Source organism: Dicentrarchus labrax, unplaced genomic scaffold (assembly GCF_905237075.1).
Source record: "Dicentrarchus labrax unplaced genomic scaffold, dlabrax2021, whole genome shotgun sequence".
Classification (NCBI taxonomy): Eukaryota; Metazoa; Chordata; class Actinopteri; family Moronidae; genus Dicentrarchus; species Dicentrarchus labrax.
This window is the reverse complement of record NW_026136713.1, coordinates 17,319,034-17,391,122: the sequence shown is the minus strand read 5'-3', so window position 1 is coordinate 17,391,122 and position 72,089 is coordinate 17,319,034. Positions and strand designations below refer to the sequence as shown.

Below are 72,089 nucleotides of genomic sequence, written 5' to 3'. Positions count from 1 at the left end.
TGGAAACACACACCATAATACTAAAGAATCACCCCTGATGACACTGAGGCAAATCCTGTCTAACTGACTGGACCTGTTATGTCTCTAATCTGAATGATTCAGAGCATATAGATTCACATTGAATCAATATGAAGAATGTGCTTTGCTCAAACAGAAAGTAGAAGATATTAGACATAAGAAGACAAAATGTATACAAATAGATTACCAGTCCAGTGTGTAACATTTAGGATTATCTATTTGTAGGATGTTTTCATTAGTGTATAATCAACTGAAAATAAAAATGTGTTTTTGTTGGATATTAGGATAAAAGTAAAATTACTGTTTGTTACCGTAGGATGAGACATTTTTATCTACAGACAGACACTCTGTGGAGGTCGCAATGTTGAACCACCACACAACAGGTGGGGTCCGGGCTCCCTGGTCCCTGCTTTTAAAATGAACTAATTTCTATTTTAAAAAGATATATTCACATATTTCTGATTTAGAATGGATCTAAATGTGATCGCCAGGCTTTTTCACACTGCCCCAACAATTACATTGATTCAGTTGAATTTGATAGAGATTGTGACAGCCACTGATTAGCCTTTTGGATACATGATTAATCCATAATGGAAGAAATATTTACATCATGCTCTTCACCAAACGCACAAACAGAAATACTCTTTTACAATACTCAATCTTTCTTAAAATAAAGATTTTCTTGTGAACGTTTCCAGTTTCAGTTTCCGAGAGGGTATCCACGAGATGCAGTGGACCTGGCGTGTGCAAATGTTTCTAAGTAAATCTACTCTAGTGTAATTAACACAATAATTCTCTAGTGTAATTAACACAATAATTCTCTAGTGTAATTAACACTGGAACATATTTTGTTGACGACACTGGCAAAGAGAAAAGAGTGTCATGTGTTTATCATGAACAAAAAACTCCACCCACCATGGATGTTTGCTACTTGGTCTAAAAAGGTGAAAAAGGTCAACACTTTAACCACCTTTGTGACCAAAAATTTAAATGATAAAATGCAAGCAGCGCTAGTAATGTTGTCTGCCTTCACCTGCATGTACCAAATGTGTCCTAATTGAGGAGGTGGAAATGTGGCTGAAACAAAACGAACAAAACATTTTAACTTTTCACTGTCTGTACAGTCCAGTAATGTAAGAGAGTCAAACATACTGCTTCATCCAGAGGCTATGTATTCATAATAATAAAATTATTTACCGGAAAGAAGAGTCACTTTCTCTTTTGTTAAGAAGACACTCCCATAAAACAAACATATAGAGTAACATTTGTGATAAGCCACCAAACAAAAAAACATAAATTATGGGGAAGAATACAAAAATATTTTATTTTAATGTGTTAGATTAAAAACGGGTGTGTAATATTATAGTACAGTATAATGTAAATTCTTACCCCCAGTGTTCAGAAAGATATACCATTAAATCACAAAAATAACTTGGGGGGGCTGGTAGCTCAGTTGGAGCTGGTGCCCCATGTACCGAGACCCTCATGCAGCGGTTCATGGATTCAGACCCCCATTTCCTGTCACACTTAACTATCAACACCAATTAAAGGCAATAAAAGACAAAAAACAACAACAACATGTATCCCACCAACTGCCACTGTTAACTACTAAAAAAAAAAGTCACACGCTAAGGCCTTAACAATCAGTGGATCTCAACCCAACTGAACACCCATGGGATTGGCTGATGTTTCATCCCTCCTGTAGAGTTTCTATGATCTATGACCAAAGATCCATCCAATAACACAGTTGGTCAGCAATCATTATAAAACATTTATAGCTTAATAGTGGGAACCTCCCTGACCCCTCCCTCTCCCATTGCTCTCCCTGCTTCTTGGCCTCTGCTTGCCTCGGTTTTCCGGTAACTCTTGCAGGCAGGAAGTTTATTTAACCATAATCGAAACTGAAAGTGTTGGATGTGACTGAAGGGGCGGAGAGAGGAGGAGGAGGAGGAGGAGAAGAGAGGCAGAAAGGAGAGCAGAAGAGTGAGGAAATCTCTTTCATTTGGATCACAGCTAACAAAAAGGTGAGTCCTCACATACATTTCTTTCTCTAGTCTAGTTCACAATGTGCAGTGCACACTAGCACACTGGTTAATATTTGCCATACTTATTCTTAAAAAATGCTGAGTCAGCAATTATTGTTCTTCAAATGTTTATTTTTGTCTTGCTTTGCAACCACTTCTCCATATTTTCACCTACAGAAACCATTCATGTATCAAAATGTTCAGCTGTGTCCTTTCAGCTTTAAGGACACAATGAGTATGTCTGTTTCTTCTTTCTGACTTTTATACTTTTTTTTTTAAGTATAAAGCTTTTTTTTAAACAATTATTTTATGTGTAAGTATCCTCTTCCCACTTAGACTGTCCCCTGCTAGATTAGTCCTCCCGTTCACACTGGAATGAGCATCACTTACAGAGATCAGCTTGTGTTGTCTTGGAAGCTTATGTCTCCATATTAAAGTGTCTTTATCTATATCAAATATAGTTAATGCCAACAAGTGTACAGTATGTGCCTCTTAATGTTTTACTTAATAATGGATGATCTGTGGTTTGTACTGGAATACTACTTTGTGGAACTGATGTAATCGTGTTGGGACGTGGGCAGAAAACACACATCTACTAAAGACGGCATGTGAACACCGAGCCAGGCGTGCAACAGATCAAGTTTCAGCCTGCAGAGAGCAGAGAAACCTGTTCAATTCAGAATAAATGTACACTTGAAAGGCTCATTACCTACACCTAACAAATCTAACCCCACACTTTTGGCGTTTGTATTTATTGACTGTAATGTTTGTTGCCAGATACACGCTCTCACAGTCTATGACAGCTGGTGATGGTGATGTCTGTCGAGGTTGTAAAAAGCTAATTGGTGGTTGTTATCAAATGTTTTGTCTGTCGTCTGATGAGAATGAATGAAATTAGGTTTACAAAGAGAGACTGATACATATGTTTTCTTTATAAAAGCTCTCTCTGACACCGGGTGCCTGTCTGCTTACAGATGCAATGCCACCAAGATCAGGAAGCTCTCATCCCTCGGCCTCGTGGGGCTTTGCCTAAGGCGTGTGCTGCGGCGCTGTTTGCCGTAACGATGGGGGTTGTCCTGTTTTTGTCTCCTGAAAGGTTATTTGGCTGGGTTGGCATGGTGATACTCACCCTAACCCTTGGCCCTCTTCTGCATGGGGTCTGTCTGCTAGCGGAGGAGATGCTGTACCATTCAAACACAAGGTGAGAGAAAAGTTGTGGTTTAAAAAAAGAAATTTATTATAGTTAGAGCTTTTAGGAGTTTAATATTTGTTGTTCAGTTTGAATGACAAACTCTTTGCTGCCAAACCCTCAGAATAAAGCTGTATTAGAGGTCGGTCTCAGTAACTGTATGTCTACACCAATAATAGCTGGCAACCTTCTGTCCTTTGTTCTGTTTTCATTAGGTACCGAGGCCGAGGGCTGCTGAGCCACGTGCTTCCAGCCTGTGGTTTAGGGGGAAAGACCCTTCTGGCTGCAGCGATGGCAGGCCTTCTGCTCTACCTGGCCGGACATCCTCTGCCACACGAAGGCCAGTGCTGGAAACTCCTCTTCCTGACCTCGGTTCTTTACGCGCTGTTAAAAAGCCTCGGAGTCCTGGTGAGGTCCACACAAATACCGCTGTCATTGTTTTCCACTGCGGTACAAACACAAAAAAGTGTGAACAATATATGTATGCCTTCTTAAAGGGTTAGGGTCCAGCTATATTACCAAGTTTTATACTGCCAACACATAAAAACACAAGTACAGCGCTTTAAATGAGCCTGTAGACATCTCTTTATGTAACTCTGCCATTATCCTTGGTAAGGACTAACAGAGTATGCTAAATAAAACGTATTTCAGTGACTGTTGATTCAGTATTCAGTTTAAAGATTCAATGTGAAAGATTTGTTTGTAAATGTACTGAAAACACTCAACTAGTAACACATTAGGGCGGCTGGCAAGACAGTAGGGACGCCAAGAACGGTTGTCCTTGCAATCATTTCTCAAGGCTGTTATCTCAAGACAGTTATCACAATTGAAAACTTTATTGAGGGATCATTATGGAGAACTTGGAACTGAGTGTCTGGTTCATTCGATCACTCCTGATTTCAGCCTTAAAGATCAGTTTCATGACCTGACCTGAATCAGAATGTATACCTGAGAGTTAATTTAAGATGTCAATTTTCTGGCAATGTGAAGCAATGCTAACAAAATATATCAGGAGAAGATTGATTTATTAAATGAGCTCAAAGATCACTGCAAGGTCCAGATTCAGTGTGGAAATGAGTCATTCCTCCATTCATTTTCCATTATGTTGAACCAATGGTTGACATGGATAAGTAGTAAGAGGAAATGACCTTTGATTTTCCTGTGATAACAGGTCTACATCAAGATAACTAAGATTTTTTGTGTGAACTTGAGATAACATGTCTTTTTTATTATTACGTATTTTAAAACAATGCCGTTACAAGTAAAAGTTAGATGCACCTCCTGTCCTGGAAAACAGGAAAAAACTGTGCAGAAGGAATCTCTCTCACTCTTTTCACAATCTTGATTGATTTAAATCGTTGCTTTTATAAGCAAGGTCGTCATTTAAGACATTTCTATACTTTTACAGCTCAGAGCGCCATAGTAGAAGTGAAAAATAATAGATCTATTTTAGTATAAGAGCGATACACTTGAGACAGAACAGTCCCTATGTAAGGACACTTCCTGAAGCATCAGTTGATTGTAATTGATGTGGCATTTCCGGAGTTAAAGGCTCAAAATATGTCTCCATCAGCAACAATGACCACAGCACTCACTCTGTCCTCAAAGAATTTCTGTATAGTTCTGAACAAAGCTCACAGTTCCCTCAGACTCCTTATATAGAAACTTGCAGCATTATAGATTCAAATGCAACTCAAACTTGGGTGCAGCTGTCTCCATCCCCTTCTTTTGCACTGAATTATATCTAAAAATATATTCGTCCTACAATGTAAAGGGCAGCTTGGGTGCAGGGATGCCCTTTACTTTTGCCAGGCGGCTCCTGAGCAGAGGTGAGGAGTTTTGACATCCTTTTGGCTGTTTCTATGGTCGGTGTGCAGGGTCCATCAGAGGTGGAGGTGTCAGACATCTGCGAGGGGAGGAAGATGAACGTGGCCCACGGCCTCGCCTGGTCCTTCTACCTGGGCTACCTGCGACTGGTGCTTCCACGTCAGTAATGGCAAAACACACACACACACACACACACACACACACACACACACACACACACACACACACACACCATGTCCATTTTGTTTGTCCACCTTTTATTTCAGATTTTACCACAATCATTTAAAGCTTTACTTGTATAATATATTCAATTTAATTTAGTGATAGACAGTAATCGAGCCGATTATTATAAATATATATATATATATATATATATATATATATATATATTATGCTCACAAGGCCGATAAATAAAAGACACATCTGCTGGCAGCCTTGTCAGTGTGGCTGCTGTGGAACGATGTTAGTGCTCTTGTGAGTTTTGGGAAGGTGGAGAAAAAGTTAGTTTGGTAACTTGTACATTGGTAACTCTGAATATCGGCATCAACTGGTAAAAAACTCCAACATCGGTCGGTTGCATATACTATTTTTAAGATAGCCTCTTAGCTGCTAAACCCTCATCAAATATAAATCTTTGGTGAGCTGTATTGTTTGTCCGTTGTGGTTTATAGGGCCATACTATTGCGCTTTCCACTGGATAAAGAATGTGCTGGTGTCCGTTCAGGTTTGGAGGAATCCATTGCAGCGTTTAGTGCCACCCATCAGGCCAGCAAATTGGGTCGTGGCTCCAGGAAGCTCCTCATCCTTGTACCCCTCAACGCCAACATTTCTCACAAGCTGGAGGACGAGGACGACAGGATCAGTTTCTTTGACAACCTTCCCAACAATGAGATCGACAGGGCAGGAGTCCGGGGGCGGGTCTACAAGCACAGCGTCTACAGAGTACTGGACGAGCAAAAGAAAGTAGGCCGGGAATGTAAAATAACTGTGGTTCTATTAGTTTATATAAGTTTTCTTATACCCCTTTAAATCAACAAGGCCTCGCGACCTCCCTTGAAGCTTTGGCGACCTCTAGTGGCGGTCGGGACCCCTAGGTTGGGGAACCATTGATTTACATTATACCAGAATCTAGAAAGTAAGAACACAAACACTGAAGTAGTTCCACAGGTGTTGAATTTTCTAAAGTTTAGATATAAACTAACAGAAGAAAAGTCTATTAAGTATGTATGAATAAAAAAAAAATGCATTATTCAAACAGAGAATATCAGCAAAACTCATCTCTGATGCAATATTCACATAATAGTAACTAATAGTAATAGTAAATAGCTCTATTGCCTCCATCCATTTGGTACTTTTTTTAAAGGGGGCTAACACATTTTCCCAGCATGCATTGGGCAAAGGGCAAGGAAACACCATAGACAGTTCTCCAGTCTACCTTAGAAGTTATAGATCTTACACTGGATTGCAAACTGATGACGTTGCCAATCACATTTGAAGCAGATAATCAGTAGCAGATTATTGGTATACTCTGGTGCACCGAAAAATTATTCAGCCAACATTAAATAAGGTAATCAGACAACCTGCAGCTTGAATGCCAGTGAGCTACATGTGCTGTGATTCAACCCAGCGTCGGTCTTCTTATTGCCAGTGTGAGTTGAAAGACTTAGTGTGCTGACATTTTCTCCTTTCATCAGATTTGTAAAGACTGCACAGCTAAAATGCGACAGAGAGAGAGAGAGAGAAAGAGAGTCACAGTAAAGTGACAGACTCGAGGGGCTGTCTGTATGTATTTTTTTAAGTATTTCAAGACAGCACTTCAGTGTGCTCTATATTCAATATGTTTGATGTAGCAAATCATTGTACTCAAAAACACCTCTGTAGTTTAGTCGAAGGAACGGAAGTTTAAACAGCTTGAAAGCAACCTGGGTTTCGTGTGAGACCAGAAATAACCACCTTTTATATCAAAGTGAATACCAGAAGGATGCTATGGCTGCATTTTACAGTTACAGTGAGTGTGAATGTGTGGCGAAGTGATGAAGAATGTTTTGCTTTTGACATTTACCTCAGCACTGTACTTAAATACAATTTTGAGGTACTTTATACTTATGCTCCAATACATTCCAGATGGAAATGTTGTATTTTTACTTCACTATATTTATCTGACAGCTATGGTTGCAGATTAGGAGTTTACATACAAAACATGCAACGCTCTTATAATTGACTGTAGGTGCTGCAACTAATGCTTGTTTTCATTTTAAATTAATCTGACAGCCATTTACTTAAAGCTGCAACAAGGAACTTGTTTTTTGTCGATTCTGGTGGCCCCTGTGGATAAAAAGTAGTAGTGTTTCCACCACTGTGTTTCATTGATTTCAAGAATAATTCTGACTGAATTCAGGCATTAAGAATAATAATACAGAAATAGCCAAACTTCTAGCTGATGGTCTTGTTTCTTTATTGTCATGTAGAGGCATCAGTGTTATATTATATACATACTGTTTCATAACCAGTTAAAAACTCCTTGCTGAATTTATTTAAATCACATCCGGTAGCTTATGGTGACTAATGATAGCAAACTCCAACAGATATTACTGCGTTCATAGATGTTAATGAGTCATTTTATTGACAACTTTCCTCTGCTTATGTTAGCGTTGCAGTAAATTTATATAATGACTGCTTAGCAAAAGTTACATAATATTGCTTTAAGTAAACATGTTGCTAATATAACTTATGACTGAAAGACTTTTACTTATCGTGAAATATTTTATATTGTTGTATTGCTATTTTTTTATTTTACAGATTGTACAGATTACAGAGTAGAAAAATGGTTTGAGCCAGATGTTCAAATGAGTGACTGGACTGAAAACGGACTGCTGTACTGTTGAGACTGATAACTTTACTGGTAGATTTACTAATTAGAATTCAGTGATACTCGAAACATTACACCATGAAATACTTTCTATCTTATCTTACACATATTTTGAGACTATAAAATGAAAACTGAGACTTGTGATGCCCTTTCAACACAGATCATTTGCACTTCGAGATACAAAAATAAAATACTAGCAGCATGATGTTTCCCTTCCATAGCACAGCATGAGTACCACCTCCCGGTTAAACCTGTGAATTTACCAGTGGAGAAGTCATTTAGTAAAACACAGTAACAGCACCATCTACCTGTAAAATGTGGTAAACAAACATTTCTGGTACCAGACATCCACAAGCTTTTAAAGGATTATTTGTCCATTTAATGTGTCCACCTCTGGGCGTCTGTTTTGTTAACATATGTGTGCATGTGTGTGTGTGTGTGTGTGTGTGTGTGTGTGTGTGTGTATGTGTGTGTGTGTGTGTGTGTGTGTGTGTGTGTGTGTGTGTGTGTGTGTGTGTGTGTGTGTGTATTTGAACAGGCCCATGAATGTGTGGTGGAGTACGCCACACCTCTTCTGACACTTTACAGCATGTCCCAGGAGACTAGTGCTGGTTTCGGGGAACCTGAGCGCAGACAGCAGGTTCTGCTCTTCTACAGGACCCTGCAGGACATACTGGAGCATTCGCTGGAGTGTCGCAACCGCTACAGACTCATTCTGCTCAATGGTAGGAAGACAGTCAATTGTGTGTCTGTGTGTGTGTGAGTAAACTTTATACGAACCTCGCAGTGATGAGTCAGACTGCTTTTAGGGGGATTTCAGCTTTTAGCTTATCCGCTTCCCCACAAGGATGGACAATCAGGATTTGTGTATTTATGGATTCTTTTGCAATTTATGTGCTTATTACTTATGCTGCACAGTGCGTAACTGAAATAAAGGTCAGAGTATCAGTGTGGATAACTTATCTATGGCCTTATGTGATCTTTCTATCTCTGTATTGGCAGTAAGAACTCTTAACATAAATACTCTATTATGTGATTTTAACAAAGATATTAGATTATTACTCTCTTCACTTCAAGGATAAACTTCTAAAAAAGCAGTGAGCAAACAACAATGTCTTGTTCTTCTTCTAGATGAGCATGAGGACGACCCTAACTTCCTGTCCAAGGCCCTCCTCAGACACCTGCAGCAGCAGGAGAAAGAGGAGTTCTTCCTCCCCCCTCAGCAGGAGATGGGACAACAGTTCGACAGTAGTTTAAGTGCCCCACCAAGTGCACCGCCCATGAACGGTGAGTGGCACAACCCTGAGCCAATGAGCAGGGAGCCCACGCTCATGTTCAGCCTGGAGAGACCTCAACCTCTAAGGGAACCCGTTGAGAACACGGACATTTATCCAGGAAGAATATAAACACACACACACACACACACACACACACACACACACACACACACACACACACACACACACACACACACACACTTCATCACCCCATTCCTGTTCTATCTTGAGTCTTTTTTATATAGCAAACTGAAAAATAATAGCAATTAAAATATATGGTCTCCTCTTTAAATAAATGCAAACATGTGCTTTGAAGATGAGTTGTGTTTTATTTGACCCCTTTATACATTTAATGGTTTGGTGAGAGACAGATGAGACTATGGAGAAGCTTGCTGACCAGTGATGGGAGGAGAGAACACTGTAACACATTATATTATTATCATGGTAAAAATTAACTTCAATTGTTAAAGCCATCAAAACAAAACTGAATATGACCTATTTTTATACCTCGCTCTGGGTATAGACTGATGCATAAATCAGGCTACAGCGCTAACACTAAGACTGTATGTACAGAGTGGAAACACCCTGAACAGCTTGTATTGTTTGAAGAACAGGACATGATCTTCTGCCAACATCCAGTTAATATGTAGTTAAATTAGTATGGAGTAAAGGTGTCCACTAACCCTGCTGATGCCATTTGGTTCATTCAGTAGTCTCGGTCACATGACAAGTTTCTAATTTAACCCCAATTATCTGACAGAGGGATAGCTAATACAAAAGTTTTGTCTCATAATCATATTAAGGGATCATGTTGACTTGTGTATTACGTGAATGTTCGTCCGCGCTCAGGAGACTATGAGTAATACAGTATGTCCGTGTATAGTGAAGTAATGAAGTTAATTAGCTGATGACGTCTGCACTGCCGTCTATGGAACAGTGCAGTGTGCAGGCTACTCTGTATTTATGGTTCTGTTATGTTAGTTTGTTCTAAATGATGAGTTGCAGTGTGTTATCAGTATATTAGAAGTAAGCCAAGTTATAGTATGTGTGTTCAGTGCTGTATCATAGTTCCTTCAGAGATTGTTGCGCCATAAAATGCATGATTTCACAGCAGCTTTTAGATTGCAAAAGTTTTTAGGCTTTTTTTGCAGTACAGTTGCAGGAGAAAGACTGGTATTTGTTTATTTTAAGTGTTGTGCTTCACTTTACTAGTGATTAAGAATTGGCATGTGCTGGGCAATAGCATAGAAATGTTAGACTGCTGTTTGATCTACATTTTCTATGCTAATATTTCAGCACAGTCTATTGATGCTTGTTATATTTCAGTTATGTAGATATTCAGCAGGATAATTGTCCAGTTGTGACACTGTACTGGCATTTGTATTCATAGCATATCATTATTTTGATATACGTGTGATTATACACATGATCTGAGGAAGGCAGTGTCTGTGCATCTTTAATTCAAATCCTTTTACTACCCTTTTTAAGGCTTATACACAACCCTATCTAACTGTGGACAGACTGTTCTTGCTGACAGTCTGATCACATCCTCCACTGACATTCTCCTTCACCTGAGGAAGAGTTGCTCTTTCTGTCTTTCCTTACATAGCTCACTAATGCATCACAGTCATCAAACATCCCCTGTCAAACACAATTTCCAACCCTGTTTACTGATGTATGTCCCATAGATTTAAATGTTCCTGCCATCTGTCTCCCAACAATGGGCCCTCTTTTAAACTCACTTTTTCCTCTTGCCATCTTGATCAGAATCAACTGGGCCTGCTCAGCATTATTATACAAGCTACAGAGCAGACTGGATGTTAATTGCTCAATTGTACTCTACAGTGCACCTGCTGAAGCATCTGCATTCATTATGTTTTATATTTATTATGGTATTTCCTTTAATTTGTCACCTGTCTGTTAGTAGACCAGGAGAACAGGAAAACTACAGCGAGATTAAAGGTAGGAGAGCTCACAGGAGTGTGCCTTATGGCTGTATAAACAAAAGAAACAGTCATAAGACACCTGACACCAAGCCTGTTTATCTGCGTCTCACATGCACAGACACACACCTCATGACCCGCAGCTGAAACTACTCGGTGAGGTTGCATCAGACATGTTTACAACAGTCCGTCTTCTCAACAGGGCAGAGGTGATAGGAAGGACAGAGGGATCTGATCCAGTTTTTTTTTATACTGCGTGATTTATAATGTACAAATGTGTCATGTACAAATAAAGACCACATGGAAATCAAACAACGGGACATTGTTTTAATCTGCACTGCACTGCACTACCCTTCACCTTTCTAGACCCCAGAAAATCCTTCCAAATCCTCCACTGGCAGAACTGCTGATAACTCACATCCACACAGGCTGTGACCTGTGATAAGAGGTCACAAGTAGACTTGAAGTGGTCAAAAAGTCAAAAAGCTGCTGCACTATATGGGAATTCAAGAAGTTAACAGTTCACTTGCCTTGCTCCAGACCCCATATGGACTTTATAGCAGCAGCCCAGGTCACCAGTTTAACACCTCTGACAGTCAACAAAAGGTCATTCATTCAACTTCATTCATTGAAAGTCATTTGCAGTTCAATAGGTGCCTTAAGCAATCCCTCCAGGAAGTAACAGCAATGCAAATTCAACCACCTGTGAATTCTGCACAACCTTGTAATTTTGTCAAATCATCGTAAATTTGACCAATTGTTGTAGTTTCTGCTAGTCACATTAAACATATGTCAAGATGATTAATCAATAAATTAATTAGTCCATACACAATATAATCTTGACATTTTTGAGTAATTTGTCAGGTGCTTAACTTGCAGTGAGTGCTACAAAATAATGTTTTTTGAATACTTTATAAACAATTGATCCACTAAGAGAAAACAAGCTTACAACAAATAGTGGACTCCAGTGTCAACTAACTACTTTGCTGTAGCAAGAAACATGAGCTGGTATGTTAACATGTGTTCTCCAGACAGTCATTTAATCAGGATACTGATATATTTTTAACACTTCCTTCTTAGGATTTAAAAAAAAACACAACAACAACAACAACAACAACTCATTCTTAGCTGCAGATGTGAGTTTTAGTTGTTGCCAAAGTAACAGCTGACTACCAGAAACAGGTCTGACCTGTTCCCCACCACCAAGACTGATACATCCCAGGCAGCTGACATCAGCTGATGCACCGGTGTAGATGGATGGATAACACTGACAGCATTGTGACACTGGCTGTTTGTTAAAGTGGCTGTAGGACACTGAATATCAGTGGCCTGAGCTCATCTGCACTGGTAATAAATTAGTTTCAGTCTATGGGATTATTGAGTGACATACCAGCAGGGTTTATTACATACTTTTATAATTACCACTAGGTGAGTTGGTTGTAGGGGATCCCCAGCTGAATGTATGGAAGATTTTAACTTTTTTTTGAAAGTTGGACCAACAAGGGAAGAAATAGGGTTGGCCGTTTTGATTGATTGTAGTTTATAGTAATCCTAGTTTGATCGTTAAATATGAAGACATTATTACCTTAAATACTCAAGAGGGGATACCTTAAGACAGTGGTTGCCAACCTTTTTCCTTAAGGATCCCTTTTCTGACCCCAGACTCACTGGAACAAGCTGTCTCTGATTTTTCATTATTTGTATTTTATGGATATGGATGTTAACAGTACAGAGCAACTGATAAACTGTACAATGAACCCAAATAGTGAACACAATAACTGCAGGAAGTCTGTGTAAAACGAGCAGTTTGGATGAATTTTGAGCTGATTATTTCCTGTAAATATTATGTTAGAGATTAGTTTTTTATAAACGTTTTATACAATTGTTTGTCAGTACTGTGTATTTTTTTAATTTTTTAACAATCATACACTCTATCTAAGCAAACAATTTAATTTAGTTTTCTTCACAGAATAAGACAAAATGCTGAGATATAGGTATAAGTTTTCTTAGACCTCTTAAAATCAAGAAGACCTTGTAACCCCCTTTGAAGCTTTGGCCTCCGTTAGTGGGGGTCCCGATCCCCCTGGTTGGCAACCACTGCCTTAAGACAAAATACTCTCCTCCCCTCTGTTGGGGGTCCGTGGTCTATGTGTATCTATTGTAGGGGTCCTCGAAACCCCTGATCTATACTGTCACTCAATGCCTAATCTATAATGCTGTTCTCATGGGAATTACATCAGCCCTTCCTGTATAGTTGTTATCTTTTATTCTTTATACATACAACTCTAATTCTATTTCTTTCTCGTATTTTTCGATTTTATTTTGTTATTTAATGTGTATTTTATCTGCCGTGTTTTAATCAGAGCTCCTGTAACAAGTGACTTTCCCCAGTGTGGGATCATTAAAGTCTATCTTATCTTATCTTTTTCCATTAGAATCTATTTGCAGTTTCGCAAACGGCTGCATGTCCACAGTGCATTTAACATGTGACTCATTGTTCATTCAGTTAGCCATGACTTCATAAAATATCACGAAACACTGAATCAGTGACCACCATTACTTTGTAATGATTGTTCAAGTTAAAGTGTAAAAAAAAAAATGCTATTTTTAATGCATTAAAGTAGGTTTACATTTGGAACGGATAACAATGATACATTTGTTATATAAATTACACCAGTATTGTGTTTCATATACAAGGTCAGAGAGAAAGAAAGGCAATATTGTTGAGGTAATGAGCACAAACTGTCACTGTCACCGCACAGTAGTTCCCCCAGCAGTTCCTCTGAAAGACACTTCCTCCTTGGTGGCAAGACTTTCTGATGAAAGCATCTAATCTGAACATGATTGGTTAGCAGCTGTGATGTCACAGCAGGGAGATTTCACAAGAAGGTGAGTCAGGGGAGAGAAGTTAACCTGCAGGCGAACAACCTTCCGCGTCAGTGTCTGCTCTCACGTCTGCACCCTCAGAGGAGGACTTCAGAGGCAAACCCTACTAATTTTACTATTAAACCACAAATACGTGCAACTCAAGAAAATGTTAATATGAGTATTTTAAGTATAGTTTCCTCTATTCTCCACCATTAATCTACAGCACAAATATGTATTAAACAAATATGTACTCAGATTAGTCACTAGGATAAAACCAGGGTTAGGACTACAAAACTACTTAACACAACAGTGTTTGTATCTCCTTTATATATATATACACGTACACACATAACTTCTTTTTAATACTCACTAATATGATGAAGAACTACGGTAATTTCTTATTCATGTTTGCCAACCACTAGTGGATCTAATTTGGGTGAATATTTTACATGGCGGTGGGGGGAGTTGGACAAATCTTAAGCAATACATGGAGAGAGGGGAAAATACAGTCCTGTGTTTGGTGGATACACTTCCGATGCTCCACCAGGTGTGTGTGTGTCTGACTGCTGTGTGTCAGACCATGTTACTCACCTGTGAGTAAGGCAGAGCTCATGCAACCACGTCTAGATCTGATGTGCTCACAGGTAAAAAGAAACACATAAACTGCCCCACAGGACACTTAAAGCAGATGTTCTCAATGAACAAAATGTCAGGAATATACATAAAAGTGTACTTTTCTATGTAATTTCTTTCAGTTTCTTAACATTCATGGCAGGTTAGGGGTTAAACTGTGTAAGAGTGCCTACAGCTATGTATTTATCCAGCCTGGATTTTTTTTCCTTCATGCCAGAAATACCTTTTAAAGAGACAACATGCTAATTCTAGATGTTACTATACATGTACATTAACAGAATTAACTTGATAAATTAAAACATAATGTTTATCGCTCAGCAATGCTAATAAATATTCAGCATTGGTAGAAACATGCGTGGTCGTCAGCGGCGTTTCGCTTTGTGTTTTGGGCGACTGTGGGAGAACCTCTCCCTGCTTTTGCCAACAGGCTTTTCTCAAATAAAAGAAATCAGGTGGAGCACTTCTGACTGTCCCACGTGAATGCCCCCCAGACTGGACAACACCCTTTCAAAACAACCACATTAAACATCACCCACACAATTAACTGTCTGTGTGTTTAAATAATTGTATGCTGACTTACTCAACATACTGCTTTTTACTTACTTTACTCCTTTAACTTACTTTTCATTCTATTTGTGTGCCCATACTTCCCCCCTTTCTGGATCATATTACTTCTTGCACTAACACATGCATTACTTGTACACTGGTTTTACTAATGTACTAGCCGCAGCAGTAGCCTGTAGCACAAGAACATTTCCCCTCTGAAACATCGCTGTGGTCATCAACTTCTCTTCTGACACTTCATACGCCCAATTCATATAATTATATTTATCTAGACCACATAATGTATGATCTTTATATGAATCATAGGCTAGTACATTTCCACAGCAGCCTAATTTATATGCCCATTACATTTATTAGTAACGTAACTTTTTTATATCAATTATCAAAAGTGTACTCGTTTTATTGTATTTTATTTTATTATTGGGTAATTAATACCAGTGCATTCAATGTGTGAGCAGCATTTTAATACTGTTGGTGGAGATGAATATAAATAGAGTTACGTTTTATTTCATGTGTCTGTCATTTCTTAGTATTTTAGGAGGTTTCCTGGAAAAAACTCTGTAATTTGGGGATAAGGGTGAAAATGTGAATTTCCTTTAAGGAAAACTCTATTTTAAGTAAATACAATTAATGATCTATTTATTATGGGAAACTTTATTTTCTATATATGTTGAATTTAATGCTTTTGCCTGCAGACAGATTAAACAGTTTTACATTTTCAGTAGCCTCACTAACTCTCTAGATTATGCAACAATTCATGTATTAATAATGTAATTAATGAACTGCAAGTGTACAAATGGAAAACTAAGTTGATTATTTCCTATAATAACTAATTCGATAGTTCTTTAAATTAAAAAAAAGTATTATCCTATTTATTACTGTGGGGTAGCTTAATCTACGACACTGCATCATATTCTATCAGGTAATTATATTTATTAGCAGTTGTCTGTACGACAGTTTCCCCTCTGAAAGGCTGCTGTGGTTATCAACTCATCTTGTGACTCTGCAAACGCCCAATGCATGTAGTTATTTTTATTTAGCTTTTTTATTTAGTTCCTATTTAATACTGTGTGGTAGTTAAAGCTGACATTGCGATGAGAATTTTTATCTGTAAAGTAACTACTACCTACTTTTGGATAAATGAAGTAAAAAAGTTTAAAAAAGGGGAGAAATAAAGTAAATGCTTTCTTTAGTTGATTATTATCAGTTTTGGGAAGTAGTAGTTGTAGCCAGGCTTGGTGAGTAATGGATTACATGTAACTGAGTTATGGATCAGATTACATCTTTAAAGTAACCCTCCCAGCCCTGGTTGTAGCACTAACACGTCCGTGCAGTACCAGAAGCAGCACTTTCAGGATCTTTATTTCAAGGACCCTAGTTTTTCACAACCTCGCTAAATACTACTTTCTATTATAATTTTAAAGGTTTATTCCAACCAAATACTACTTTGTCCAAGACTCTTTATTGTGAAATGTAAGAAATTGATTGAAAGACTTTAGTGAAAGATGTTTTTCATCCAAAAAAATAGAAAGAAATATTATTTAAAATCCTGAATATGAATAAACTTACACATTCGGGCACATCTGTGTTCAACTTTTCATTAAATATTCTGAAAACAGAAGGTCTGTAAATAATTTTTGTTTAAAAACACTTTTTTTTGTGGTGTGATGATTTCCTCTGAATGTTGGAATAGATATATGTTTTATTTCTCCATCCTGTGTAAAAAACACTTCCTGATAGTTAAATGATATATAATTTCATGTAATGTCATTTTTTCCCCTTTCCCATAAAATACATGTTCAATTTTATAAAAGTTTCAAGACCAAAATGGATCTTAGTTGAAGAATGAAGAATTATATAGAGTTGCATGTTGAGCAAATAATAATAAATATGTAATAAACTGCTATGAAGAGAGGTTAAAACAAACACTCTGGGGGCAGATTCAAATGTATTTTCATTCTCATATAAATTAATACTATTGGAGATATTTGTTACTACAGTCAGCTCAGTTAGAAACACCAATAAAAGTAAATGAACACATATAAAAGTTACAAGAGTCGCTTTATATTCCACTTCTCTTATTCCTATATTAACTATATGTGTGTGTATTAGCTCTCAGTGTAATGCCCGGACATGTTGCGTGAGCCACAAAATCAGGAACTTTCTCGATTGAACCGGTCAGTCCCGCCCACAAACGTGTAAGCGCTCAGCTGATGCAACTAGATGCGCCTCCGGTATAAAAGCTGCGCGCTGCGCTCCGACAGCCGCTCAGCTCGACTCTCTCACTACATGGAGCAAACTCAGACCAAACCCTCGGAGGAGACACCGGAGCTTCACGGACAGGAATCAGGATGGTCTATACCACGGCTCTGATATTTGGACACGGAGTGCCCGTCTTGTCGGAGGACGAAAGCCTCGTAGAGATGATCGGGAAGTACTTCTTCCAGCGCAGGTCCCCGGGCCGAAAGACGACTTCAGTCCGGCGGGGGAGCGTCGAAAGCTGGGACGAGAGAGATTCTAACTCACCTTGTAAGTTTTAAGAAAAGGAAGGGGAAAAAAAGTTGAATGTAGTTTTTGTTGTGGTAATAAGAAATTCATAAATAGCGACTGGAACTATATAATTTGGCGGAAGAACAAATTAATTAGCCGATTTCTAAGTTTCTGATGTAACTGATCCAGGTCTGGGATCAGCTGATGGTTGTTGAGCTGTTCTTCCTCTCAGCTGCTGATACAAACTCTTTATTTCTGATGACTCCTTTATTTTAAGGCAGTATTGACACACATGTATCTCATGATAAAAGTAGTAACCAAAAGTAAAATGATTGAACGAGGGTCAAACTCACTTTATTGATAAGATGCAGGATTTGTATTTGACAAATGGTATAAAAAATCAGAATCAGAATTATGTTTATTGCCAAGTAGGTTTTTACACCTATGACGAATGTGTCAAAAAAAACTTTAAAACGTATTCTAACAAACACTCTTGATCTCTTTCCACAGTTGCCAACCTGGACGCTGGTTTGGAGCACGAGGAGGGGCTCCTTCAGCAGGACGTGACCCGGCAGATAGAGCAATGTCTAACAGAGGCCAAAGCCTCCGCCCTCCACTGCCAGGTGCTGCTGCTGCCTCGCCAGATGACCTCCAGGGTGGGCCAGGACGTGGTGCGCTCCTCTGCCGACGAGCCCTGTGGGCTGCGGGGAGCCTCCATCAAGGTCTACGTGGAGGGCAAAGATGGCCTGAAGCCTGTGGGGAGCATCTTCCCAGACCCAAGTGTCACCCCGACGTTTGAGCTGTCCGTCATTTTCAAAGCGGACAAGGGCGACGGCTGGCCGCCACTCATGCACATCTTTGATACCAGCAAAGTGTTGAAACTGAGACCCGAGTACCGGCTGGTGAAGAGGAAGCTCTACTCCTCTGCCAGCCCGGTCATTCATGATTTCAACTAAGGGCACAGAGTTGAATGTAAACCCCTGTTTCACTGATTACCCTTTTTTTTTCTGGTGTGAATGTTAAATACACAGTTGTATCTTCTTTCAGGCTACACATGCACACGGCCTGAAATGCACTGTTATATTTTGGCTCTAAGGAAGTGGATTGTTCTTTGTTTGGTGTATGAATGTCTAACTTGGAGCAGGAGGTCAAACTGCTTGTGTTGCTACACTCTGTAGCCAATGTGACCACAGTATTTTGCACAGGATGGTTGAATGTTAAACGTGTACACTGTAAACATAAAAAAAAGAGAACTTCCTTCCAGGACTGGGCAGGTCTCACTCCTGAAGTGTGCTGTACTTTTTTTTAGTTATTTATGCGATTGTAAAATAAACTTTTTACACTACGATTTCTTTGTCCTGTGCTTGTATTTGAGTGCTGCTATATAGTCTGCTGTTGATACCGGTGAGCAGGGTTGGGAGGGTTACTTTATAAATGTAATACAATTATTTATTACCTGTTTAAAAAAGTATCACAAAATAATAAAGTAATGTAACTTGATTACTTCCCATTATTTTGGACTACCTCAACGCCAAATACTTTTTTTGTAAGACAACTCAAAGAAAATAGAAATGAAGATTTATAACATCAAAAATGTATCTTCTGCTCAGTGAATTTTTTTTAACAATCCCCATTTTTCTTTTTTCTCTTACTGTAATGATTAGTTACCTTTTTTACATCCTGATAATGCGACCCTGTTTGTGTGTACTGTAAAACACTGTCCGTCTTCCCCAGGGGACATCACACATATTCACGACATCTGCTGACAATTTATGGGCCCCCAACACTTAATGACTTACGACTTCTTGAGCTTCGAGTTGTTTAGAGTAAAAGAAAATGATCATATAAAAGGTTAAAAGTGTGCCAGATCGTTTCAATGAGCCCATTTAGAGCACCGAATGCAGCTGGTGAGAGCAGATCTCCAACGACCCTGAAGTGACCGAGACACACAAACAGCAAATACACAACTCTCATATTATTTCAGTTTTAGATCAAATAATCTTTTTTTTTTTATTTAACAAATGTACAACAGAACACATGATACATGTATCAGCTACCCAAACACAAAACTCTACATAATCCATCTCACAAGTACAAAACTTGTTTTTGTACACCCATCTAACACACATTACACAAACACGTTTCTTATTCCATTTACATAGCGCACACACACGCACGCACACACGCACGCACGCACACACACACGCACACACACACACGCGCTACAGTGATGAGTAGGGATGCATCAATACTATTTCAGCAACACCAATCTCCACATACTTTATTTCAGCCCATTAAAACCAAAGCATGACATTACTGCCAACTATTTTACAGATTAAACTGTATTGATTAGTTATTAGAGCAGTTTCTGATTCTCTAACCTTCAAAGGCCGCTACTGATTTACATTCAATTCACTAAGACATAAAAATGAGCTGTGGCGGGTATTTGAAGTTAAGGTAATTAATCAAGCGAATAATTTGTTGACTCACTGTTTTTCCGTCCAAGTTATATAATCATTATGTGCAGGAATTGTTTCCTAAGCTCTGTTGGTGATTTCAAAGACACTGACATCTGAGATGTAGAAGCAACCTTATAAATGCTAAAAAAAACCCTCTTCCATGATAGTTATTCTGACTTTTGACGCCTTGTGCACTTGAATGCAACACCTAATAGACTTAGAAAAGGGTTCCTGCTCACTTCAGTACCACGATGTTGATGTGACTTTAACAAAAAGGCACCATATTGTTTACAGCGATGGGTTACAGCTCTCCAGCAACTTTCACATCGCAGCTAGTTATTAGATTGATTTCTAGTTTATGGATTATGGGTTTTTATGGAAGCTGAGGGCTGCTTAAAGGTGGGTAGTTAATCTATAAACGTGTTCTTTGGAAAACAGTCAGCAGAAATGTAAATGCAATTTGCAGTTAATGGGCTGAAACATGGACAACACGGGAGCATTCAAACCCGTGACTAAGCAAAGCAGACGGTGACGTCATCAGCTTTTCTTAATGAAGACAGCCATCGTCTGTTACATTTATCAGAAAAGGCAAAAAACTCCAGTTGTTAAGATTCCTAATAGCTTTTATGTGGATCATATTATAGCAGTGATCAAACTGATATAGATTCAGTATCTTGGTTGCATTTCACATGCAGTACCAGTATTAATGCATCCGTGATTCAACATGATCAAATCTGACAAACAGGACTCATCCTGCACTAAATTATTCAGGTCCCAAACTAATGTTTGCTGGTGACAGAGTTTTCTTTCCCTTCGCCGCTCCTCCTCCTCCTCCTCCTCCTCCTCCTCTGCAGAGGGAAATGATGAACCGTCGCTGGTGAAATTATACTTGGGGTAAGTGGTGCCATGGCTTGTTTGGCCTGGAGTGAAATCCCCATGGCGCTGCACATTAACCAATCATATGAACTGAAGAAGAGGAAGCTTGATGCAGCTCTCTCTCACACAGACAGACACACCCATTCACATATATACCCTTCGTCTACGGCACTGCACGGATGAATAAGTGCGTATGTATACACACACACACACACACATACACACACATACACCAGGCACACAGAGACTGCACAGTCCTCTTCATTAAACAACCAAGGTGACCAGTAAGTATTTAGCTCCACCACCTCCGATTCCAAGAGTGGCTCTCTGTATCTCAAAGTGTCTCGTTCTCTGATATCTCAGTCTATTTCTTCATTTTGAGGTCGGCCTCCATGGCACTACGACGACCCCTGGTGCCTCCGTCCTGCGGCAGAGAGACAGGCGAAAGAGGGAGAAAGGGGGAAAAAGAAAGAGAGCGAGAGCAGGAGGAAAAGTTAACATAAGGGTGTAAAGGTCAAAGGTCAGCTGGACAGAGAGAAGGGAGGCCCTGTGGCAGGCCTCCTCACGCGATTGAGCTCCGCACAAATAAACACAGCACAGTCCACCTCGGAAGGCTTCCTCCCAAAATGAAGAACATAAAATAAATAAATAAATAAAACAATGATGATCAAAAAAGGAAGATTTTAAAAGAAAAGAAGGAGAAAAGAAATTAGAACATGCAGAGACACAGACAATCGCACGAAAACAGAAAAACACAGGAAACCGGCATGGGGTCATTAACGGAAGGTCGACGGAAGCTTGGGTGATGAAAGGTTACTGGAGCCTGTGTGTGTGTGTGTGTATATGTATGTGTGTGTGTGTGTGTGTGTGTGTGTATGAATATTGTGTCCAAACAGAACTTAAAGTTTATGAGGGTGACACGGACAGTGTGTTCAGAGATGTGTGTGTGAAACTGTCAGAGAGAGGAAGAGGAAGAGAAATTGTTATCAGACGTCTTTACAGCTGATTGTGGCTGGGTACTGATGGTCTGGGTTTTTTTCCTTCAGTACTACTGAGCATTTGATACTTAAGTTTATTACTGGGTAATGGTTGGAAAAACCTCTACAGAAACAGTCAAAGACGTTGTATCATGCTGAAATAAAAAGACAGAAAAGATCATGAAAACCTGTTTTCTCAGCTCAACTACGACTGTTGAGGTTCTACAAAAAGTAGAACATTTTACATGAAATATTTCAGTATTTTTGTGTATCTTCGTCTCACTGGTTTGAGCTGTTCGTGGCATTTGTAAGGTTTTATCATTATTATTATATTGCAACTGTCTATCAAGTGTAAATACAATAAATAATATTACTTTAACTTAGATTGTTTCTCATTTTCTTTTTAATATTTAGTGTTAGAGACATTAAATCATATTAACTAACACTTAAATAAAGACAAATTACTTCCACTTGATATTTTCTGGAAGGGTTTTAGACATCACGTTAAAAATTTACATTTCTAATTATGTTAATGGTTAAAATTTAATATTTATGTCACGTAACTGCATTTTGCTCTGACCGATACAGGATCTTAGAGACCAGTACTGACATCGATATCTGAGAGTTTAAAAACCAAAACTAAAAACCCCAATAGATATATTGGCTGATTTTGTATTTTTATTATTTAACATAAAACACTAAAATAACCTTGATTCAGATCCTTTAGACCTTTTTTTTGTGTGACCAAGACACATACTGTAAATGTAGTACAGTCTCAATAATCAATATTTAGGATCTAATCTTTAATTATAGGTTTTAACAGTGGCTTTTATGTTGAAATAGCTAAAAATGTTTAATGACCCCCGACACTGAAAGGAAGGAATTTTAAAATGACCTGAAACTGTTGAAGTTACTGAATATTTGCAGTTACATTATTTCCAACACTAAAAATAGTGCTCAGATTTTAATGGCTTTTATGACTAATTTAAGGCTTCAAACTGTTTTGCTTCCTTTAATGACACTAAACTAGAAACTAAACTGTACTGAGAGAAAGAAAAGCGATGAGAGGTAAAGACAGATATGTGCATCGTGTATGTGTGTGTCTGCGTTGAGACAAGCGTGTGCGGAGCGTGGCCCGGTTCTGGTGAAATCTGAGGGAGAACCTGAATACTTACAAAGAGAGAGAGAAGGAAAGCAGGAGAGGCCATTGGGACACTGTCCTGTAGGAGGACAAACATTGGAGTGAGAAAGAGAGAGAAAACACACACATGTGCGTGAGAAAGCAAGTTTCATACAAGTCTGCGTCAAACACAGAAGCACTCCGAGGAACGAGCGTCCATTCGACCGCTGCACGGCACATTCACAGACAAATATTCACACGTCAAAGAGACAGATATCCACACATACGCAGATAGTAAATAGTAAGATATATAAGGGACAGATACACAGACGTAGATAAACACACCAGACACTCACACATACACACTATACCACAATTCTCATCATGGCCCCTATGAAATATATCATGACTTTCATCCAGTCGTAGCACTTCCATGAGCTCAAAATGTTATTTTTTAATATTGTTCAGGTAAGTAAAGTTGTGTAGAGGAACAGCTTAACTAATTTGTGGAGCATTTTCTAAAATATATTCTGTTTAGCAAACCATTTGCAAAATTCACCCATACTTCTGGACTTCCCAGGTAAATTTAGCAAATTCCCAAATATTCCCCGTCTGGAACTCACATATCTAAATTCCATGATACTTCAAAAATGCCATGACCAACAGGAAGCCTGTTACATACACACACTCACAACTCCCGCATTCACACAACTGAGATAAAGTAGTATACACACACCCACACAGAGAACAGCAAACATAAACGTTCACTGCGGACAATAGCAGACAAACAGTTGAGTCAGTGACAGGCAGATGCAGACAGACAGAAGTTAGTGAGGAGAGGTGCAGCCAACATGCAGGACATGAATCAGCTGGGAAGTCAAGACTAGGCATTATTCCACTGAAGCACATTGCAGCAAGCGGAGAGGAGAGTGGACCTGGTGACAACTGCACCGAGCTGACCAGATGTCTCCAACATGTATTCAACAATGTGTGTTGGTCTGACTTATATGATGCCGATGTGAATGCAAATATATCATCAGTGTCAAGATTTTGAGAGATAGGCACCAAAATGATCCGCTGTGTGTCCTCATTGGTTCTGGTACTTCACATTTCAGCATACATTACTCTGAGTGACAGCGGGCTACACATGAACAAATGAGTGTACAATGATTCAGTTACAGTAAGCCTGTAATTAGCCAAAATGAGAAGACTAAAGCCTTTGTTTGAGTTGAGTCGAGGTTCTTTAAATTTATAGATATAAAAGTAGCATGGATTCAGCAGACATGATGTACTAAGGTATATTGTTCAATGTAATGTCAAGTAAAATGTCAAAAATGTACCCATTTTCTTTACGGTTGAATTCTTAACAGAACAGAGAAACTGGAGTAACAGTTTCACAATATTATAATATAATAATATATAATCTAAGATAGTAAAATTTACATTTAATCACATCAGAAAACTGTCCCATTTGGATGGAAAGAAACACACACACACACTTCATCAGTGGTGATCAATACTGTTTTAGGATCAAATACATAATCTGAAAATGATACGACAAGAAACAAAACTTGAACAGCAAAAGTCAATCCAAAGGCCCAGAATTTATAATACAGTGTTGCTCTTAATCCATTAAAATAGTCCAGGATTAATAAATGTCAGCCGTCTTGGTCAGTCAAGACGCGTTGAGCATTAGCAAAATGTATATAGAGACACATTTTAGTAATAATATGAGAACCAGACTGACCACAACAAATCAAAACTATGTCCACAAGGCTTTTAAAATGACATTCTGCTAAGTAACAAAGGAAATTAGTTAGTGGTTAGGATATCCTTTCCACACTGTAAATGTATTTTCATACAGATTCTCTGTTTGCCACCAGCAGCAGGAGAAAACATGGTCATCAAACTACATCAGCGGGGGAAAAGTGTAAAGTCAACAGCATCCATCTCTCTGAAACCTTTAACCACCTGTAAGTAATCAAAGTTATTCTCATTAGACCTCTTCTCGGGTTAAAGTTAGGTGGAGCTACTGAATGCATGGAGCTCGCTGAGCTCACCAAAGTACATATATAACACCTGAGTGAGTGGACCACAGCAGGTAAGCTGTTACAGTCGCTCCTCCCAAAATGTCTGTTGATATTTCAACACTACAACATATTTCACAGTTGAGTTTCAAACATTGACAGTTTATAGAGCGTGTTATCAAAAAGACTTGTTTGACACAGATTTTTAAGGGAATTCTTATTCGACCCCGACCAAGTCACCCAACCCACCTTCTCAGCCGGCTCCCCAGGCTTACGATTTCCCTCCCTGCCGCGGAGGCTCTTGGCGGAGATGGCGCTCTCTGAGGTCTGCATGATGAGTTGGGTGGCCAAGAACTGCTGGACGTGCTCCAGGACGTCCCGCTGCATCTCCAACGCCATGTGGTACACGTCATGGTCCGACGAGTTGTACATGACGGCATTCTGAAACATCAGCATGATGTCGCGCTGGAACTCAGCTGTTGTACGGATCACACCGGACTCAATGTTCTTCTTAATGGCCGACAGGTCCATGGGTCTGGAGCAGCACGGGAGGGGGAGGTGAATTTATTTATTCTATTTGTACAATCAACATCTTTTACCATCATTTAACTTATTCCTATTCGCTGCAAGGGAGAATTTTGGTGTGGTATGAATGCTCTTTGGATTCTCTGCAGCATGTGTCAGAATACTTTGTGTGCATGCGAGCTGTAATTTTATTAAAACAGCCAGTGTAGTGCACGTTTGTGAGTGAGTTCTTACCTGTGTACAATGCTGTGGTAACCAGGGGCGATGTCATCTGACACAGGCTGCAGGAAGACGCTGGCATACCTGAGATAAACATGAATTCAGTAACTGTAAAACACTTGTTTCCCTGTTCTTTTTATTCCAGACCAGACTACGTTTTTCCAAAACTTGGTCTTCATGCACAAATGCTGGATAAACAATTAGTAGACAACAGGGTTCAGCATAGATTTAGGCCTAATTAGAGTATCCCATTTATGTGCTTGTTTCACAGATATTTAGCTGATATTAGATAGCTATGGTTTTAGTAATACAAACTGCCTTGTCTCCTCTTCTGTCTGCACTTATGGGGAAGAGTACACAGTCTACTATTTCACATAGTGGGGATTTACACTCTTCATTTCACAACAGAAAACATGACTGATCAGCTGAATTAACTGAAAGGTGGAAAAAATACAGCCTAGTCAACTTTTTTTTGAGGTTGCACTGCAGGGCCCAGACACTCACAACCTCAGTATTTTTTAAATTCTGGGTACAGCCCAATATCCATTAATACTGATCATCCTTTGTTGGCCAAGAAGTCTCCTGCTATATGATATCATGTGATGTCTCATTAAAATTGAGGTGCTAAAAAACATTCTGAGGTTGACTGAGAGGTATTGCTAAGGTTTATTTCATTGTTGAGGCTGAGGCATTGAAAGAAACTCCACCTGTGGTTGGCTGCAGCTCTCCACACCAGCATTATGGCTTTTTTCCAGATCTTCTGGGCCTGGACTGCCTCCTGGTCCTCACCACATGTAGATCTGTTGCAGAGAGAGAAGGAAGAGAGGAAGTGAAGACAGAGTGGGAACGTAGAGAGGATTGTAAAGTCCAAGGTGAATGGAAACGGGAAGTAGAAGAGAAATCACAAGTAGCAGAGAGACAAAAGCACATTTTACTGTCAGCAGCCAAAGACTGCTTAACTCAGAGAAATGGACTCAAAATGTGATTCAGAGGTCACGACATAAGTACTCATGACAAATGACAGCTAAGCTTTATCTTCATTTCTCCTAAAATGTTTTCAGTTGGGGCAAGGGTTACTCTAGGACAGGGGTCAACAACCTTTAATAAAAAAAAAAAGAGTAAGCAGCGCTGGTGGCGCAACCAAACAAATCTGCCCACGCACGAGACATTTCTTTTTTTAGAATTTGGAGTAGTAATAATTAAGTAAGTTTGGAGTAATAGTTCGCTAGCTCGACGGACTCAAGAGTAGTAGCCACCACTATTGAGGTTCAGCTAAATATAGAGGAAAAGGCAACAGGTCAGGAGGTAATGTATGACGAACATTGTAGATGAGGACATTTTAAAATGTTTTTTTTTTTACATTTGGTGTGTAAAAGCCGCAGGTTGTCTACCCCTGTTCTAGGACATGGCCGTGGATTCACACAAGCCTAAATAGTGTAATAGATCAAAATTAATTATCATAGTCCTTTCTGGAACCATGAACACATGTGGACACCTACAGCTGGGAAGAAGAGGCCGGGCTGCTGGCCAGTGAATCAGCTGTGTAGCGTTGGGACGGCGGGCCGTAACCATCTTCACTCTCGCTGGCTGCCCGCTCCACCTCCGACAGATAGGGACCCTCCCCCTCCCCGCACTCCTCCTTCAACTCCATCCCTTCTTCTGGGTCACCCTCACTCCCCGCCTCCTCCTCCTTCACCTCCTAGATTTGAGAACACACAAACGCACATACTCTGAGTAAAATTACTGTTTTACAAAGGTTGTGCATGTGTGTAAATGGGCAGCAGTGTTTTACCTTGGACTCTTTCCCAGACACAGAGCTGTCCTCAGAGTCTGTGGGACAAAAATGAGAAGAGGATTAGAAAAACATCAGTATATAATCATGACTGCTGTGTGTACGTCTACATAAGTACACCACCCACCTAGGCAAGGTGGGTTAGGCTCCGGCTGGCTCCATTCCTCTCCTTCACTCTTGACAGTTGCTTCAGTGGTCTCCTTCCCTGCCGCCCCCTCCTCTGTAACCTCACTTCCTGTTGCACCGTCGTCAGAGGTGACAGAGGAGATGATATCACTTCCTACCTCAGGTCCCTCACAGTTTCCCTTAAGCTGTTCTTCTCTTTTATTTTCTGGTTGATTCTGGGTGTCTATGCCTGCTGGGATCATAGCGGACATTGCAGTCACATTCTGAGGCTCCTGTGTGGAATCCGTGTTTTGGACTGTGGGTGCTGGGTCTGAAGACTTCAACTCCTGGGTCTCCCAGGGGCCAGGGAGGGTGTGTCCCTCTGAGACGGCCTCTTCACACAGAGAGAGAGCTGCTTCCACTGCTGCTGCGTCCAAGGCTTCCACAGAGTCATCGACCTGGGGAGAAGAAGGAAAGGACAGAGACAAGACAAAAATGAATTTCATACTGAAAAAACACTGCAATGGTTACCAAACAACAGAAAACTCCTCTTTTTGGTATAAGGATTTTCTTATAAGGCATTAGAATAAGAATACAAATTTCAAAGCCTGGTGCTTCAATGTGTTTATACATCACTCTTCCACCTGCTGGTGCAGTAATAGATTTTCTGTGGATTTAAATGACTAGCATACTCCTCTTTGATTGTAAATAATGCAAACTGATGTGGAACCTTTTACAAATAAACACAGTATGTACCTTCTCCTCTATGATGGCAATGATGTCTCCTACTGTTTCCAGATCCAATTCGTCACCCATGTAAGATACAGCTACAAGGTCCTCTTCTACTAATCCTGTTTCCTCTTCGAGCTCTGGCTTCACTGCAGCTTCTGCTTCTCCCTCTGCAAACACACACAGAGAAAGAAATAATACAGACAAAATAAAAACCTGCAGCATCACACTGCAAAATTGTAAGTAATTACTGGGTCTGAACCCAGTTTATTTATCTTCTGTACGCCACGAACAGTGCAGGCCAACAACACCTACAACCAGACCTACCAAGGGCTGGTTAAATAGAATTTTTCACATCTACTTTTTACTGTATCACACATAATTTCTGAGAATAAATACCATTTGGCAACAAAGTTTAAAGTCACAGGTGGACATATTTTCATTCTTTTATAAAGATTCATGAATGTTTGTGGCAATAAAAGCCACTGAGCTACAATAGCCAGAATCCAGTCTCATGGTGCAAGAAACAGCAAGCGTGTGGATCCGTGTGCACGCCTGAACAGTTATGCAAATTTACCTGTGATGACCTCATGACCAGGTGGTAAGGCGGTGACTGCGGTGGCTGTTTGCACTCCATTGGTGAGGCTTCCAGTAGAGTCTCCCTCCCCAACCTGACATTAATAAATACAGGAATAAAACAAAAGTTAGGTTTTAAGTACCTCTATGACTTTCACAGTGACCCAGTGGAAAATAAAGTTAAATACCGGTAATATTAATTGACATTAAATTAGAATACTGCAGTAAGATCTGTTGCCTATGAATCATTACCACTATAAAAAAATTAAATTGAATAATGTAATAACATAAGACTGTGAGCTGAAAACCTGTAACTCTTGAAAAGCTGCATAATCTATCATCTACATCCTCATTAACCAGCCATTTAAAATTAATTAATAATTTAATTAATATTCTGTGAGTACCCTTTGCTTTACTGCACAATGACATTTTAAAAGTATTCCTACAGCTTGGGTTTACAGTAGCATTCAATTAATTAGTGTCTATAGAGTATATCACAGGGAACATAATTAAATAAAGTAACTTTGAATTAAATACAGTAACTTTGTGGCATATACAACTGAGTCTTGCTTGTTTCTTTATATATTTCTATCCTATTTTTAATTCCTGTTAGTTTTAGATGTAATGATCCAGGCTCAGCTGGCACTCACCAGGCGGGGGCTGGCTGAGATGAGGTTGCCTTTTTTCAGCAGTTCTGACAGGAGAGGTGAGGGCGGCGGTGTGGCCTTCTGGGCTAGGAGCCTCTTTTGTGATGAGTCATCTACTAGAGCAGCAAGGCCTCCATCTTTGGGCCCTGGGCCTGGAGCATCAGTCGCTGGTAGAAACACTCCGACCCCCTGGGCCTGGCAGAGGCAACAAAGAATCAGTGAGAGTGGTTGGCACAGTGAGCTGCAATATCTGAACTAGTTTCTTCCACATGGAGCTGGGATTGCCAAAACCACCATAATGTGAGATTATCTTTTTCCACTGACTCATAATGAGACCCATAGAGAGTCCACAGTGCTGATTTCACTCAAAAAACCCTTATTTAACACACATTTCTCTCAGTAATGGCAGTATTCCTGGGGTATCTCATCACTGGTGAGTATATAAGAACACTGTTCTATATGAGTCTGTCCTTACAACTGAGTGTGTGGTGGTGGTGGTTGTGGTGGTGGTGGTGGTGTCATCGGAGGCAACACCTCCTGTATCCATAGGCGGCGTGGGGACCGAAGAGTCAGCCTGAGTGTCCACGGTGGGGGGGCTGGCACCCAAGGGAGAGCGTACAGTAACACTGGGCAGACGTTTAGGTGTGTTTTTCACCGCCTGACGAGCTGTGATGGAGAGGGAAGGTCAGAGTGGGTGAGAGAAAGAATGAATCAGTCTCTTTTTTAAGTTGAAGGAATCAGAAAAAAAACTGCAGTACAGAAACCATGAGCAAGGCATCATGTGATAACACTGTCGTTCCAACCAAAGCAAGTCAGAAAGAAACAATCGCTTGTCTTAGCAAGTATTTAAAAAAAAAAAAAACTATTCCAAGAAGAGGCTGGCGCAACGTATTCTAGTAGTTGCAGACTTGTTGGATTTAGACTGGGTAATATACTGAGCTCATGTGGGTAAAAATCTTGTTATACCACATCTTCTTTGATGGATTTGGTGTTGTGTCTATGTAGACCCCTTTTAATGTACTATTCATACCAAATATTAAGTAACTTCAAGTATTAGTTCAGAATAATGCTCACATATCTCAGATGTCCTGAAGAAAAATAACATATTTCAAAAGAAGGCCTTAACAGTGTGCAGACCGAACCTACCTTGGTACGCTGTCTCTGTGGCTTTCCTCTTCTGTTCTGCTTCCTCCTCATCCTGCTTCTTCTTTCTGAGGTTGGGCAATCACACAGTTTAACAATTAACAATTGTGGAAGATGGTTTATAGGATGGTATAATGACATAAAGGACAGAGGTATGATTGTGGCTGAAGGCTGCAGGTTTGAACTGCAGAAGCAGCTGTGTGAACCCTCTCCCATGCTTTGTAATAATAACTGTTCAGGAGTCACTGAGCAATTACCTGCTCCAATGTTGTTGCTCACTGGCCCACAGACACTATGGCTGTGTCTGAAATCACCCTCTTGTTCACAACTGCCCTCTATCTGACAGACACTCAGTAGTTTACTCAATAGGAGAAGAATTCGGTCACTTATGAGTCATTGTCTTCTTATGTCATCTTGAGTTACACAAACTAATTTTTGCATCCAAAGCATAAAATGAAGTGTTCTGCATTGTGGGATTGTTAGCAGAAAGTGGTGTATATACATTGGACACTATTTTTTCGAGAGGGTGAATGCGGTGCATTATATTATAAATAGGAAGTGATTTCAGGCACTGCCTAAAGATTAACTGGACTACAATCCTGTATACTATAGCAGCATTAACTACAGCTGAGGATGATGAACTGAAACCTTGGACCAGCTTACATCATCATATGAGAACCATGGACGTCTGTATAAAACATCATGGAAATCCACCTGACAGTTGTCAAGGTATTTCACTTCCTGTATTATTGTATTGAACCAACCAACCAACATGACATTACTACTGGTAGACGTATCCTGGAGCGCGACTAATTAAACATCTACTTATACACTTTTTGAATTTAATAAGTAAAATAGTAATTGTATAGAGAGAAATCATTTAAAATCAATCAAGAATAGTCTTACAGTGTGATCTCTGCCCACAGCTCCTTCAGCTGGGAGTCCATGTGACCCGTCTGTATCAGATCCACCTCCTTTTTCAACTTCCTGTCCGGACAGAAAGCAAAGGAGGGTTAGAGGTCGGGTCTCACAGTCCACAAACGTCTTTAAAGTAGCCTTATTTTAAATGTGTATGTACCTGTACTGTTCTTGTGTGTCCCGCAGTAGTTTTTTCAGTTCCTCTATCCGCTCTGTGGTGAGCCTACGAACGATGACATCTTCAATGGTTTCAACCACCTCACCCTTCTCACCACGCTTACGCCTGGAGCAACGGAGGGCACAGACACTTTTAGTCAACTCACAAAATAGTTTACCTATGATAAACAAATAATTTAAAAAAAAAAGCAATAACACATTATTATAATTCTTCACATAGGAGTGTCTGTATTATATTACTGACTTAGGTGCTTCTGTGGCTTCCAGCAGCTCGGAGTATTGTGAGGCACAGTGCTGAGAAACAGAGAGAACATTTGTTATCCTGAGGCAAATGTTAATCATGGTCTGAGAAGAATTCGGCACAGTAATCTGCTCTAAGAAAAACAAACGCAGAAAATGTTGGTTTGTAGCTGTCTCACCTTCTGTGAGAACCAGTCAGGTGGACGACCAGGTTCTGAGAAAGGCTTGATGGCTCTACTTACAGATACCCTGGAGGACAGAGAGAAATTCATCAGAATAAACACACATGTTGGGAGAACAATCATGTGGTAACTGATTTTAAAAAATCTAATAGGAATAAATTAAGATATGTGAATGAGGTCCAGGGTGCTATGAAAATAAGTAATGTCATGTGAACACAAAAAAAAAAAAAACACTAAATCCTGGACAGTATCATGTCACAACTGTCAAAAGCACAACACAATGATCCATTTGTATTTGTTCCTACACTATTATTATTATGTATTATATAACATTATTATTATTTTTTTTTTTTTACACATGACTGTGACAATCAATAAGCAGTGGATCTGACCGGTTCCTGGTTACTTGATCACTTGGCTAAGACTGACCTCTAGTGGTGAGAATTGAGATTCAACAGCACACATACTAGTATTTTTGCACCATATCCTAAAGCATGGGCATAACCACCTAATGTATATGAGCTTATATGCTTATTTTTAAAGAGAAAAACTTTTATTCTGCCTCTTTTATTAAGGAAATCCAACTGTGTTGTGTCAACCAAGGTTGATTCTCTTTCTTGTTAATGTAGATGGATCATTGTTGTCTAGAAGTAAGTAAAAAAAATCAGGTGTTAAAAGGTTAAAGATACTTGGACTGATTTGTTCACAGTAAATATTTTGTGTCTCTTTATAAACTTGAATGTTATACTGAGATACTTAATCTTTATTCCACATTTAACATTTTATATTAAATATCTGCACACAAAAACAGACAGTCTGCAGCTTATATGTGAAGATAATAGGGCTAAGAAGACACACATTTAGATTCATCACTTCAGGTGAGTTTAAAATGTTCTTCATCCTTTTAACACTGAAACCTTAAAGAAAACAGCTGATAACACGGTGTAAGCCACTGTGCTATACTAAAAAAAATAAATAACAAAAACTGTTGATTATCTATCTACGGAGCCCCTAAAGGGACATGGGGGAAAAATAAAAAATTAAACGTTTCTAGTGCGCACTAGACACTATCTGCGCACTAGATAGTATCTAGTGCTCACAAACCACAAAACTAGATACTATCTAGTGCGCACTAGATACTATCTAGTACTATCTTGTGCGCACTAGATACTCTCTTGTGCGCACTAGATACTACTAGATAGTATCTAGTAGTATCTAGTGCGCACTAGATACTACTAGATACTATCTAGTACTATCTAGTGCGCACTAGATACTATCTAGTGCGCACTAGATACTATCTAGTACTACCTTGTGCGCACTAGATACTACTAGATACTATCTAGTACTATCTAGTGCGCACTAGATACTATCTAGTACTACCTTGTGCGCACTAGATACTCTCTTGTGCGCACTAGATACTATCTAGTACTACCTTGTGCGCACTAGATACTACTAGATACTATCTAGTACTATCTAGTGCGCACTAGATACTATCTAGTACTACCTTGTGCGCACTAGATACTCTCTTGTGCGCACTAGATACTATCTTGTGCGCACTAGATACTACTAGATACTATCTAGTACTACCTTGTGCGCACTAGATACTATCTAGTACTACCTTGTGCGCACTAGATACTCTCTTGTGCGCACTAGATACTCTCTTGTGCGCACTAGATACTCTCTTGTGCGCACTAGATACTACTAGATACTATCTAGTACTACCTTGTGCGCACTAGATAGTACTAGATAGTATCTAGTACTAGATAGTATGTTGTGCGCACTAGATACTATCTAGCACTATCTAGTGCGCACTAGATACTACCTTGTGCGCACTAGATAGTACTAGATAGTGTACTATCTAGTACTAGATAGTACTAGATAGTACTAGATACTATCTAGTACTATCTAGTGCGCACTAGAAACGTTTCATTTTTATTTTTTCCCCATGTCCCTTTAGGGGCTCCGTATCTATCCCCATTAAACGTATACACCCCTAAAGATAGAAAGATAATATCAATACCTCCTCTGTTCTAATCAATCACTGTCTGACTGCCACAAAAACATTGAACACGTTTTCTTTTACCAGTTTTGGTCGCCACTCCTCATAACAGAGGAGGCCAGGCACAGCTTCTCCCTGACCGACCATGGCTCTGTGGGTCCCACATTCAGTATCTTGTGTTCTGTGGAGAAAGTAGAAAAAGCACAAGAGAAATTATAACATAAAATATAAAATATCCAAAGGTTATCCAGCAGCTCCTGGTTTGTTATTAAGATAAAGTATTTATGCGTCAGGTTACAAACTAGGAGAAATAACACTAAACATTAAATTATATTAAACATTATTATAACCTAACTAACCCGTACTGTCTGTAAACATTAAACATATATATAAATCGCACCGCAACCGCGCTGCTTTTCCGACTTTAAGCTTTTTTATTTATTTATTTATTTATTTATCAAAATTAGCTCGCTACCTAGCCACCGATAGCTAGACTGTTGATGTTTACGTGATGCTTTAAATATTTGTTATGGCTTCTTGAGAGTGCACGGGGGTTGGAAAAAAAACACCCTCATTTAATGAGAAGTGGCTATAACCCGCGGTTCTGCAGACAATAACACAATAACACAATAACAATAACAAATATCAGCGTTAGCTTAGCCGTGTTGATTACGGGGGACACATTCATGAGACACACACACAGCTACACGGTGTTATTTAACGTTTTATCGAGTAACGGGACAAACTTAATTAATTAAACTGCCCGCTGTTTGTTTAATGGTAGCTTTTTGCTGTGAAATCACGGAACTCGAGAGAAAGGTTGTGAAATATTACTCACTGCCGATACCGCTCGCCATTTCTTTTGTGACGAGCCCGTCAACACAACTTCCGCCGGACAGGTTTCAGTGGTGCACACAGACGTTACGGCGTTAAGAGAAAAATAATAATTTAATTAAAGTTAAAGTTTTATTTTTATTAAAAAACTGTTTGTTTGTTTTCATTTTTAACGACAGTCAAGCATTAAAGCTGATCGTGGTTTATAGGAGATTTGAACCTTCTAATATGAACATTGAACACTTTCTATATAAATCTATCTAACTCTATATAACTCTATATAACAATATATAACTATATATAACAGTATATAACAATATATAACAATATATAACAATATATAACAGTATATAACTCTATATAACAATATATAACTGTATATAACAGTATATAACTCTATATAACAATATATAACAGTATATAACAGTATATAACAGTATATAACTCTATATAACAGTATATAACTATATAACAGTATATAACTCTATATAACAGTATATAACAGTATATAACTCTATATAACAGTATATAACTCTATATAACTGTATATAACAGTATATAACAATATATAACAGTATATAACAATATATAACTGTATATAACAGTATATAACTGTATATAACTCTATATAACTGTATATAACTGTATATAAATCTATCTAACAGTATATAACAGTATATAACTCTATATAACTGTATATAATGTATATAACAGTGTATAACTGTATATAACAGTATATAACAGTATATAACAATATATAACAGTATATAACTATATAACAATATATAACTGTATATAACTGTATATAACAGTATATAACAATATATAACAGTATATAACTGTACATAACAGTATATAACAATATATAACAGTATATAACTATATAACAATATATAACTGTATATTACTGTATATAACAGTATATAACAGTATATAACAGTATATAACTGTATATAACTGTGTATAACTGTATATAACTGTATATAACAGTATATAACAGTATATAACTGTATATAATGTATAACTGTATATAACTGTATATAACAATATATGACTGTATATAACAGTGTATAACAGTATATAACAGTATATAACTGTATATAACTGTATATAACAGTGTATAACTGTATATAACTGTATATAACTGTATAACAATATATAACAGTATATAACTGGTCTTCCGTCACTGTTAAATGGGAGTGAAAACACCAAGTGAGTTGGTTGCGAGCAGGGCTGTAGTTAAGATCTTGGACTTAAATGCATCACTTTTCCATTCACCCATATTCTTATGCATTTAACAGGGCAAAGTATTCCCCAAGCTGGTTCAAAGCCCTCTCCACATTATGAGGAATATAATTCTGGTGAAAACATACTAAATCCATTTAAATTTAATATAATTTGAGTTATTGTCTGATTTGTTTTGACTAAAACCTGTGAAATGTAGAAATAGTGACTCTCTAGGCCCACTATAATCAAAAACAACATGTGTATTAGTAGAAACGTCTCTGTAAGTCATTAACAGTGGGTTGAAAACTTTAAATCTGTTTCACCTCTGACCACCACAGCCAGCATCACCAATGGGTGCGCCCAGCAGTGTGCACTATTGTACTAGTACGCCTAACCACCCACAACAGTGAAGTCATGGTTTACTGTCATCTGGAAAATAGTGATAGTTTCTTTCCCTGAATTTGCTGCTTTAAATCTGAATCACATACCATTAGAGGATGACATGTAATTGTTTAATCACTAAATTTCCATGTTTCACATTCACTATCTAGAGCAGAAAGATCTCTACTAACATGTGATGAAAAACAAGTGTAACATACACGTTTAGTTTTATTAAGTAATTTGACTGATTCCCAGAAAGTAGCTTTGTCTTTAAATGACCAGTGTGTTGGATTTAGTGGCATCTAGCAGTGAAGTAGAAGGTCCCAAGTGACTGAATGAGAAGTATGTAGGAGAAATTACGGTGGCTGTGAAACTCGAACAACTCAAAAGACCTTGTGTAGAGCCAGTGTCTGTTCTGGGCTACTGTAGAAACATGGAGGTTGAACATGGCAGACTCCGTGGAAGACGACCTGCAGCCTCTGAAGACAAAAACGGCTCATTGTAAGGTAACAAAAACACAACAATTCCTATATTTAGGTAATTATACACTTGTTAAAACATACATTAATATTATGTCCCATGTCTGTCAATAGAAATGTTAAACACTGGACCTTTAAATACTGAACACTGGTAACATTGAGACAATGTGTTTTCTGCCTGATCTGTGCGACATCCATTTATTCTGTACCAGGCAGCTGATGGGCTGTGGCCAAAGCCTTCTGCATGTTTGACCATAAGTTAAAGTATTCAGATTATGGACAGTGGGAGTAGCTGCAGTCTACTTGTACTATATTGTAGTTTAATTGCTGTTACAAAGCCACAACATTTTTTTGTCATTTTGTGTATGGCACAATATTATTTACAAACTCAAAGAAAACACAACCTGTTTTTTTTTTTTTTTAAACATTGATCCCCCAAACTAAAAATGTTAATGCAGCATTTTACATCAGCTTTATTTAGACTAAATTTTTGACCACTTTTCACACTATGTTGATTCTTACCTGAAACTCCGGACACTTAAACATCTAAATAAAGTGACACCAGTCAATCAAGAGAGTTGATAAAATGAAACAATTCACAACCATTTTAAATATTGGCAGTCTTTATTTCAACAAGACTAAGAAATGTTGTTTAATATACATTTTCTCTTACAATTTAACATCTATCTCATCTTGTTTTTTCCATAACATTTAGGAGATACTCTGACAAGTAAAAATCTGGTGAACTGTTACGGCCTCTTTTAGAGACATCTAAAACGGCTGCTCTTTATTTACACACTTTTTTTATTTTTTTCAGTCACTCAGTCTCTCCTCAGAAAATGAGTCCTTTCTGTTCTTGTGGGCCAAAGGCTGATGAAAGGCTTTCAACACATGTCCAACTCAACTTTCAAGTCACTGGACTGAAGTTGTTCTGTGGATCAAATGAACAACATCCGGCTGCTGGACCAACTCCTGCCCGCCTGAAAATGTTGCTGCCCTGGCCCGCAAGCACAGACATTTACCATCATCACCCAAAACCTGACTCTCAGAAAATTGGGTCTCTTCACACTTGACACAATTCTTCCACATGACACGAACACATGCACAAGCCCTTGTAGAAATGTTGGTGGAACACAAAAAAATTAGGAGAACTGAACCGGTCACATGCAGAAGTAATGCCAAGTAAGCGTTTTAAATTAAGGCTTCAGTATTTTAAAGTGGGTTGTTTAGATGTTTCATCAAATCCTTTCAAAGTCAGATTCTTAATATTGATGTCCTTGTTGATTTGTTCCAAGTCTGTTAATTGGGAACATAACTTTTTTTTTGGAAGAAAATGTCATGCAAGCTTACAATCAACCTGTCAATTTCAGAGCCAAACAAAAGGCATCTTGACTACCAAGTGTCTAAACTGCAGCCAGTTGTTTCAGACCTGCAGGCAAATGTGAAACATGCAAATCCATTTTTCAGTTTTTTACAAAAATGCATATTTAAACCCCCCAAATCTGATCAATTTAATCCATCACTTTGAGAAATTTATTATTTTCACATATGTTTTGCATATCGAAACATTCTGAATACTGTATTTTGTTTAATCTATGTCAGTTCTAAAAGCATGTTTGCAGTGACATTAAAACACATGCATAAGTTACTGTACAAAGCTACATGAGGCAGCATCATTTTAGAAATGAAATGTCCAGGTAATGCAACTTAACAGACCTGATTATCAAATTAGAAGATACAGAAGATGGTAAAAATGTACTCAAACATCTTCCAGGGAATCTGAGCAGATAATAGATACAAATCATCAACATCCACATTCTTTTTTTTTTTTACCTCAAGAAGTTGCTAGTAATGTACCACGGTTAAAAAAAAAAAAAGATCAGGCACCATACATTGCATTAATTTTGGTAGCACTTGTGACAATACTTCAACATTCCACCTCAAGTTGACATGAGAACCATGAGGATAGGTAGATTAAATGGTTCAGGATGAGTCCATTTATACTGACAGAGGCCATTTAAGAGGTACAAGTGTGTATTGTGGGATGGGGGATGTGGGCAAAAAAAAAAAAAAAAAGATCCCCCAAAAACTGTGCACACTGACCAAAAAGTGCCCCCAATATCTGTGCACACTGTCCTCTTCCACCACCTAAAACTAGCAGTAAAATCCACTGTAGTACCTAATATATATCTTCATACCAAAAATAGCTAAAAATTACAACACCTCTTCAACATAAAACCCTGTATTAAAATAATCTTTCTTGATTTAATTTGATCAAAGCACTGTCTTTTGTTCCGCTTCTCTAGTTTAGTGTGAAATGCTCTGAACATACATGTTGCCACCTTTATCTTTTCAAACAAGTAAGACTGTATAGAGTCAGATCCTCTGTGCTGAACTGAGCTTACAGTACCAAAAAGGGCATTCAGGACTTGTCAGCTTTGCCTTCTTTAGGGGTAATGCCAGGGGAGTCCTTCCTCTTCCACGCCAGTTACCTTTCACCAGGATGCCAGCCACATATCTCAACTCTATCAGACACTTTCAAACTCAACATCACGAGATTGCATTGACAATGAGAGCATGCATGAGGTATGACCTTACTACTGAACTGTTTAAGCTGAGGAAATTAAATTAAAAATGTAAAAAGTTAGGTTGTGATAATGCTCTTAGCAGACATACAATATGCATGTTTGGGCTCGCAGAGTGCCCCAAAAAGCTCTTCTAAAGAATGATTCCATCTCCAGGTCAAACATAAATACCTGTGCTGTAACTTCTCTCACTGTATTTCTGAGAGATGAAAGATTTTTAAAGTCTCTCCAAAGCAAAGCAAACAAAAGCTCCAACTCTTCCTTAGTTTAGAGACAGCTAGCTTCATCCTATCTGACCGGCTGATGTATGTAAATGTATAAATGCAAAGACACCAACATTCACAGTATGCACATTCATAATGTGCAAAAAAAAAAAAAAAAACGATTGTTATAAACTGTTAATATTCATAACAACATTACATAATTTGTTGATCTCTGAATAATGTAAAGAAAGAACATCCTCAGAAATATGTCCCACCACAGGCACTCAATGTTCAACCAAATATCTCGCTTTTTGTTTAGTTGTCAGATGGCAATCATTGAAGAAGGCACAAAAATGAATTATGAGATTAAATTGCCAAAACAAGACAATTATATGTTTGTAATGCTGCAAGCAGAACCATAGTGTAGCTCCAAAAGAGCCATAAGGAGTAAAGGTTTATCTGGGGGAAAATGGGATAAAAGGTGGATTTCTTGGGAAGAAAATCATATTGCTGTACACTGATGTCCTTAAAAACATACAAACAAATAATTAAAAGTGAAGTTATTGTAATATTAAGAGTCTCCCCCCCCCAAATGGCGGACAGTCCAAGGTCCTGAAGGCAGTCTTTTTAAAGTCTCTCTGACAGTTTTCCCCTTCGCTCCGTCATTCCTGGTCGTTCTCTTCCTCTCCCTGCCCAGCCAGTTTTATCTCAAGTGGGGAGCAAGAAGGGCCAGAGCCAGCCCGCAGAGCGCCAGCGCCATGCTTCCCTGTGAGGCGACTGCAGCTGATGGACGCACCACCACTTGATTAACCCGGGGATTGCCGGTGTTCGGTGGAGTGGAGAAGTAGATGTCCCGATCTGTGTCGCAGGATGGTGAGTCGCAACCGCTGCCGCTCTCCTCTCCTCCACTGCCATCCTCATCTGGAAAGAAATGATACAATGGTCAGATGTATTCAACTTAGATGTTATGTCATAAAGAAAATCCTGAAGAAGGTTAACCATCCTCACCGTTATCAATGGAGATGTCATTGCCGCTGTGCGCAGCTTTGAGCCAGCTCGTCATTTCCTTCAAAGCTGCAATCTGACTGCGGATTACAATGTCTGGCTTTGTTATGTCCACTTCCACGTCAGGGTTTGACACCTGATTGGCCAGACCATTGCCCATGACAACTGACTCGTACCTATGTAGAGTGAGAGTCAATATTAGTAAGCATGTTGTGAGTATCTTACAATACTTCACAAACATTACAGTTTAGATCCTGTAAGTGTGTGTATCTTACCTGCTTTTTGCTGTTCCATTCCAGCACTCGTCCCCAGGTGCAATCCTCTCACCTGCACACACGGTCTCTGGCAATGTGGACCAGAACTTCTTTGCATGTTTCAACTTCTTCTTCACATCATTTGTCTGCATGAATAATACACAAAAACAAGTCAGACATGATAACATAAAGCAAAGCGAAAGTATTCTGTAGTAGTTCTTGGTCCTTACCAGTCGATCTAAACTGGTCCCTGCAGCGGTGGTGGGCCTGGCATCAGGACTGTAGGGACGGAAGCGGCCGGTAAAGCCTGTTTCCTTGAGAGAGCGTGCGGAACGGAAGGCCATGCTTGGTTTAGGCTGACCACATCCTTGGAAAACCTGCCAGAAATGAAGTGAAGCGAAGTTAATAGAACTGATTATCTTTATCTCTCGTCTTTCTTTTATAAATGCAGTAAAAAGATACTGACCTTCTGCGACACTTGCATGCTGTTCTCCTGCATGTTCATGATGGCCTCTGAAATCTTCACGTCGATGGGATCCATGACGGACTCAAAATTAAAGGGACCCTCAAGCCTCTCAGCTAGACTAAGCATGGCATCTGGAAACCAGAACATAAGAACATAACATTAAAAATGGCACAAATTGCACATTTCTTCAGTTAAGCTTGATGTTACAAAAGGTTGCCACTAGGGGGAAGTGTTAACCAGTGAGACTGAGCCCTCAGATTATGGCAGAGTAAAGCTGCAGCAGCGTGAGGAGGCAGCAGAAACCAGGCGACTCCACAGACAGTAGCAGTGTCAGCAGCCAGGGATAAACACATGTAATGGTTGGTATAGAAGCCGGGAAACATCTTTTGTCACATGATTGAGTCATGTAGACTCTGTAAATACAGGTGAGAACAGTGAACATATCCAACCCTGAATGTAATGAAACTGATCTGGATCTGTGTTTATACAACACAGGAGCTGCATTCATCCTGTGGGTCACAACATGTACAACTTGGACAACCCCTCCCTCTCGTACTTATACAAGATACTAAAGAATGAGGGATGTGTTAGTACATGTTTTTTTTTTTTTTTACAATAAACACTGTGTCCCTTTGTGAAACATGGTCTTGCTAAACTGAAGTGCAATAACCCAACTGAATACACTGGAAAAAATATCTCTCTCATCTAATCACCCCAGTTTCATCATGGCACCAATCCCATCATGTCACACTGGTTTCATGCCCACAAGGGTAAAGAGAGGTGAATATTTAGATAACGCTGAGTGGATTAGGTTAGATAAGAGCAAACTTTAATGATTCTTTGGTTAAACATGAACACTGCAGTGGCAACTTGGAGCTGTTCAAATATACTCAGTTTACAAATCAAACACTATTGTGGTTTAGCAGCTCAGGTTAGGTTAGTTTATTGGCTGCAGAAGGTGTCCTTTTTCACATCACGGTCACTTACCGAGGAAATTGTTCCATTCTGTGTCCAAGTCGGCTTGGTTGGCCAGACACCCACGCAGCACATTCAGACAGTAATTCTGGCAGGGTTTCAGGGCCACTTGGCCTGAGCAGTAGGGACAGTACAACATCTTCATGGCCGCTCGCACACAGCTGGGAGACGCGCTGACCTGGAGGCAGGGGGTAGTTAGGAGACTGTTATCATTGCACCACAGCAAAAACACTCGTCTAACACCACCATAGACACATACTTGGACTATGAAAAAGCATGACCATTAATTTTATAAGCAAAGTCCACAGAGCAGTATAATCTAATCACCGATGAATCACTCACTACAGTGTAAAAACATGCCATACCAGAACAGTCAAAGTGGTTTATGTTATCAGAGACACTGTAATGGACCCGCAGCCAGTTTTTTCCATATTGCAGATATGAAGTCAGAAACACAGAAGGGAGGGATGGACAGAGCTTTTGGGAAGAAAAAACCTTCTCAGTGTCTGGTAGACTGCCTTTTTTAGCAAAGATAAAAGCTCCACAAACACCTTTAAACTTACCGTGGAAACTCTGTTGACCACATCTGGCATGAGCGCCAGGCCGCGCACAAAGGTGCGTGCAGCAACGAAGGCACGTGTCAGTTGGATGCGGAGCTTGCGAGGCACATCGCCGAAGGGCTGCAGCTGGTCCGTGTGCCGGCTCACGCACTCCATGTAGGCATCGCTGAATTCGTACTGCACGTTGACCAGCCGGAACATCCTCTCCAGGAGGTCGGCCCAGAAGTCTGACAGCATGGAGTCCAGGTTGACAGCAGCGCTGCCAGACACGTAGTACCGAGTCAGGGCCTCGAAGAAGTTTTTAAACAGTTCTGCGTTCTGCACGTACATCATCCCATATGTTCGCACAAACATGTTGTTCAGAGAGACCTCTGCATTTTTCAAAAGCTCACGGAAAAACTCTGTGGAGAAAAGAAAGAGGAGGGGGATTAGTGTGATGACTAAATGTTGAGACTGCCAAAGAACCAGAACAAACAATCTTCCATTGTTCACATTTCATGTCCGTCTAAGGGGAGGGATTATATTAAAGATGTTACAAAGGAAATTGAATTCGTATGATAGATAACATATTGTTTGGGACATCTACAGAGACTGAGTGCTGATTTTATCTATCTTTAACTCAATAACTTCTGCTTATGATTTTACTTGTTTGGGAACAGCAAATTCACACTTTGTGGGTATCCCATTACAAAATATGAGGCTACACACAAGCACATTGTAAGGTTTTCATCAAGTTACTGAAATATACAGATTCCAGCATGACCACAGTGTATGTAAATAACTAAAGGATTGTTGTTGTCTGACAAAATGAACATTTCAAAACTGCAATATTACGACCACAAGGCTAGTGCATCTGAAGGTCCTGATACACCCTTGTTTTCTGACTCTATGCCTGTGCGGACGCCACCTTTTCAGATCAGATTGGTGGTCATTCCACTTCACCTGTGCCCATGTCCTGACATTTTGAGTATCTCAACAGAAACAGCTTAAGCATAAAATCTTGGATGAAAGGCAAAGGAATGTGTTATGGGAAGGGGGACGGTTGGAGAGGAGTGAAGCAGGAGGGGTGAAAGGTGGAGCCGGAGCATCTCTGTCAGGCTGAACGAGCGGCGCTGCTCCTTGCTCTGTAGACTTGCCATTCAGCAGAGACGTCTCTCCACATCAAGCCGCTTCAAACTGACCACCATCAATGGCATTTTTCTGTTGTCACATTCCATTCGCTTTCCTTTCTCTCAGCTTCTCTTGGACTGTCCTTCAGAGGCATTTTCAATAGGATTACTGAATAATGCGACCCCCTCCCCACTTCCCCTCCCGTATATGGACCTGTACCCCCCCCACCACCCCATCCAGCTTTGCATCTCCCTCCCTCCGCTGCTTTCACTTCATCAGTTCCTTCAGAGAGCTCTCTTCACTAGAGACAGGGAACAATGACCTACTTCATCCTGAGGAATGTCCATCACCCGCCCCCCCTCACCGCTTTCCCCCACCCCCAATAATCCAAGCCCCTTCTCCCACGGACACCTCCTCCTCGCCCCCCAACTTTCTTAATCTGAACAAAATGAGAATTCCTCAGACTCTCTAAAAAAAATGCTTCACCTTCAGTCTCGCGTGCATGCATGCATACACTCACCCCCTTTCACTCATCTTTCTCTTTTTACCCACTCTCTGTCTCCCCTTCACTGCCCCGTGCGCACAAAACTTCTGTCCCACTGCAGTTTCTCTGGGTGCCCTCTGCTTGGCTTTGAAATGTAAAGTTCCCATGCTCTCACAGAGGGAGTCACTAAACGCTCCCTGCCACCAGTACACACACAAATACACACACACACACACACACACACACACACACACACACACACACACACACACACACACACACACACACACACACACACACACACACACACACACACACACACACACACACACACACACACACACACACACACACACACACACACAGTCCCCAAGTAGCGCTGTCACTTCCACTTCAGACTGACACACTAAAAAGAAAAAATGAGGTAGGGGAGGGGTGATGGTGGCTTGGGGAGGGTTAAGTTGAGGGCTTTTTTAACTCCAAATCCCCACTGTGTCGCCAAGGATACCGGAAACACTGCAGCCCCTCCATTTACCTCCCCGCCATAATTGTCCCCCCCCAACACACACACACACATACAAAGCTAGGGGAGAGGGCACCAAGTTCCACGCTCCATTGACAGAGATTAAAACAAAAGGTCCACCCCCACCCCTGGAATGTCATAGTAGCCACAAGTTTAAAGTCAGTGAAAGGAGACGGAGGAGGTGAAGAGGAGGAGGAAGAGGCATGAAGCAGGAGAACAACCCTAAACTTCTCTATTTCCTTCCTACAGTTTATTAGTGCGGTAATGCCTATATGCTAAACAGATAAGCCTTGTAATGAGTTAGGACAAACCCACTGGTTATAAAGAGAGCGGCCTGTGCAGGGTGTGTGCGAGTGGTGGCAGCGGAGGGAGGTTGGGGGGGTTCTTTGGCCCAAGCCGAGGGTCTGAAGCATGAGCAGCATTACACAGGCATCTTGCATTGTCATTAAAAACAGTTTATGACACACAGCCGTCTGCCAACAGGCCGAGGAGCTGAGCACTCCCTCAGGATTTTTCCATTAAAAAATGCGCCTGTCGCTCAGCCAATGGTCTGACAGAATCTAGGTGAAAGGTTACACGGGAGAGAGTGTAAGCTGTAGCGAAATGTAAGGGAGAAGGACAACTTCTGCCTCTGTGAGTTGTCTGTCTTTTCCTTCTCCCTCCCCTCACCCTGTCATCATTTCCACATGTTGCAGTGAAGGCCCTAAATTATGAGCAATGATCTTAGGCCCAATCCATCACAGGAACAGAGGAGCTGACCAATCTCCTCCCACTCCTCCCCTCCTACTTCCTCCTCCAAGGAGCTTCCAACCTCCCCCCCCATCTCCCCCCACACCCCCACCCGTGTCCCTATAAACTCTGCTCCTCCCAATCCCAGCCCAGGCAGTAATTGCATCCTATTTGTGCCAATTAGTCCCTGCGCTTCTCCCTTTTCTTATGGGATAGGATTCTGTCCCTCCTGCTGTTGTACTTCAGTGCTTTGGATGGATGTCTCTTGTTGTGTGTGGAGACAAGGGGCCTTAATCCAAGTGCTTAAATCCCAGACATAGGCTTGCTCTGCTGGACGGGGTCAGTGAAACAGGACAGACAGGCTGAGGCCAGGACAAACACACAGTGAGGAGACACGGAGAGGGGAGAACTATTTCTGGCCCTGGTCTTAATTGGCCATGACTCGTAGCTCCAGGCGCATGATGAGAGCCTGCCTAATCACATACACCACTTCCTGAGTTTGTTAGTGTGAGTGTATGTTGTTGCGTCTGTTTTCATGTACAGCTGCAGCTGTGTTTATGCACATATGCACCCCTCTTCTCCTGAGCAGTTAGATGACATTAACATTGTCGGCCGTCCTCTTCAGTAACAGTAAAAACAATGATAAGCACTTCCTGTGCCAGTCTCAACCAAACGGGAAGTGCCTCCTTCTGGGTGTCTCGATGTGACAACGAGAAATAATAGGACAGCAACCTGAGCCTGTCACCGTATCCAGTGAGAGAGACGGTCTAATGGCCCGGCTGGAAGAGAGCACAGCAGGCCTTTGTAAAGAGATCCCACATCTAACAGCTCAGAGACAGCAGCAACTTGCCTACAGTGATGAGGAGGGGGCACAAAAGGGGAGTGAAGGTGAATGAAGTGCAGGGAAGAGTTTCACTGTCAGTTTGAGGGCTGCCCCCTCTTGGTCAAATAGATGACCCTACAGTTGTTCAGTCCATTTTTAAATGATTAGTCTGTTGTAATGTTTTTAAAAACATTTTAAGTTGGATCTTAGAATAAAAACCTGTCTAGTAGAAATATGACTAATATGATACAATAGAATACAATAATATATCATTCTTTGTTGTTTGGTGGTGTGATATGATGTATGACATGAGGGAAACACAGACTTCTCTTTTAAAAAACTCTCAGCTGAAGCCACAGAGAAGTTTTGACAGCAGATGTTTTACAGTTACGCAAAACAAAAGAGGAAATTGTGCTATTTTCCTCAGATGTTTAACAATGGTACAGGAACACATCCATCACTAAATTTGCAGATTATAAATACTTAACCACATGTAGCCCCAATAGACCAAATGCAAAGCAGCTCCAAGAAGTTTCACCTTTATTCAACCACAAATTCATTTCTCCTTTTCTTTCTTATTGTGACAAGCACTTTTATGTTCTCACAAGAAAAAGAAATAAATAAAAGCACCAGCTATGGCTGATGTAGGGTGCAGAGTAAGGAAAGGTTGAGTTGTCAGATTTTGTCTTTACACCAACAATTTCATTAAGAAATCTTGCAAAACTTCCAAATGTCATAGTTTAGTTAATTAGTCTCAAATCATTATCTACAGAGATTTTGGGACACTGTGATATATAATTAGACTTCAAGGCAACCTGACATGTAGAGGTGCAATGATTATTCAATTAATCGATGGAAATCAATTAGCAAAAAGTTCATAATCAAATTACCATTAATTTATGTAATTTTTAAAGCATAAAACACCCCAAACACTGGTTTCTAGTTCTAGTTTTCTTTGCATCTTCTATGACAATAAACTGAATATCTTTGGATGCAAGACATCCGAAAACATCACCACGGGCTCTTGGAACTTGTGGCAGGCACTTTTCCCAATTGGGCTTTATTTTAAAAGATCCAACACTGGCACGTAAAAATAATTAGCAGATTAACTGACTGAGAGAATAATTAGTTGTAGCCGTCACAGAAAAGCACCAACTGAGTTGTGTAAGAAAGCAGCAAAGACATGAGAAGATGCATACAGTGAAACATGAGCAACAGCTCATTGTACATAGCAGAGAGAGATGGAAAGAGAAAGAAGGGTCTGTGGGGCAAAGAGAGGGTTTTTTGGGAGAGTGAGGCATGAGATGGGGACAAAGGGCAGTAAGAGAGGAGAAAAAGAGGGGCGGGACGGCTCGAGCAGCCACTGCATTCCGACACGTCACATTCCTGTTCACATCTGGCTGCAATACACACGCTCCCTATTACTGACTATCCCTCACTCTCTTTCACAGACACATAAGATCTGAAGGTCTTTGACCCGCATATGCACAGGCACGCATGTGTACACACAAATGCATCAAAACAGGCATGTAACCACCCCGAACAAGCCAAACTCAAATATGTTAAAAAATGTTTTTAAATCCAACGTGTTCTTACTTTTCTATCTATCTGATTGAGAAAATTCTTATCTTATCTCATCAAATTTCTTTCCTGCAGAGCTGCGGTGGTAGCACGGTTGGGTGGATGAAGGTATTCAGAGCTGCCCCACTTCCTTGGTGACTCAGCACTGTTGCATGTTCCCATGCACTCCCAAGGAAACCTGATCCCAATATTTACAGGCATACACACATGTGTGCACACACAGAGGAACAGGAAGTACAGAGAAGACTAAATCTGAGGATGTGTGTGGTCCGTCTGGAAGCGTGCATGTGTCTCTGGAGGGCAGGGAAGCGGGTAGTGGGGGACGATGAGGCAGGGAGCTGAGACATTGAGAGACAGGTGGACGAGCCAACGGACACAGACTGACTGTCTCCGCTCCGGGCAGTGCACTAGCAGGTGGGAGCGTCCGTCAAAAATCATGCAACACAAGTGCTGCTTTAGGGACGCTAGCCAGCAACACAATGTAGCCTGAACAGTGGCTGCTGTGCGTGTGTGTGTTTGTTGGTGTAAGTGTGTTTGCTTACTGTCAAAGTGGTCGTGCCTCTGTTTGAAGGTGGATTGTAGGTTGGTGCTAAGCTTGGAGACGGGAGCTTTGATCTCCGTGTGGCTCTGCTGGCTCAGCTTCTCCTCCATCTCCACCGTGCAGCAGGAGAAACCCTGCGGACACACTTTCAAGGGGGCTCCTGGAAAAGACGAGGAGAATACACCGTTCAACAACATGTGATCCAGGAAACTGTCATAACGAATCAAATCAATGCAAAACACCTCCCATCGGTTATGTTAGAATAGAAAAATAAGACCAGACAAAGTTCAGAACACAACGACCGGCCTCTAAAAGTGATGATTACATTTAAATAACCATTCACAATCTGTACATCTATAGAGTGGCTTTGTTAATGTCTGTGCAGTTACACACATATACATCCACCATTAACCCAATTTCTTGCTTTTGTCTGGGATGAAACCATTCAAAGTAACAACTTCACCCCTCACCAAATCAACCTGCACCTTGGCTGTGAAAACCCCCTTAACTGCACTTAAGTGGATTAATTGCGACACTCAGCCCAGAGCAGTCTTTAGCCGGCCACTTTATAAAGCCTTGCTCTTATCCTGGCACTTCCCTGTCCTGATTGATAGTTCAGTGCTGTAGTTTTCTCTGAGTGCGATGTCCTTCTAAAACACAGACTTTTAAGAGGAGAGGATTAGCTCTTCCCCCCACTTTGACTCCACCCTAACCCTAACCCTTTGACACATAGATGCAGATAAATCTAAAAAGGGCTTTTTTTCCCTCCATCATTTTGGCTTTGCCTCCATATACAGCAGCATTTTAAAAATGCAAGAAAGCCACAGTCTTCTGTCTGTTGTATCACCAAGCACCTTTCTGAAATGCATATGTATGATTTCCATGTGATCTCAGGCATCTGACAGTCATGTGATACATTTTTGAATGGATGATGCTCTCTTTGTTAATGCTGGCTCTGTAAACAAACACTTTAAAACCAGCAGAAAGCCACTTGCTGGAAACAGTGAAAAGCTGCTTAGATTAAGTGGCCCTCACATGGCAATCGGGAGAGATGTGAAGTGTTTTTGTGTGTTGGAAGATATGTTCTGAAAATGCTTGTGCAGACAGACATTTCTCTCAGACAGATCTCCGCTAGGGTGGACACGGCTTTTTACTCGGTTTTCCAAATCAAAACCATTACTCAAAAGCTAAATACTGTCTTTGATAAAACAGCAACTGCCAACTTTCTCAAAAGTGAGTTAAACGTCAAATTAAAAGGAGGGTCAGGGGAGGACGAATGCAAAGTCGCAGCTGCAATAATGTTTTGTTTTAAACGTAGCTGTCGGAATTTGGGAGAACACAGGGATCCTTTCACTGCATCCAGGCACCAACGGCCTGTTTAGTTTTCCCCACCAGGCCGTGCTCACTGACTCGAGGACTGTGTGCATGCACAGGTTACTGCTACTTACATGGACTGGAGCTTTAATATTACCTGTGATGTTTTCCAGCAATCATTAAAAGACTCATTAAAACACCCACAGAATAAATTTCAGCCTAAAGAGACAATGCTGACTCCAGGTTTACCCTGCGTGGTTCTTTTATATTAAACCTAGAAATGTGTCAGTGTTTCATTTAAAGCTACAGGAAAATCTAATTGTGAACAGGTGTTAACTGGGTCTTGTGACTTATCTAACTGTTATCAATAAAGGCATTTCTTCCCTGCAGTTCCTTTAATTTCACTGTATTTGCTTCACAACAGTTGTAATAAAAAATAAAAAAAATACCATAAAAGTAACTTCCTCCAAGTAACAACAGAAGACTGCAAAAAAGTATGAAGCATATAAAGGATCTAAATGGCAAACCTTGTTATGCTATTTAATGGTAGATAGACAGATACTTTATTTATCCTGAGGGAAATTCAAGAAACAACACGACACGCACGGAGCTACTGGATAAGCGTCCTGCTCGTGCCAGTGCCGGAAGTATAAGATGACTTCCTCGCTTTTATTCCTGCTTTGTTAGCATGTGAGGCATGAACAAATGTTGTATTTTGTTGCCTATTACAGGGTTCATACAGCCTTTTAAAAGCAACATTTTAAAGCATTTTCAAGGTACCTAAACCAAATATTCCCAGACTCTCAGAGCCTTAATTGACACATCTAAATGGTTACTATAAATACATTTAATAAAAGTTTACAGAATCCCTTTATACCCACAGCAATCAATGTCACTGTGTTTATTTTACCAGCTCTTCATATTAACTGTGATTGTATGTTTACTTGCTCATTTCCAGGGTAAGGGATCAACAGAGGACTTATCTAGCTATGAATGACAAGTGAACAGACCACGAGACAACCAAGTAATAAGACAACAGGATGGTTTCATTTCAAATATTTAAATATTTTTGGTTTGTACAAAAGGTTTGTGTGGATGAAACATCGGTTGAAATTTGAATTTAAGTGTATTTCTAACCATGAAAACGGAAAGAAAGAAACCTGTTATTAGGTTAAACTTGGCAGTATTTTGGTTCAGGATGTCACAGTTCCTCCGGTTTGATCATCCACTGTGGGATGTTTCTGTTACCTTCACTGGCGGTCACCATGTTTAATGCGTCGCCATAACAACCTGAGCCATGAGAATTTGTTTTTCTATCACATCTTGAGGTTGTTTTCCTTCCTTTTGTGCACGTAATAGAAACACCCATTGACTTCTGTCACAAAAACAAGACTAAACTTTGTTCCCTTTTGTCATTTTACACATACATACTATACATATGAGGAGAAAACACCTTTGTAGGTCAGGTTCCCTAAAAGTCTGTGGTGACTTAGTTTGGCTTCAGCAGCATCCAACTGAACAGCACAAAATATGTTCAGAGAAGTCCCCTGCATGTCTGAAATAGTAGCTCAAATGTTCAAAAATTAAACTTCAGGGTCAGAAGTGACTCATGGCAATATAATCATCTAAACAGGGCACCAGAGGGAGGGATGCACCCTGGCGCCATAAACTGGACCCTTCTGTCTGGGATCAAGTCCAAATAAGCCTCAAGTCACTCCTTCTCTCACAGTCCTCTCCCCAAACTTCTCTCTCTCTCTCTCTCCAACCCTCACCCATTCTACCCGACCCCCTCCTGTACACATATGCACACACACACAGACATACCCAGGCATAGTTGGCAGTCCCTACCTAAACATATTCACACATCACATCACTGCTCAACACATGGCTCTTTGTACCAGCATGATTGGAGGTACAGGGAGACACACACACACACACACACACACACACACACACACACACACACACACACACACACACACACACACACACACACACACACACACACACACACACACACACACACACACACACACACACACACACACACACACACAGAGAGAGAGAGAGAGAGAGAGAGAGAGAACTTTTAGGTGAAACAGCCATCCAGTCTCTCCTCCAGCAGGGCCCCCTGCTTGCCCACAGCAGAGGCGTACAATCAAAAGGGCTATATCCACGTGGAAAATAGCCCTAGTTACCAAAGTACACAAATAAAAGTGAGATGGTCAATATTTCACAGGAATGTCTGTACAAATGTCACATTGTTAGCTCAAAGGATTAAGTCTCTGAAAACTGAAGATTCTTAGCTAATGCATACTTTGTGAAAACATTTTGGCAGCCAATTTCTCAAACCGCTGGGAGAAAAAATGGCACTGCTGGAACACAAGAGAGTGAACAGTTAACAAGAGCAGTTAGATCCTATTAAAATCAACATCATGCCGGACTTTGCGTGACATGTTTCAGCCTCAGTATTTCACAATAAGCCTGGTCAGTCCGTGCATCAGTCATTCCTCTACCATCACTGGCATGAATAGTCTTTGTGTGATGGGTGAACTGGCTCTCAGTTGTCTTATGGCGAGATCCTTTAAGGGGCCTCTCACCCCTCCAGCTTCCCAAGTACTTTAAGATGTAATAAGACTCAGAGTCAGAACATTGTTCAAGTGTAGCTCAGAAGAAGAAAACTGCCATTTATGGTGAGAGCAGCATCTTGTAAACAAACATGTGACTGTGTGTCATGGTATTCATCAGCTCTCCACAGCTACCCTGTCTTTCCTTTGTGGGGAGACCACCATCTCCTTTAAATGGCTCATAAAATAAGTCACTTCCCTTTGACATTGTCCTGCCTCTCAAACTCTGTTCTCAGAGGAAGGATGGTGGGGGAGGTGAAAACGCCTCATAGACAAAAACCAGATTAGACACCTCACCACCCCCTCTGCCTGCCATCATGTGCCCCTGAACCAGACGGACCTCAGGGTGCCCCCTCCCCACCTCCGCCTCGACCGCCACCACCCTGCAGGCTTAACCAGCGAGGTCAGGGGTTAACAGCCACTCCTCTGAGAGAGGTCCTGTCCTCTGACCCCCCTCCCCACCACCCGTCCGCCAGCCAGCACATCCACCACACACAGTAACTCACCCCCCCCCCCACAAAACCCCAGTCACTCCAATAATAACGCCACCAACACACATACAAAAAACCCCCACAGAAACAAGCAATTAAGGGCTGTGAAAGTCGCAGACACATGCAAAAAATATATATAGAAAACCTTAACACTCAAATCCTGCAATCTGAAGTCATAAAAGTCCCTCAAGGATTATTTCTGCACCCTTCTGAACTCAGGACTTCGCTAAAACTGCTAAGGGAGCCGTGAAGGAGGCCATAGGGTACCGCATGTCACAAACCATTCGCCAATGTCTGCCACTAATTGGAGCCTGGTGGTCCGTGACTGAACCAAACCTCCAAGCTTTCACACAGACATCAACATTTGTAAATAATTAACTGATAAACTGTATGCTGCTCATAGTCTATGTACATACTAATTCAATCCCAGAGGAATGCAGGTAATTTGAGACGATGAATACTGGGGCAATTCCATTTCAAAACATGAGAAATGTGTGAACATATTCCAAGTCTGTCCCGATTGATCTTCAAAAGTCCAGCATATAAAATTCAGCCCCTAACATACTCAGTAGTGTGAAGAATGCACAACAACACTTATGAATACAAAAGGTTGACAATTAATTGGCATATTATGCGCCCTGCTGTAACATGTAAAGGAGAGTGTTGCCAGTCTACTGAGCATTACTCACACAGACTGTTGTAAATTTGCACACCCTGCAGCCATAACATTCTCCTCTTGCTCCTCACCTCTGTCTAGGGTGTAATTATCCTGGGGGGGTTATGGGATTGGTGCCATTTGTTGGATAACTTTCTGTTCTGCGCCCCCATCCCGACATGCACTGTGGGCTTGTGATGTTTTGAGGAGTCAATGATCGTACTTTTTAGAAAAAGGTGCATTTTACTCAAACAAATTATGTCTTATGAGTAAAGTTCTAGGCATTATGATTTGTTCAAAGTAAAAGGGGCATGAGGGGAAGCCACAATTTCAAGGAGTGATTAAAAGGCTGCAAAACAGCTGCATATTATATTTCCAAAATGATAGGAATTGCTTTCTAAGTTATTCCCTTCTTAAAGTCTTTCCTGTTACAGCATGCTGTCAAATCACCCCTTTATTTTTCCCCCGGCTTTCATCTGTTAGAACTCTACAATTGTGGCCTGTATCTGAATTTTAAAAAATTAATTCTTGACTCATTCAAAAATGCCATTTATCCATCTTAGAAAAGCTTTTCCAATTAGTTTCTCAGCCAGTAATTCAGTGTTTCAAACAATTCTGAAAATTTGGTCCTCAATAAAGAAATAAATAAATCAGCATTGTGAAAGCAAAAGTCTCAGAATGCTTCGCTTTTATCAGCTTTCAGTAATAACTCTGAAAAAGGCACCATTCAGTTCAAAGGTTGGAGGATGTGTCATTTAAAATTAAACCCACACATCTATTCAAACTGATGGAATAAATGTTTTCATGGCTCCATAATTGTGCAGGGTTTAGCTGGGGAATCTCCCGCATGAGATCAGTCTTGTGCTGTAAAAACTAAATCTACAAAAAAAAGTCAAAACTATGAAGTGAAAAACTGAATCTGAGCCACCAAAACTTTCACAGTTCAGTTAGGAAAAGTGCTCTGGTACGATATTATATTTCCCTCCTCCATATTACAAGAAATCCTTTAACCAGGCGAGCTGACTAAGAGCTCAGTCTTATTTACTACCTGGAGGAGTAGCTGCACGGGGGAGGGAAGGTTACAAACATCCACACATTCACATCAGGCTGCTGCTCAGTACAACCGCAGACTCTTGCTCAAGGGCATCATGCCAGTAGTAGTCGAAAGGGGGGGGGAGTGCGTCTTGTTCACATTGCTCATCTAGACTTTCCTAGCTCTTTTTTTTTTTTTTCAGGATTAAAACCAGTGACGTCTGAGACAACCTGACTATTATTTACTACCACGGGTGCATAGAAATAGTGATACTAAGGGAAGACTTTTCACATTCGATGAAACAATGCATAACGATGTTCTGCTAGGTCAAAAAAGATCATTAAAAGTTATACCACATGTTGAGGAATTTCACAATGAGCAGTGAGCTACAGGTCTTTCCAAACCGTGTTAAGAAGATTGAAACCACTAAAACATTCAAAAACAGATTGAACAATTTAAACTGAATCGTAAAAGCCAAGAAAAATGTAACGCACGTCTATGTCTTACACACCAATGTCCTGCGTACATGCTGTACTCTGGGCTGTGGCAGAATCACGGTAAAAGGAGAAAAACGTTCAACAACATTATGCTGTAAGCGGAAACCATTATTAGAGACTCGCCTGTTCATATGGAGATAATCAGGGCAGGGCATTACTTCCACCTACTCCGTTTCTACACTTCAGCCTCTTACAAAAATAGAGTAATGACAACTTTATAGCAGTTCTGGCCGAACCAATAATGCTTTTCAGCTCTCAGTTCATTAGGGATGTCAAAAAGAGTCTGAAATGTGCTGGCAGGGAACTTCTGGATCTGACTGAAGTGTTTTAATGAAATGGTGGGTAACAATGCCAGAACTTGTCAATTTCTCAAATGTGTCTCACTTCAGTGTCTCCAAACATAACTTAAAAGCTGAAGGACAGACAGTATAGTTAAAGTCGTTCTAATAAATGTTTAACGTCTTTTTATTGATGTCATGAATGATATTCACATCTTGAATCCCTAACAAAGGAAACCCAAGATAATGAATGTTACTTTTCAGTATCAATGTTGGCGAGGCTTCAGAGGTCCAGAAGTGTTTGGACAGATAACTCGCTCTCTGTGTCTGCAGTATATTCCACCAGACATACCGTAGGTCTGCGACCCCTCCCTGGGAGTGGAAAGACATTACACTCACTCTCATAACTAGCCTATAGCCTGTAAAGGATGTAACTGAAGTGGGCAATGGCTTTAAACATTTAAAGTTAAGCAGTAAAATCTTTTTACAGGAAATGTTTGAAACTGCAACCTGAACATCTGCATGTTGGACTCAATAAAAGTTTCCGTCAGTTTGTTCTTGTGCTGCTATTTGGATATATGCTATATTTGTATATGTTTAACTTCTTACTTGCATACTTAAAATGGGTGTGTGGTTTAATACGGTATAAAGAAATACCCATTGCAGTGTATATACTATTTTTTGCTTCAGTTCATACTGTACACAACACAACTGCATTCACTCCTGATGTACATTTACATATTTATTCTTCAGTTTATATCAGTTAGATAGCATCTCTACTATCACTACCATATTGGTTTATCCTGACAGTAGAATAAGCCACTACAAACCTATATAAAAGCCCAGTCATGCAAAAAAACATTACTAATATCATATATAGCCAGAATCTTTAAGAATACTGCGATACAAATTGATTACCGCCCAGCACTAAACTACAGTGTGCAGTATTCATGTAGTCATGTAGCTTTGACACAGTAGTTTGTCACTCAGCATGAAGTCAGCTGACCAGAAAGCATCCATCGCTCACATGATGAGTCACAACACTAATGTTGATTCGACCCACAATTTGGCATCAACCAGAGACGTAAGGGGTTAATGCAAAAGAACAATCACATAGAGCATCAGTAACATCCATAAATAATAGGATCTACTACTGGGAGGAAGTCTCTCTCAGTAGTGGTGAGCTCAGGAAACACTAGCCCCGCTTGTGACATGAGAGATTTACTCCACTTAGAACAATGCTCACCATCCATTTATGAGGCAGGAAGTTTTGGTTTAGCGGAGCACTCTCTGGAGTGAATATTTTCAGCAACGCAGCCAGCCACAGGGCTTTGGATAATGTCGGTGTAAAATGATGTTTCCTTAAATAAATCAGGAATTAAAATCTCTTCCACAACACAGCTGTCAAAACACCAAACTGCCAAAATTTGCTTGTCACATGGCATGATGAGAAAGAAAAGGCATGTCTGCTGCTGCACAGCACGAGGCAAAGCAGAACACATTACAATCTCCATGTCTCATCTACTGCTTTTAACACAGAAGTACTTGCCATTCACCACTGCCACAGAAAAACTCAAGACTCTTTCTCATTCAGAGTGAGAAATTGTCACATTAAAATATTTATCCATGCTAAATCTTCCACATTTCATTCATGGGAATTATTTTCTGAAAAAGGGACATGATCCCACAAACAAAAGCACACACACTGGGATCCATAAATCTGAGCCCTCTGCCACCAGAGTCCATTTCTGATTACTAAACCAGTCGGGGCCTCTGGCCAATTAAAACTCTCCATTTGTGAACATTCCAAAACGCTGTCATCCATGAACATTTACCCAGAAGCCCCTGGGGAGATTCCACAACATTGCCCTGGCCTCTCGCTCTGTCTGTTTCCCTCTCCCGTCCCGGCCCTGCATCTCCGGCTTTGTCTCCCCACACAAAAGCTCCCTGCCTACACCACTTCCCAGGTCACTGCTTTGTCAGGGTTTCGACTCGCTCCTGCACTTCCCTGAGTACATTTAACAAGTCAGAAACCAAATTCCAACCACCGGGGCTGTTCTCAGAAGTTCACCTGCTGCACAATTTATATGAAATCTCTTGTGGTCTTGTGGAGGACTGTGTTTGACTCTCTGACCTCTGCATGCAAAACAGTGAGTGTTAAATATAGCTTCTGATTACAGATTGTGCATGTGGCATGTCAAATGTTATTTCCATAAAGTCTCTTCACAGCAGGGTGGATGTTTGGAGAAGAGCTGTAGGCTCTTGATTCAACTGTGCTGGGCAACTTCAGGTGTTAAAAAACCCAAAGAATACCACAGAAAATGAAGACCAACACTATGAAATAATTCTGGCATTTTTTAAAACTCTTTTCTAAATAAACCAACTTATTCTGTAGAGACTATTTTGTGAAAACATACCAGAGTTCAGAGTGAAAACAGGACATTAGATGAGAGAAAGACCAAAGAGGGGTGAAGTGGAAAGGTTACAAGGACTTGGAGGTCGTTCATCTTGACAAGTTAATCTGCTTTTAGTGTCAATTAGTCAAAAAATGTCACACTACAGGGGGCATTGGGCAATCTTACCCCAGTACAACATGCTTTTCTTACTTGACAGTAAACATTTGGCCAAAAACAAGCATTGAGGTCAAGAAATACACAAACAAAGCAGCAAAGAAATTAGATCATAAAAACGAAAGGTCAAACCCCAACACTTGTGCAAGTTCTGTCTCCAACGATGAGAACGCTGGAGGCCATGATTCATGTTAACACAGTTATGGGGAATTCATTCTTCAAACAGAAGCGGGTTGTTTCGGGAGAAGTTTGAATTTGGGCCACTTTCATAGCGTGCTCCACACAAACTTTCTGCAACTTGTTTGACTTCCTTCTGGTAAATACAACAACCACCGGTGATTGGCTTGACTGCCACTCAGGCATTCAGACCTGTGCAAGCCTCAACACTCAGCTAGGCGGTTTCAAACACAAGCACCTATGTCTATTATTGTGCGTGCGACAGATTGATAAATAAAGGAAAAACAACACAAAACACTTGCATGCAAATTTAGAAACTTTCTTTCCTATCATCACTCTTCTTGGAATCTTTTCCTAACAACCATCTATCAGAGGGGGTTCTGGGGGTAATGATTCACGTTAACTACTGGACTAATCTTTCACCCTTTCCACATCTTTCTTTCAGGTTATGAGCCTTTTGATGAGCCGCAGGGTTGCAGTGTTTGATCTAGTGCTTTTACTACAGATTCCACCTTGACGCTTTTGCCTGTTCCGTATATGTGTGTGTGTGTGTGTGTGTGTGTAAGTGAGGAAATGTGAGTGAGTGAAAGAGAGAGCGAGACTGTGTTATGTTTAAGATTTGCAGAGACAGGCAGAGGTTTTGCAGACAAACGGAGAGGACAAGTTACAGCACAGCGTGATTATCACAAGGGAAGAGAAGAGGAGGAGAAGAAAAAAAGGCACAAAAGACCTTCCTGGCTTGTCCCTCTACACCAGCCCCTCCGTCTTTCCACTGACTCATGGCACACAAATGAAAACAGACTTTAAAGGAGAAGATGAAAAACACTCTTTACTTAAGGCCAAGTGCTTTACCATGGGACCCTGCGCAAACACTGTTGTGCTGTCAGAGAAATGGACTACTGTTGAGCTTACAAATAGGTCCTCTTTAGGATGTGCTTCACTCACTGCTTGAGAGCCACACACTAGACTATCTAAGGAGGCTTTACACTCAGTCAGTCTTTGTGGCCGGGTCCTATGCATTTGGGTGTGCGAGTTTCACATAACAAATCACGACACCCCTCCCTCCAATTCCACATAAAAAGAATTTAAAAAATCCAACTTTGTTGAAACATATGAGAGCTTTTAAAAAGACGTGACACACAAACAATACGTTTCATCGTTGCCAGTAAAAGCCAGCAAACCCCTCCTAAGGACAGGGAGCTCTTTGACAATGTTTATAACAGACATCCAAAAGCAGCTGAAGTCCACCAGATGTTGAGGCAGGACGGGGCCCGGCGAAGCCCCCCAGGCAGAATGAGGTCAGGTACAAGATCAGGTTTCTGGAAGCTCAAAGCTACAAAAGGGCAACAAAGATTCTGATATACCTGTTGGGCCTTACGAAACTGGACACCAGCGGAGGCGGTGGGAAGAGAACCACTCATCGCAGACTGTCAAAGGGACTAGAAAGTCTAAACCTAACGGTACAATGGTTTAATGGGCCTCAGTCATGGATGGCTCAGTCCGTTCCTGATCATATGTACTGAATGTGTCAATAAATCAAAGCTACTTGCCATTCCGATGATGTACAATATTTCAACCCCTAGCGAGTTGACTCACATTCCCACATAACGACTAATATTTCTGCCAGCAAAAACCACCCTCAAAACACACTGACCAAATGATTTGCAGCTTTGGAGCAATCATTTACCAAAGTATTTGATCCTTTCATGTGTGCGATTTTTTTTCCCTCCCTCGCTTATCGGCCCTCAGCCAGCAGGACGCCTGCCATTGTTTTCTTCATGTTTTAAATTTGAGTTTTGATGACCTGCTTTTAACACATGGCATCAACTTGTCAGTCAAATTCACAGAGCTATGTGAAGCAGCCAGAGACCTGCCTATTGCTTTTTTGTTTGACAGAAGAAAGGACTTCTGAGAAGCACGAGAAGAAAACCAGGGGTTTGATCTCAAACAATATAATTTATATGAAAATAAATCCAAGAGTGAGCAGCACACAGAGGGATTAGGTAAATATTAGGAAACCTATTAAGCTAACTGCAGTTTGGAAAAGTGAGCTAAGTGTGAGTGACTGCCTCGTCAGTGGGATTCTTGATGTAGGCCTTGGGAGTAATTAGCAGGGATTACAGCTCATCTGGCCTGCACCCAGCACTGGGGTTTCAGCCCAAACACCCAGGCAAGTCCCTGGCTTGGCTCCCTCACCGCTCTCCCTAACCACACGGGCCTCTGGCGAGTCACACAAATCCTAATGATGATCATGACTATCAACACGGACATCAAGCCCATTGCGGCTTCAGAGGAAATCAATTAACCTTGGTTGAGTTACACCTACATCATAACCACACTCCCCAACTGGCTGCGATGTGATGAGATGACTTCAGTGAGTGAGTGGAAGCCTCGTTGTGTCAGAAGAGGGGGTTCACACTCCACCCCTGCAGTTTGGGATCAGAGCCCGCGGCCCTTTGCCACACTCCTCACAGCTGGCTGAGTGACACCAGCGCTGAGGTGATCAACACAAAGGAGACGCACCGAGGCTCGAATATCAGAGGAACAAAAAAATTACACCACCAAGCATCGACCGCACAAAAGGACATCAGCAGCCAGAGGAGCTGAACGACGGAGAGGGGTGATGTGGGAGATGGGGAATATATTGGTAATGTTTAACCAGGCAAAGGAAGAGTTGGAGTAGCTGTGGTAAAAAAAAAAAAAACTCACTGATACACTGAACAGGGATGTTCTCATCTTACATTGGGACCATAGTTGTCAAAAATGCTCTAAAACTACAGAAAAAGTGAGATAATTCCTCAACTATTGTGTTTGGTTTAATAAGCTAAGACACCTGTGTATGTGAGCAAAATAAATGTTCAATAGGTTCATGTTATATGCATCATTTCATCTTATACAAAGTTCTAGTGTGCTCAAATACTCTGTTTATTTGGTATCAGAGGTGGAAAGTGTTGGTTCCTCCTCTACATTTAGAACTGATAACAAACCCACGAGGACATGTGTGTTAACAAGAGACACGGTCTAGTTTTGGATTGTGTATCATCTAAAAGCCTTTTGGCACAGAGAAAACAACAAAAGGTAAAAAGCAGGCAGGAGAGGTAGATGTCTGAATGGAGCGGGGCAGCAAAATACCAGAAAACCACTACTGAAGGTGAAACAGAGAGGAAATCACCCAGGGGTGAGGAAGAAAGGAAAGATTAGGAATGAAACAAAACCTCCCAGAGGAGCTGCTAAAGAGCGAGCAGGGGGAGAAGAAAATGAACTGATATGTCAGTCGGGACAGAGGGAGGGGGAAAAGAGACTTTAACAGCGTGCAAACAGGACGTGTTAACAAGGAGTTTCAGGGGGTCGCTCCCCTCCGCTCAAAGTATGGAAAACCACAAAGCCAGATCAGGATTTCTCACAGCTCGCATCAGACAAGGACCCACACAGATCCACCGAATGACAAGTTTAACTGTATCCACTCACGGCAAAAATGTAGCGTGAGGCCCCTTGGTTAAAACCTTGTATTGTGTCAGACAGACGCGTGTGTTCACAGGGGTTACCAAGAGCAGCAGGCTGTACGTACATGCCTGTATGACTGAGCGACGATGAGTCACAGCGTATGCATGCTTTCAGTTACCTCCCCAGATTCCCTAAGCCTGTGTCCCACACACACACACACACACAAAAAAATCACTCTCTGGCTCCTGCCTGGCCCACCATTTCTACTGGATATTCAGTTCGACTTGCCCTGGTACAAAACTCTTTCCTGTCAGTCAAATCCCCCTCTCTTTCTCTGTATGCCTCAGTCAGTCCCTCCAGCGCTCTCTTTGTTGCCGTGTGTTCCCAGCTCCGGGGCTCCCTATGCGCGGGTCTTGGTGGTCCGGTGTGGAATGTGGCGAGGAGGGGGGGAGGCAGGCCGGTCTAAAAAGGGGGTGCTCAATTGTTCCCACACACAGCATCCACCCCCCACTGATCTGTCGCTCACTTGGCCATTTGGGGAGGGGGGAAAAGGATGCAGAGAGATGGAATTACGGACACTCAGTCGACACATGCACACACTGCTATTGAATTGATGCTACACTTGGAGCATACTAAATGAGCGTGAGAGGGAAACTTAAGATTCCACAGTGGTTACATTTTGACGAGGAAAGCTACACAAACATCAAATCAGGTCTTGAATGACAAAACTGTTGCATCCACCAAATCGGAGCCATGCAACATGAAAACCAGTTCGTTTTAGTACCATTCTTTAACTTTTTCCATGCACAGCCTAATTTTTTTGGTATGCTGTGATAAAGTGAAACGATAAGGCAGCTGTTGCTGGCAGAGCAGAACGGGACACCACGAGAGCCCCTGATCTCAGAGCTGCCATGCTGCGATCGCAGGAAGCTGATAAGGACAGCGAGATACCGCAGAGCTGGCAGGCACGTGTAGCCGCCCTCCCTCCCTCCTCTGGCCCCCATCTGGACGCTACAAGTCGCAGCCAAGCTCCCCCTGGGTTCACAAGACCTCAACCTCATGATACCTAAACTCAATTATCCTGAAGGACTGCCAAACAGTTAGGGAGGGGAACATTGCATATACAGAGCAGAGAGCAACAGGAATCATCACATTATCACTGCTTTTGACGGATCTCCAAGGATACCACCAGAGAGGAGAGACTCCAACCAAATTCTCATTCATTATAGACCTTTTTCACAGCAGCCATTTTGACATGAAATAGTAGGGTAAACACAGGTGTTACCAATGAAACTAATTAGTTCTGTTCCACTTAGGTCAAACAGAGTCAGGGTGCTGCTATTGCACGTGTTGCTTCACTGGAGAGGCACTAAATGAAATACAACCTTAATTAGTGTCATTGGTCACACCTGTGTTTACCCTACTGTTTCATGTCAAAATGGCTGCTGTAGAAAAAGGTCTATTGATCATCGTCTTTCAGTTTCCTGTAAAACTATAACTTCACACTTTCAGAACCCTTCAGTTCAGCATCAATAACACATATTTCCTAAAAATTCTCCAGGATCTCTGCCCTTAAATCCTCATGTAACCTGATGCAGGCATGACGAAAGCTGAGGCCAGCAATGAACGCTGAGTTGTGTTTTTATTTTAGATTCTACTTTATAAAATTGGTGTGTCAAAACACAGAAAAAACTTATTTCATTTTCATTTTAACACCTGTTTTTATAAAAAGGCATATAAGGAAAGTGAAAAGAAGTGTTCGAATGGTTTCAAACCAAGAAGCTGCTACAGTGTATCCCATCACTCAGGAATGTTATCACAGATTACTGTTCATGCTTTGGCTTTAATGCGTGGTGTTTATTTAATCTCAACCCACACACATTTTCTCAATTTTCTCTTCACATCAATCATTGGTATTAATGTTTGGGCAACTTATTCCTCTTGGGACAAAATAATGTTGTGCTAAGAAAGAAGTTTTTATTTGGACTCAAAGCGAGCCACACAGCAATTCATATAACTATTTTCAAGTTGGTTTAGTTTTTAAAGCCCAGTTTTTTAACGCTACTCAGTTTGATGGTACAACAGTATTTTAGGCTGGTAAAACCGCTAGCTAATACTAGGCAAGCCAGTCTGTTTACCACTGATTCAATACTGAGGCATCCGCTACGACTTTAACTGTTTTAAATGATTTTCCATGCATACAATGTCTAATCTTAAATGGTGTTTTAATGGACTATGAGTAATTCTTTATTATTACGATGAGTCAGGCTTGCATGTGTGAATTAACCATTGGTTGTGGCCACACCCATGGGTGGGACTAAGAGAGTTTCTTAAATGACACACCTGAATCTGTTTGATCGCTCTGGTCTGGCAAAAAAAAGTGTTTGGGCTCAAAAACATTGTTCTTCTTTCATGTACAAACTGAGAAAGAACAAAAGGAACATTTAACAGCAAAGTGTCTTTTGAAAGATATAGCCCACAGTTACAACTTTGGGAATTGGAGGTCATATAAACGTGTGTTTCTACGTGGGTTTATTGAGTTTCGTCTCCCAAGAGCAATATCTTAAAAAACCACTGTGGGTTTTCTAGGGAGTACGTCATTTTAAAATTGACTCTTAATGTTAGAATCAGTATCAGCTACAACATAAACTACTTTTTATCTGTTACTAGCTGCTTTCTGACTTTTGACCTCCTAGACTGCAAGAACAGGAGGGAGCGGAGAGTGTGAAAGATTAATCTTGGTAAATAATCACAGAAGCGATGAACTAATTATAAAACCTTAAAGCTGCGTTTCTGCAAGCTGCTCCGGGTCTATTCATGAGAGTCTTCTATTTGACAATGCAACAACTACTGCAGAGACAGTTATTCTATGATTTTCTACAACCAATCTTTGAAATTATAGGAGATTAAACCTCATCTCTATGTGCAAGTCTTATCAAGAGATCAAGTGTTTCACATAAAACAAAGAGGACTGTTTGAGTTTTATGGGATTGACATTGAGAGGCAAGTAAGACACTTTGCTAGTTGTTCATTAGTTAATCATTACAGGTGGTAAAATGCCAGGCCATAGTTCTGGAGAGCAGAGCCACTTAAATATTGGTGTTTGAGCTATAAAAGCGCACACAGACTGTGTGAGTCCCAGTTCCCTGCTCTTATCTTATCTTCTGAATGTCACAGCAATAACACAACCTGTTATTTCCCAAACCGTAATGATGCAGGACATGCAGCCACCGGCTACGTGGGAAGGAGCCCTCACAATGTGAGACTGCAGAATGTCTCAAGCTTACCGAGAGGCCAACGCGCTGAGGTCATGCACGCTTTGAGTTTCAGTCATAATGCACTGAACTGATTATGAGCAGGGGATGTTCCTCGCGCTGAAGGGAGGGAAAACGACCCTCTTCTCTTTGATCTTTGCCATTGTCCCATACCTGAAGCATGACATCAAGCCTGACTGCCAGAGTAAACCAAAACAGATTTTGCTTGAAGAGCTGCAAAAAGGGGAAACGCAGAGTCCAGCTCTGCAATGAGTAGCCTTTGACATGGCAGATGCCAATCTGCTCAGTGTTAACTGTGCTACTTTCAGGTTGAGCTTGAAGAGCTATTGCAACTGCGCAACAGCTCTTAGCAGATATCTTTTAACATTTATCACAGTATCAAATATTACTGTTAAGAAAAATAAATACCACTTCCTATTAGCAGATAGGCTCTGACAGTAAAACCACCATTTACTTTCTGTATGATTACTGACATTATTTATCTGTCATCATTAGTACTGCGAATATCACTTATTTCCCCATTTAAGTGAGGTATTTCAACCACAGGCCCTAAACAAATCATCATCCAGCAGACAAGAAGCTTGGAAACAAGGTCTTGAACTGCTTCCACGTGAGTGGTAAAAGATTGATACCATGGGATCAACAAGGAATTTACCAACTGAGCCTGCTGCTCCTCTGTATCTCTAAATTCTGTCTATGCTGAAGCAATCAGGGTTTCCATAGCAGTTTTACATTAAAACATCTTTATTGAATCTCAAGTCTGGCTTCAGTTGAGCCTGTCGGTAATTTGAATGGTAACAAACATCCTTATCTCCGCGCCGCCAACAACAACACAAGATGTTTGTGGTTATAAAAGGCAAGTTTAAAATCTTGTGTCTCCAATAAGACTCATATTCCTCCAATATGATTTATGATGCATGTATCAAAGGAGGTAAACATTTCAAAAACTACTTCTGTGACAACTGGCAAAGTCACTGTATAATTTTCAAAGTATGTCTTCTCTGTAACATAAGCCTGTACAGTTATGGTTAAAGTAAAAAAAAAGCCCATTATTTTGGTAGAAATATTCTGATCACAACCGCCAGTCTTTTGTGGAAGAAAATTATTTTACAGCAACTTTTGAATCATATGCTGACTGTTTAAACTTCTGCAGATGTTGTAAGTGAAACAACCTTTTCCACTGAACTGCTTCTTTGATTATTAACTGTGAAACTAAAACTGTGATTTACATATGTGGGTAATTAATGGTCTAACCCTTCTGCAACCTCACATCCAGTCGAATTTTAACACAGACTGTTATCATAAGGAGGGAATTAATGTTTGGAGTTTGACCCATTAAAAAGTGTAGTTACAAAGTGAAGCTCTGACAAACATGACTGAAGTTCAATCAGACTGCACATCTGGAGCCATTTCTCCCCAGCAACATGAAACATTTCAAGAGCGCGGGGCTTCTGTATCTGCTTTTTGCTTTCTGGAGACCCCCCAACTCTCTTTAATGACAGTAGACCTTGTTGCTTTCTATGGATCAATTATCTCAGTCTCTTTCAATGACAAAGAGCTGCTCATTGAGGTCGGCCCTGCCTAAGGCCCAGACATACACCAGGAATCTATTGTAAGGAAAAAGGCACGTGTGTATAGCACACAAACCTGCACAATAAAACTGCCTTCATTCAGACCCCTCTTTCAAAACCCAAAGATGCAAGACAATTAAATCCAACCAATGCAGACATGTTGGGGTACTCTCAATGACATTTAGCATCACAAAGACATACAGGCAGAAAACAAAAGGACCTATAGACTTGTGTGAGACGCAGGAAAAAATAAGTCCTCTCCTTCATTGACAGTTACGTCCGACTCAAATTCTAATGAGCCGTTGTGGCCTCTACGGAAAAAGACAGTCTGAACATCCTCCTACCATGCAAAGTATACTCATAAAAAGGACATCGGTACAATAACGAGGACGCATACAAATTGGTCACCCTTGTCAGATGAAATAATGCTGGTAACATGCTGCTAAATCTGAACAGTTGGAGCCTGAAAGGTTTATGGTGAGAAAATAGGGGGGAGAAAAGACAAAAGCTAATTATTAAGCCCACTGAGATAAACACACATCAGGAAATGACTTTTCAAAGGAGAAAAAAAAAAGGAGGAAAACAAGACCCCAACATGACAGCGGGTCATGCCTGGATGACCTACTTCTATCATTTTAAACAAGAACGTCATGCTGGAGCCACTGCAAAACTGCCAGCCAAAGTGGACTGAATTTAGGGGTTTGAATATATGTGTGTGCATATTCATTTTAACCACCATAAAATGAAAAGGAAATGAGAGATGGGAGGGATTTAAAGTATGCAGGGCACAGTGGAATTTCAAACCCCAACCCCCTTTCTCTTGCTCCCCCTCAAGCCTTCACTGTAAAAGCCCCCCTATGTAAGTTTCCATCACTTGGGTTTAACTCATGATTAGCTAAATTGATTTGCCTTCTCACCTCTGTCTGACTATTAACATAGCCACTCTCATCTATTGCAGAGAGGTACTCACTGGTGCATTACATCCTGCCTCACAGACTAGACTAGAGGCAGATGTAGAAGTAGAAGTACAACATGTGCCCACAGAGAAAATGTTAAAACCACAAAATCAGACTTACCCAAAGAGAGGGGGGGAAAAAATCCAGTCTTGTTCACAAAGCACAGGAGTGTTTACTGAATCACTGCAGGCTGCCTGCACTTCACAGCAATAGGAGTCTCTACTAAGGAAGCCTGGAAATAAACACAGGCCTGGCTTCTTTCAGCTGGGAGCACAGCTTGTGTGTTGATTATACCTCCTTATTGTTATGAATTACCTACAAGTATTTCCTAAATGAGGACTATATTTATCCACTGCAGCTGTGGAGTGTTGCCAGCAACACATTTGCCTCAAGAATTCATCCCCAAATGTTTCCCCAAACTTAACAATGTACAAAAGCACCAGGGCTGCAGAGTTAATGGAAATATTGCCAAGTGCAATATGGACACTGCAAAAAAAGTTGCATTTTGGGGGTAAAAGTTAAACATGTGACAGAACAACATTATAATGAAGTACTTGGCCAACAAATCTTGTTCTCCAGATTTAAGTTTGTTTGATATAAAGCCCCAAAAATGTCACATCACCATGATTTTAATAGTTTTTTTCACTGAAAATTGAATTTGCGAAGAAAAAATGATGAATTCCCAAACTAATCCTGAATCATATCACAATATCTGTCAAACTAATTGCAATAATGTTTGTACCATATCGTGCAGCCCTGAAAAGCACCATGTCTGTATGATTAACCATGTTTCCACAAAGTCTTTAACAGAGGTACAAAATGGCCATTTAAGAAGGTGACAGTTTTTCTGTTTGTTGCGAGGTCTTCTGTACTCTTTCATGTCAGTGACTGCTAAACGTTACTACATTTGAGAAGATTTTGTCTTCAAGAAAACCACCTGGAAAACATTTTAAAGTGAGTTATGGCTTAAAATAGCTGGCAGTCTGTGTTAGAGAAGCTAACAATGGGACAGCAAAAAAAAAAAACCCTGAGAGCAGACTTTTACTAACTTTACTTACCCAGGCTCACATTATGCTAACGTTGCTATGTTAAAAAGTTCTCATTCCCCTTAGGACCACCGGGACATCTCTCCAGGACCCACGGGGGGTCCCCGGCCCCCACTTTGGGCACCACAATTTGGAGTTTTAAAAAACACAGGCCCTAAAAAAAAGAACAAAAATGCATAAAGAAAACTCACCGTTGACTCCTTTGTTGGGGACATCGTTCATGTTGAAGCCTTTGGAGCTGTAAGCAACGCGGACTTCGTTGCAGTTTTTCAACTTTTGCTCCGCAGTCCCCGAAACAGAAAACACAACCAGCGTGCAAACTACACACAGCACCAACAGCGTCTTCATTTTCGTTACAAACAAACTACTACACAGCACAAAAAAAAGATACAAAAAAAAAAGGTGTATATAACCGCTTCAGGTGTGCGTATAAGTTAGGACAAAGTTTCAGCGACTCCCACGCTGAGTTTCCTCATGGAGAGACGCGCTGATTTCTTCAGCTCAACAGATACTTCATTCACAGCAGCTCTGAGGCCACCTCTGAAACAACTTTTTGAGGGAGGTAAAAAAAAAAAAAAGCCCCCCACAAAAAGCCTCAAACACTGCTCAAACGACGTCCGTTTAAAAGCTCTGTGGGATAAATGTCGAGTTCCAGACTCAATTTGGGAGGAAAAACTCCGCGAAGGAGCGACAGAAAAACTGGTTTAAAAACGCGTGAAAAACTTTTAACTGCAGGCAAGAATCTCAGCTTCACAGCTTCGACGAAAAGTATAAAATCACGGGAGGAGAGACGGTAGAAAAGTTGCCGGGATGGTGTTTTCTTTTTATTCTTCTTCTTCTTCTTCTACTTTCTTCCTTTCTTTTTCTTGCTTTCTTTTCCAAATTGGAGGAGGCCGTGGTTTCTGTAGGACAGGACACTGGACTGTATGCTCGTCGTACTGGGATCCAGATGCGAGCAGAAAACCCTAGTGGACACCCAGGAGCGAGTGCAAGTTCCGGGGACAAAGACCTGGAAAACAGGAACACCAGGGGTGGAGCATGGAGCAGGGACTTCAAACCCTCTCTCTCTCTCTCTCTCTCTCTCTCTCTCTCTCTGTATATAATGTCTATACTGATGGTTGAAAATCAGGAGTGGAGCTCAGGGTGGAGCTTGCACTGTGGCATAACATGAATACTTTATTATTGGTCCAGATGACAGAAGGAAAAGAAACATTAAGATAAGTTCTTAAAATCACAAATCTCTTTCACTTGAAGACCCCCTTTTTGACCCTGGGTTTCAGGGGGGTGGGGTCGGGGGGTTTCTTATCTGTTTTTACTGTCAGAGTGCAGATAACACCGCTGATAAAAAATCCTTTGAACTAAATAGATTTCCCGTATGTTTTTTCCTCTGTCCTAACATAAAATAAGTTAGATAAATCAGTGATGATGAAGTGTTTTCTCTTGTTTTATCTGTGGACCCTCTTTGGAAACACCCTGAGGACCCTTTGGAGCCTCAAACCCCCATGTTGAAGAACTTCATTTTGTAATTGAAGATTGTCAGCGATGAGAAATACAGAAATAAATGTCATTATGTTATGGCATTATTTGTTTTCCATATATTTTTCATGACAGCGATTTACATAACAAGAAAAGCACATGACATCAAAGACATATTTTTCCCCAAATGTGTTATTTCAGTTCCGCCTTTATAATCCAATACATCTTAGTTTGTTTAAAACTCTCGGATTAAAAGCTGCCTAGTGTTACAGTAACCATGGAGTCAAAATTACAGGCCATTTCCTTACACAAACACAGGTCAGGCTGGTGTGCTGTTAGCAACGGGGCAGTTGTGTTTCTAATATGCAGCTGCCTGTCATATAATGCGGCCAGTGTTGTAAACTACAGTAAACAGTCTGCTGGAAGCATGGTGGAGTTTTACAAGTGGATGGAGATTACAAACAGTGTGGGGAGATTTGTGAAACTGTCAAAAAATTGTTTTAGATTGCTGGAGGCTTGAGAACCCCCCCCCACAGAAACACAGTAGTGATCACTAAGAAATACATTTGTTGTTGTTTTTTTTAAAGCATGTAAGTATCTTGTTACTGTGGTTTCAAATAATCCACAAATTGCTTAAAAACCTCTGTTTGACACAACAAGGTTGAATAATTTCAAGTGTGTATCTGCATGTGTCCTGAAATGTGGGTGTTCACATTTGGAAATACTTTTCAAAATGTCATCTGTTCAACAGATACTTAAAATCCTCCACATCCTCGTTCGTCCTCTACTTGCTAAGAACATTTCTTGTCCCCTTCGCTCATATTTCCCTCATATTTTTGCACCAGTGTTTTCTTTTGTCTATTCTCAGGCGCAGTTTGTTGTATCTGCTGTCATGCTGCTTTCTGCCTCTGACCTTTGCCCTCCTTGCAAGTAGTTTTTTCCTGGAAAAGACGATTTAAGTTTATTTTTCACTGATAAGGCCGATCAGTTAAATCAATAAAATGTAAAAACTTAACTGTCGGCTTTTTAAATCATCATAATCAACCACATCGCAGTGAGATTTAGACACTTTCTTCAGGCAAAGTTTCAAATATGGGATATAGAATTTGATCAAACGCTGCACCCAGTCACGTTCTCAAATCCCTTAATTAAAAAAGAAGTCATAATAAGACTTTTTACCCCCTGCGTTTAAACATGCCTGGACTTGTGGGGTGCTTCTGTGTGTGTGTGTGTGTGTGTGTGTGTGTGTGTGTGTGTGTGTGTGTGTGCAAACGTCCATTGGTTTGGGGGGTAGCACTCGGCAAAATGACATTCCTCCTTTTGTGTCCACATTCCTGAGGCGGCTCCATTCATTCTGTGTGACTGCGGCTGCTGCAGGGGAAGCCAGGGGTTGCTGAGGAGCAGGAGGAGGATGCTGGAGCTGTGTGCATGAGAGAGCGTGGGCCCGGCGCTCCTCTCAATAGGCCAACAAAAGGTAAGAAAATGGTCCAGTGCCATGGTAATTAG

General features: G+C 40.6%; 4 protein-coding genes across 8 annotated transcripts; 2 read left to right on the top strand and 2 right to left on the bottom strand.

Moving 5' to 3' along the window:
* The first annotated feature begins 1,886 nt into the window (after positions 1-1,886).
* sting1 (stimulator of interferon response cGAMP interactor 1) lies at positions 1,887-9,519 on the top strand. The gene is made up of 7 exons (XM_051419562.1): positions 1,887-2,042; positions 3,017-3,243; positions 3,447-3,639; positions 5,109-5,217; positions 5,783-6,021; positions 8,466-8,652; positions 9,059-9,519. The coding sequence occupies exons 2-7, from the start codon at positions 3,017-3,019 to the stop codon at positions 9,331-9,333; spliced, it is 1,230 nt and encodes a 409-aa protein (XP_051275522.1). The 5' UTR covers positions 1,887-2,042; the 3' UTR covers positions 9,334-9,519.
* Positions 9,520-17,462: 7,943 nt separating this feature from the next.
* Positions 17,463-19,050, top strand: si:ch211-39i2.2 (DNA damage-inducible transcript 4-like protein-like). The gene is made up of 2 exons (XM_051419508.1): positions 17,463-17,741; positions 18,213-19,050. The coding sequence occupies exons 1-2, from the start codon at positions 17,564-17,566 to the stop codon at positions 18,656-18,658; spliced, it is 624 nt and encodes a 207-aa protein (XP_051275468.1). The 5' UTR covers positions 17,463-17,563; the 3' UTR covers positions 18,659-19,050.
* A 627-nt stretch (positions 19,051-19,677) lies between these two features.
* brd8b (bromodomain containing 8b) lies at positions 19,678-35,314 on the bottom strand. Of its 4 annotated transcripts, XM_051419505.1 has the most exons (19): positions 35,252-35,314; positions 34,498-34,594; positions 32,412-32,481; positions 32,237-32,286; positions 31,976-32,098; positions 31,804-31,884; positions 30,901-30,965; positions 30,230-30,420; positions 29,758-29,949; positions 29,109-29,202; positions 28,559-28,701; positions 27,825-28,260; positions 27,698-27,735; positions 27,405-27,604; positions 26,613-26,705; positions 25,921-25,989; positions 25,411-25,696; positions 23,190-23,234; positions 19,678-21,461 (listed from the first exon to the last, which is right to left on the bottom strand). In XM_051419505.1, the coding sequence occupies exons 1-19, from the start codon at positions 35,268-35,270 to the stop codon at positions 21,402-21,404; spliced, it is 2,352 nt and encodes a 783-aa protein (XP_051275465.1). In that variant the 5' UTR covers positions 35,271-35,314; the 3' UTR covers positions 19,678-21,401. The 4 variants fall into 4 exon arrangements, with proteins under 4 accessions (XP_051275465.1, XP_051275466.1, XP_051275467.1 ...); XM_051419506.1 differs by lacking the exon at positions 23,190-23,234; XM_051419507.1 differs by lacking the exons at positions 19,678-21,461; positions 23,190-23,234 and adding an exon at positions 24,638-25,105.
* A 2,625-nt stretch (positions 35,315-37,939) lies between these two features.
* Positions 37,940-70,093, bottom strand: gpc4 (glypican 4). 2 transcript variants are annotated; one of them, XM_051419241.1, is made up of 9 exons: positions 69,299-70,090; positions 49,175-49,333; positions 43,386-43,783; positions 42,835-43,000; positions 41,848-41,978; positions 41,612-41,758; positions 41,403-41,527; positions 41,131-41,303; positions 37,940-41,043 (listed from the first exon to the last, which is right to left on the bottom strand). In XM_051419241.1, exons 1-9 carry the CDS (start codon positions 69,453-69,455, stop codon positions 40,826-40,828), a joined length of 1,674 nt encoding a protein of 557 aa, XP_051275201.1. In that variant the 5' UTR covers positions 69,456-70,090; the 3' UTR covers positions 37,940-40,825. The 2 variants fall into 2 exon arrangements, with proteins under 2 accessions (XP_051275201.1, XP_051275199.1); XM_051419239.1 differs by having other exon boundaries at positions 41,403-41,758; positions 69,299-70,093.
* Between the last annotated feature and the right edge of the window lie 1,996 nt (positions 70,094-72,089).

Coding starts and splice junctions, on each gene's coding strand:
- sting1 (XM_051419562.1), top strand. CDS start 3,017: ATGCAATGCCACCAAGATCAGGAAGCTCTCATCCCTCGGCCTCGTGGG. Junction 5,218..5,782: donor CCTGCGACTGGTGCTTCCAC/GTCAGTAATGGC, acceptor GTGTCCGTTCAG/GTTTGGAGGAATCCATTGCA. Junction 6,022..8,465: donor TACTGGACGAGCAAAAGAAA/GTAGGCCGGGAA, acceptor GTATTTGAACAG/GCCCATGAATGTGTGGTGGA.
- si:ch211-39i2.2 (XM_051419508.1), top strand. CDS start 17,564: ATGGTCTATACCACGGCTCTGATATTTGGACACGGAGTGCCCGTCTTG. Junction 17,742..18,212: donor GAGAGATTCTAACTCACCTT/GTAAGTTTTAAG, acceptor CTCTTTCCACAG/TTGCCAACCTGGACGCTGGT.
- brd8b (XM_051419504.1), bottom strand. Junction 30,966..31,803: donor CTGTGGGCAGAGATCACACT/GTAAGACTATTC, acceptor GCCCAACCTCAG/AAAGAAGAAGCAGGATGAGG. Junction 27,605..27,697: donor TGTCTGGGAAAGAGTCCAAG/GTAAAACACTGC, acceptor TCTCAAATCTAG/GAGGTGAAGGAGGAGGAGGC.
- gpc4 (XM_051419239.1), bottom strand. CDS start 69,455: ATGAAGACGCTGTTGGTGCTGTGTGTAGTTTGCACGCTGGTTGTGTTT. Junction 43,001..43,385: donor TGGTCAACAGAGTTTCCACG/GTAAGTTTAAAG, acceptor CCCTGCCTCCAG/GTCAGCGCGTCTCCCAGCTG. Junction 41,044..41,130: donor TGACATCTCCATTGATAACG/GTGAGGATGGTT, acceptor ATTTCTTTCCAG/ATGAGGATGGCAGTGGAGGA.